This window comes from Rattus norvegicus, chromosome 7 (assembly GCF_021556685.1).
Source record: "Rattus norvegicus strain SHRSP/BbbUtx chromosome 7, alternate assembly SHRSP_T2T, whole genome shotgun sequence".
In the NCBI taxonomy this organism is placed as follows: Eukaryota; Metazoa; Chordata; class Mammalia; order Rodentia; family Muridae; genus Rattus; species Rattus norvegicus.
The window spans coordinates 6,947,360-7,019,448 of NC_141540.1; the positions used below are offsets into that span (position 1 = coordinate 6,947,360).

The following is a 72,089-nucleotide window of genomic DNA, read 5'->3' on the forward strand; positions in this document are numbered from 1 at the left end:
GTGTTACCTCATTCTGGATGATATTTTCTACTTCCATCCATTTGCCTATGAATTTCATTAAGTCATTGTTTTTAATAGTACTCTATTGAGAACTATTGAGTAGTATTCTATTGTGTAATTGTACCACATCTTCTGTATCCATTCCTTTATTGAGGAACATCTGTGCTCTTTCCACCTTCTGGCTCTTATGAATAAGGCTGCTATGAATGTGTAGTGGAGCCTGTATCCTTGTTATATGTTGAAGCATCTTTTCGGTGTATGACCAGGAGTGGTATAGCTGGGTCCTCAGGTAGTCCTATGTCCAATTTTCTGAGGAACGTCCAGGCTGATTTCCAGAGTGGTTGTACCAGCTTGCAATCCCACCAACAAGGAAGAAGTGTTCCTCTTTTTCTACATCTCTGCCAGCATCTACTGTCACCTGAGTTTTTGATCTTAGCCATTCTCACTGGTCTGAGGTGGAATATCAGGGTTGTTTTGATTTGTATTTCCCTGATGTCTAAGGATGTTGAACATTTCTTAGCCATTCGATATTCCTCAGCTGAGAATCCTTTGTTTAGCTCTGTACCCCATTTTAATAGGGTTTTTGATTCTCCAGAGTCTAACATCTTGAGTCCTTTGTATGTATTGGATAATCTCCCTGTATCAGATGTAAGATCCGATTCTTGATCTTAGAGCATAAAATCTTCTCCAGTGTCCATGTGTTCTAGGCTCTTCCCACTTTTTCTTCTATTAGTTTGAATGTATCTGGTTTTATGTGTAAGTCTGTGATCTACTTGCAATTGAGCTTTGTACAAGGTGATAAGAATGAATCAATTTGCATTCTTCTACATGCTGGCCTCCAGTTGAACCAGCACCATTTGTTATAAATGCTACCTTTTTCCTACCAGATGGGCTTTGCTACTTTGACAAAGATCAAGTGACCATAGGTGTGTGGATTCATTTCCAGGTCTTCAGTCTTATTCCATGGATCGATCTGCCTGTTTCTGTACCTTATAGTTTTTACCACTATTATTCTGTAATACAGCTTGAGGTAAAGGATGGTGATTCCCCCAAAAGTTCTGTTATTGTTGAAAATAGTTTTCGCCATACTGGTTTTTTTGTTATTCCAAATGAACTTACAAATTGCTCTTTGTATCCCTATGAAGAATTGAGGTGGAATTTTTGATGTATGCAATCTACAGATTGTTTTGGCAAAATGGTTATTTTTACTACATTAATCCTGCCAATCCATGAGGATGGGAGTTCCTTCCATCTTCTGAGATCTTCAATTTATTTCTTCAGAGACTTGAAGTTCTTTTTTTTTTGTTATTATTAACTTGAGTATTTCTTATATACATTTCCAGTGTTATTCCCTTTCCCGGTTTCCAGGAAAACATCCCCCTCCCCCTCCCCTTCTTCATGGGTGCTCCCCTCCCCAACCTCCCCCCATTGCCGCCCTCCCCTCAACGATCTAGTTCACTGGGGGTTCAGTCTTAGCAGGATCCAGGGCTTCCCCTTCCACTGGTACTCTTACTAGGATATTCACTGCTACCTATGAGGTCAGAGTCCAGGGTCAGTCCATGTATAGTCTTTAGGTAGTGGCTTAGTCCCTGGAAGCTCTGGTTGCTTAGCATTGTTGTATGTATGGGGTCTCAAGCCCCTTCGAGCTCTTCCAGTTCTTTCTCTGATTCCTTCAACGGGGGTCCTACTCTCAGTTCAGTGGTTTGCTGCTGGCATTCGCCTCTGTGTTTGCTGAATTCTGGCTGTGTCTCTCAGGAGCGATCTACATCCGGCTCCTGTCAGTCTGCACTTCTTTGCTTCATCCATCTTGTCTAATTGGGTGGCTGTATATGTATGGGCCACATGTGGGGCAGGCTCTGAATGGGTGTTCCTTCTGTGTCTGTTTTAATCTTTGCCTCTCTTTTCCCTGCCAAGGGTTTTCTTGTTCCCCTTTTAAAGAAGGAGTGAAGCATTCACATTTTGATCATCCGTCTTGAGTTTCATTTGTTCTAGGCATCTAGGGTAATTCAAGCATTTGGGCTAATAGCCACTTATCAATGAGTGCATACCATGTGTGTTTTTCTGTGATTGGGTTAGCTCACTCAGGATGATATTTTCCAGTTCCAACCATTTGCCTACGAATTTCATAAGGTCATTGTTTTTGATAGCTGAGTAATATTCCATTGTGTAGATGTACCACATTTTCTGTATCCATTCCTCTGTTGAAGGGCATCTGGGTTCTTTCCAGCTTCTGGCTATTATAAGTAAGGCTGCAATGAACATAGTGGAGCACGTGTCTTTTTTATATGTTGGGGCATCTTTTGGGTATATGCCCAAGAGAGGTATAGCTGGATCCTCAGGCAGTTCAATGTCCAATTTTCTGAGGAACCTCCAGACTGATTTCCAGAATGGTTGTACCAGTCTGCAATCCCACCAACAATGGAGGAGTGTTCCTCTTTCTCTGCATCCTCGCCAGCATCTGCTGTCACCTGAGTTTTAGATCTTAGCCATTCTCACTGGTGTGAGGTGAAATCTCAGGGTTGTTTTGATTTGCATTTCCCTTATGACTAAAGATGTTGAACACGTTTTTAGGTGTTTCTCAGCCATTCGGCATTGCTCAGCTGTGAATTCTTTGTTTAGCTCTGAACCCCATTTTTTAATAGGGTTATTTGTCTCCCTGTGGTCTAACTTCTTGAGTTCTTTGTATATTTTGGATATAAGGCCTCTATCTGTTGTAGGATTGGTAAAGATCTTTTCCCAATCTGTTGGTTGCCGTTTTGTCCTAACCACAGTGTCCTTTTCCTTACAGAAGGTTTGCAGTTTTATGAGATCCCATTTGTTGATTCTTGATCTTAGAGCATAAGCCATTGGTGTTTTGTTCAGGAAAATTTTTCCAGTGCCCATGTGTTCCAGATGCTTCCCTAGTTTTTCTTCTATTAGTTTGAGTGTATCTGGTTTGATGTGGAGGTCCTTGATCCACTTGGACTTAATCTTTGTACAGGGTGATAAGCATGGATCGATCTGCATTCTTCTATATGTTGACCCCCAGTTGAACCAGCACCATTTACTGAAAATGCTATCTTTTTTCCATTTGATGGTTTTGGCTCCTTTGTCAAAAATCAAGTGCCCATAGGCGTTTGGGTTCATTTCTGGGTCTTCAGTTCTGTTCCATTGGTCTATCTGCCTGTCTCTGTACCAATACCATGCAGTTTTTATCACTATTGCTCTGTAATACTGCTTGAGTTCAGGGATAGTGATTCCCCCTGAAGTCCTTTTATTGTTGAGGATAGTTTTAGCTATCCTGGGTTTTTTGTTATTCCAGATGAATTTGCAAATTGTTCTGTCTAACTCTTTGAAGAATTGGATTGATATTTTGATGGGGATTGCATTGAATCTGTAGATTGCTTTTGGTAAAATGGCCATTTTTACTATGTTAATCCCGCCAATCCATGAGCATGGGAGATCTTTCCATCTTCTGAGGTCTTCTTCAATTTCTTTCTTCAGAGTCTTGAAGTTCTTATTGTACAGATCTTTTACTTGCTTGGGTAAAGTCACACCAAGGTACTTTATATTATTTGGGTCTATTATGAAGGGTGTCGTTTTCCTAATTTCTTTCTCAGCTTGTTTCTATTTTGTGTAGAGGAAGGCTACTGATTTATTTGAGTTAATTTTCTACCCAGTCACTTTGCTGAAGTTGTTTATCAGCTTTAGTAGTTCTCTGGTGGAACTTTTAGGATCACTTAGATATACTATCATATCATCTGCAAATAGTGATATTTTGACTTCTTCTTTTCCGATCTGTATCCCCTTGACCTCCTTTTTTTGTCTGATTGCTCTGGCTAGAACTTCAAGAACTATATTGAATAAGTAGGGAGAGAGTGGGCAGCCTTGTCTAGTCCCTGATTTTAGTGGGATTGCTTCAAGTTTCTCTCCATCTAGTTTAATGTTAGCGACTGGTTTGCTGTATATGGCTTTTACTATGTTTAGGTATGGGCCTTGAATTCCTATTCTTTCCAGGTCTTTTATCATGAAGGGGTGTTGAATTTTGTCAAATGCTTTCTCAGCATCTAATGAAATGATCATGTGGTTCTGTTCTTTCAGTTTGTTTATATAATGGATCATGTTGATGGTTTTCCATATATTAAACCATTCCTGCATGCCTGGGATGAAGCCTACTTGATCATGGTGGATGATTGTTTTGATGTGCTCTTGGATTCGGTTTCCCTGAATTTTATTATTTTTGCGTCGATATTCATAAGGGAAATTGGTCTGAAGTTCTCTTTCTTTGTTGGGTCTTTGTGTGGTTTAGGTATAAGAGTAATTGTGGCTTCATAGAAGGAATTCGGTAGTGCTCCATCTGTTTCAATTTTCTGGAATAGTTTGGATAATATTGGTACGTGGTCTTCTAAGAAGGTCTGATAGAATTCTGCACTAAACCCGTCTGGACCTGGGCTCTTTTTGGTTGGGAGACCTTTAATGACTGCTTCTATTTCCTTAGGACTTATGGGGTTGTTTAACTGGTTTATCTGTTCCTGATTTAACTTCAGTATCTGGTATCTGTCTAGGAAATTGTCCATTTCCTGCAGATTTTCAAGTTCTGTTGAATATAGGCTTTTATAGTAAGATCTGATGATTTTTGGAATTTCCTCTGATTCTGTAGTTATGTCTCCCTTTTCATTTCTGATTGTGTTAATTTGGATACACTCTCTGTGTCCTCTTGATAGTCTGGCTAAGGGTTTATCTATCTTGTTGATTTTCTCAAAGAACCAACTTTTGGTTCTGTTGATTCTTTCTATTGTCCTTTTTGTTTCTACTTGGTTGATTTCAGCTCTGAGTTTGATTATTTCCTGCATTCTACTCTTCCTGGGTGTATTTTCTTCTTTTTGTTCTAGAGCTTTTAGGTGTGCTGTCAAGCTTGTGACATATGCTCTTTCCTGTTTCTTTCTGCAGGCACTCAGCGCTATGAGTTTTCCTCTTAGCACAGCTTTCATTGTGTCCCATAAGTTTGGGTATGTTGGACCTTCATTTTAATTAAATTCTAAAAAGTCTTTAATTTCTTTCTTTATTTCTTCCTTGAGTAGGTTATCATTGAGTAGAACATTGTTCAATTTCCACGTATATGTGGGCATTCTTCCCTTATTGTTATTGATGACCAGTTTTAGGCCGTGGTGGTCTGATAGCACGCATGGGATTATTTCTATCTTTCTATACCTGTTGAGGCCCATTTTTTGACCAATTATATGGTCAACTTTGGAGAAAGTACTATGGGGACCTGAGAAGAAGGTATATCCTTTTGGTTTAGGGTAGAATGTTCTATAAATATCTGTTAAGTCCATTTGGCTCATGACTTCTCTTAGTCTGTCTAAGTCTCTGTTTAATTTCTGTTTCCATGATCTGTCCATTGATGAGAGTGGGGTGTTGAAGTCTCCTACTATTACTGTGTGAGGTGCAATGTGTCTTTTGAGCTTTAGTAAGGTTTCTTTTATATATGTAGGTGCCCTTGTATTTGGGGCATTGATATTTATGATTGAGAGTTCATCTTGGTGGATTTTTCCTTTGATGCATATGAAGTGTCCTTCCTTATCTTTTTTGATGAATTTTAGTTGAAAATTGATTTTATTTGATATTAGAATGGCTACTCCAGCTTGCTTCTTCTGACCATTTGCTTGGGAAGTTGTTTTCCAGCCTTTCACTCTGAGGTAGTGTCTGTCTTTTTTTCTGAGATGTGTTTCCTGTAGGCAGCAGAATGCAGGGTCCTCATTGCGTATCCAGTTTGTTAATCTATGTCTTTTTATTGGGGAGTTGAGGCCATTGATGTTGAGTGATATTAAGGAAGAGTGATTATTGCTTCCTGTTATATTCATATTTGGATGTCAAGTTATGTTTGTGTGCTTTTCTTTTCTTTGTTTTGTTGTCAAGACGATTAGTTTCTTGCTTCTTCTAGGGTATACCTTGCCTCCTTATGTTGGGCTTTACCATTTATTATCCTTTGTAGTGCTGGATTTGTAGAAAGATATTGTGTAAATTTGGTTTTGTCATGGAATATCTTGGTTTCTCCATCTATGTTAATTGAGAGTTTTGCAGGATCTAGTAACCTGGGCTGGCATTTGTGTTCTCTTAGAGTCTGTATGATATCTGTCCAGGATCTTCTGGCTTTCATAGTTTCTGGCGAAAAGTCTGGTGTGATTCTGATAGGTCTCCCTTTATATGTTACTTGACCTTTTTCCCTTACTGCTTTTAATATTCTTTCTTTATTCTGTGCGTTTGGTGTTTTGACTATTATGTGACGGGAGGTGTTTCTTTTCCGGTCTAATCTATTTTGAGTTCCTTAGGCTTCTTGTATGCCTATGGGTATCTCTTTTTTTAGGTTAGGGAAGTTTTCTTCTATGATTTTGTTGAAGATATTTACTGGTCCTTTGAGCTGGGAGTCTTCACTCTCTTCTATACCTATTATCCTTAGGTTTGATCTTCTCAGTGATACCTGCATTTCTTGTAGGTTTTGGACCAGTAGCTTTTTCTGCTTTACATTATCTTTGACAGTTGAGTCAATGATTTCTATGGAATCTTCTGCTCCTGAGATTCTGTCTTCCATCTCTTATACTGTTGGTGAAGCTCATATCTACAGCTTCTTTCTCTTCTTTTAGTTTTCTTTATCCAGGGTTGTTTCCACGTGTTCTTTCTTGATTGCTTCTATTTCCATTTTCAATTCCTTCAACTGTTTGATTGGGTTTTCCTGGAATTCTTTCAGGGATTTTTGTGACTCCTCTCTATGGGCTTTTACTTGTTTATTTATGATTTCCTGAAATTCTTTCAGGGGTTTTTGTGACTCCTCTCTATGGGCTTCTACTTGTTTATTTATGATTTCCTGGAATTCTTTCATGGATTTTTGCGATTCCTCTCTGTAGGCTTCTACTTGTTCTCTAAGGGAGTTCTTCACGTCTTTCTTGAATTCCTCCAGCATCCTGATCAAATATGATTTTGAAACTAGATCTTGCTTTTCTGGTGTGTTTGGATATTCCGTGTTTGCTTTGGTGGGAGAATTGGGCTCTGATGATGCCCTGTAGTCTTGGTTTCTGTTGCTTGGGTTCCTGTGCTTGCCTCTCGCCATCAGATTATATCTGGTGTTAATTTGTTCTGCTATTTCTGACAGTGGCTAGACTGTCCTATAAGCCTGTGTGTCAGGAGTGCTGTAGACCTGTTTTCCTGTTTTCTTTCAGCCAGTTATGGGGACAGAGTGTTCTGCTTTCGGGCGTGTAGTTTTTCCTATCTACAGGTCTTCAGCTGTTCCTGTGGGCCTGTGTCTTGAGTTCACTAGGCAGGTCTCTTGCAGCAGAAAATTTGGTCTTACCTGTGGTCCCCAGGCTCAAGTTTGCTCATGGGGTGCTGCCTACAAGCTCTCCACGGCGGCAGCAACCAGGAAGATCTGCGCCGCCCTTTCCTGGAGCCTCTGTGCTCCAGGGTTCCAGATGGCGTTTGGTGTTTTCCTCTGGCATCAGAGATGTGTGCAGAGTGCAGTCTCCTCTGGTTTCCCAGGTGTGTCTGCCTGTCTGAAGGTTTAGCTCTCCCTCCCACGGGATTTGGGTGCAGAGAACTGTTTATCCAGTCTGTCCTTTCAGGTTCCTGCAGTGTCTCAGGTGCAGGGGTCCTGCCGCTCCTGGGCCCTCCCCCACAGGAACCCAGAGGCCGTATACAGTTTCCTCTTGGGCCAGGGATGTGGGCAGGGGTGGGCAGTGTTGGTGGTCCCTTCTGCTCCCTAGCCTCAGGAGTGCCCACCTGACCAGGCGGTGAGGTCTCTCTCCCACGGGGTTTGGGAGCAGAGAGCTGCTTCGGGCCGGGATCCTCGGGTTTGGGACTCCCTGTAAACACAGGAAGTGCCCGGTCCTAGAGGAATTTTGCCTCTGTGTGTCCTGAGTTCACCAGGCAGGTCTCTTGCAGCAGAATAGTTGGTCTTACCTGTGGTCCTGAGACTCAAGTTTGCTCGTGGGGTGCTGGCTACGAGCTCTCTGCGGCGGCAGCAACTAGGAAGATCTGCGCCGCCCTTTCTGGGAGCCTTCGTGCACTTTGACCCCTTTGGAGAAAGCTACTCTGGCTAGCATTGAAGACAGCACTAATTTTGAAAATAAATACAAGTATGTGGAAGCCAGTGTGACGTGGCCATTTAGCTACATGACAGTAGCATGTTCCCCACCTAGGGTGTATGGCCTCTATCCATTAACTTACCATATCTTCATTATCAGACACACATTTCTTGCAGTATGGAGGATCTTAAATGCAACTATATAGTGATTGGTTATCCCTGTAGCATATATATCTTTGCTGAGTAAACAAGTACATCTCACATAGAATGTTAATATTAGTATAGTATGATGTCCTATTTGGATAAGAAATTGATAGGTATCCCCCCTCCCGTACCCTGCATAGCATCTTCAGCTACAACAAAAGCTACCCATTAGGAAAGAATCTTCTAGCTCAGTTTCATGTTGATTTAATCCATGTCTTATAAGTGAAGTGTGGAATGTCTTGAACCATGAGGTTATGTCATCTAGTTATGGTGGGTAGCCAAGAGCAGGGTTAATAGCTTATATTATTTTGGAAGTCTTAGGGGGCTTCCATAATGAAGACGATGTAGGTAGATGTAAGAAGAGATGTAGGTAGCCTATACCTGGCACTGGGATTTTAATTTCATAACCCAATAGCTTCTGGGAACGCTATAATCTACCCAGTCAGATTATTTCTGTTCAAAAGCATTTAAAATATTTTTAGTTTGCTTATAAAGTTGTGGGTTTTTATGTTTTTTTTATACATCATTAGTTATAGTTAACTCTATTCTCATGATCTTCTCTCCCTTAGCTCCCTATTCTCACTTAAGCCTCCCTCAAAATGTTCTCTCAACCTCTGTTTTTATATCACATAAGTTCTTTTGGTCCTTTCTCATTAATTTTTGTGAAAGTCACCCAAAGAAGAGAAAAACACATATGGAGCGTAATGGCTTCTGTTTAATTAATATTTTATTTCTATATTTGATCAGTCTTTTTCTTCATTGAGATCATGACAATCTTTTTGAAGGAATCACTGAAGGCTTGTCTAACTTGCTTATTTCTTAGAGTATAAATGAATGGATTCAGCATGGGAGCAATTGATGTCATCAGAACTGTTACTCCTTTATTGATAGTCACCGAATCCTTTGCCGAAGGGTTGATGTAAATGAAAATACAACTTCCATAGGTGATGGAAACTACAATCATGTGAGAAGAACAGGTGGAAAAGGCCTTTTTCCTTTGCTCAGCAGAGGGGAATCTTAGAATGGTCTTGACAATATGTACATAGGACAGAGTAACACACACAAGGGTCAGAATGAAGGTCAGCACTGCACAAACAATCACCAGCTGCTCTATGAGCCAAGTGTCTGAGCATGAAATCTTCAAGATAGGAGATGCATCGCAGAAGAAATAATCAATAACATTTGAGTCACAGAATCTCAAGTTTAGGAACAGAGTAAGTGGTGGGAGTATAATGAGCAAGCCAGCCATCCAGCAGCAGAGAACGAGTGTCTGACACACCTTACTGTTCATGATGGTTACATAATGCAGGGGTTTGCAGATGGCCACATAACGATCATAGGACATTATGGCCAGAAGAAAAAATTCAGTTACTCCAAAAACATCAGTAAAGAACACTTGAATGACACAAATATCATAAGTGATTGACCTGTCTCCTGTTGCTATATTATATAAATATCGAGGGATACAAGCAGATGTAAAAGAAATTTCTAATATGGAGAAATTTTGTAGAAAAAAGTACATGGGCGTTTTAAGGTGGGAGTCCAATATAGTGAGGGCTATGATTGTCAGATTCCCAGCTATGCTGAGTGTGTAGGCAAAAAATAGAAACATAAATATTGGAATCTGAAGTTGAGGATCATCTGTTAGTCCCAACAGAATGAAGGTGGTTATTGTGTTGTTCTTCATCACTAACTACTGAATTATTCAATCCTCACATGAAATGTAGACATGTCTTCTTTGAAAAGATGCAGGGCCAGAGAGCAGTGAACTGTGACTGTTATAGTGAACTTATTCCTGTGTAGTTTCTTCTGCAAGTGAAAGCTGATACCGTTGATATTCTTGAGTGTTTAGCTACTCAATAATTTACTTTAGTTGATTGGCTTCATAGTTTGTGATATATCTTAAAGATCAACCCAAATTTATGACATTTATATTCTTCATTGTTGTACTTGTAATCTTTATCTAATTAGGTTTTCTTGTTGTATTAGATTTGAATCACAGTGTGTTCTGATTCAATAAAATTATTGTCTTTGTAGTCTAAGATTTCTCTTGTATTTGAAAGGTGCACATTCAAATTTCTTTCCTAGAATATTTGGTCCTTGATAAAATATAAACATGTAACAACTCATGTGGATTCAACGAACAAGTTCTCTTGCTTTTTGCTATAACTTTACATTTTGTCATGATGATTAAGCATGCATTTATGAAGCATGTTTTCTCTTTTAAGTTGAAACTTATATGTTGGTTTATAGCATCACTATTTTTATATTTCTCTGTTAGTGTGCAATTCATACACACTGTTTACTGGGATATACAATTGACTACATGTGAAAATGTTTATCCAAGCTGAGAAAATAAAACATATATCCTTTATTCTTTCAGTGTGTTGAGTATGAGAAATATTTAATGATGTATTAATACCACCAAGTTCAAAATCAAGTTAAAAATAGTATACATGCTTCCTGTGTACCGACTGGGAATGACTACATATTTCGATGTTTGGGTTGAATGCCACGTTACCAAGAGTTGCCTGAAACTCCATTGTCTGCACTGTGTATCTGTGCTTCAGTGTCAGGCTATTCTACTTCAGCACTTTCTCTGAGAAAGAAAGCTTGTTGACATCGTGGACTGTTCTATTCTCTAAGCTCAGATAGCAACCCAAACTGACACAGTCATAGATTGGTAATCCATGTGTAAGGAACACTTTAGCAGTATATACATACCCACACCACTGGTTTATACACTGAAAGGGGCAATACCTTCTTTTTTGGGCTTCATCTGTATACAGTTTTGTCACTGACAAACTGTTTTGTATCGGTGTATGATATTTGCATGTATGTGTGTATTAGAGGTGTTCATGTATGTGTATGTGCATATGCGTGCATCTTGAGTCTAGAGGTTCACATCAGGTATCCTCCTCTACTGCTTTCCATGTTACTTTCTGAGACAAAATCTCTCACTGAACCTGGGGTTTGCTGATTTGGCAAAGCTAGATAGCCAGTGAACGCCATGGATCTTCCTATGAATGAGGTGCACAGGTGTGCACCACAGCACTGGCTTTTTATGTAGTTGCTTGTGAAATGAATTCAGGTCCTTATGTTGGCAAACATTTTATTTACTGAGCTATTAACTCAGCTCCTGTCACTGATTTTGACTTTTAAAATTTTTGTATGTCTTAAGTTTGATCTTGATATTTTCTTGTATTTGAAACGAGAGATACTAGTGAATAAAGTCATTCCTTTTTTACATGCTGTTCAAATTGCTAAATATCATCTCCTCCTTGCATTAGCTGTCATTATAACTTTGTTACTGAAAATTTTAGCTTTCTTGAGACTGCTGTCAGTAATATATTCAAGATGTAAGTCAAGGAATTCACATACCTTAATATATGATTTTCACATTATTTACATATTTATATATTGCAAATACTTTTGTACCTCCATATATTCAATTAAGACCATTTAACTTACCAGACCACATTTGTGTTAAAAGTTAAAAACTCTCTCTAGTTTGTAAACCATTATAATTTCAAAGTTTCACCTATTTTAAAAATAACATGAGGGGCTGGGGATTTAGCTCAGTGGTAGAGCGCTTACCTAGGAAGTGCAAGGCCCTGGGTTCGGTCCCCAGCTCCGAAAAAAAAGAACCAAAAAAAAAATAACATGAACATATGCTAAACTTTAAAACAATAATTTTCTATATGCTGTTATGCATCTCTTTAAGACTTAAAATATCTGTAAAGTGTGTTTTTATAGTTTCAGAATTCTTAAAATGTATCCTCAATAGATAAAGCTACATTTGTTTAGAACCTTTTTGTACCAGAATGTTCTTTATGAGCTTTACATTACTTTCCTCTGAATTTATATTATGGCTGTGTTGCAGTAATGACATTCAAATTGCCACAGTACAAATATGTTAAATTTACCTTTTTTCAAGATTTTTTTTTTCATGCAGTGTCTTATTATCTAGACGTCTATGGCCTGGAACTTACTATATAGATTGTGCTGGCCTTGAAATCACAGAGATTTGCCTGCCTGTTTTTGTCTCCCAAGTGGTGGGATATGGTGTGTACCACCATGGCTGTGTGTGTGTGTGTGTGTGTGTGTGTGTGTGTGTGTGTGTGTGTGTGTATTTGTTTGCTTTACAAGATATAAGTTCTGGTTTAAGAGGTTTTCATTCATAAAATTATATCATGGAATAGTCAGCTTCTCAGTTTCCATCTAGTGATTTGACCACCATTATCTACAGGTTTTCCCTTCTATTTTTCATCTTTGTTTCTTCAATGAATAGTTTAGTTGTATATGAAAATAAGAGTTAAGAACTTCTTAATTTTTGATTCAAAGTAATACTTGCTACATTGTTTTTCTCAGGTGACACTTTGTTTCATTAGCACAATGAATGAAATGTATTTTAGTTTTTGAATCTCCAGTGTTTGAGAATGAAGAGAAAATAATTCTGTTTTCATTTTCCTAATAAAGCTAGTGTGTTATGTTGACAGTTGTCCTTTTGCCTTTAAAATAGCTACTGCCTCAAGAGATGAAGGTTTCATCCCCCCAAATTATAAGGCAGGTTTACTGTAACCATCAGAGGGAAGGAGAGACAACCATGGTTTTGGAAAACTCATGACATTCCTAGGAACTGTAAATACTGAATGATTTTAATCCATCACGTGCACTGTTGTTAGCCTCCTTCCTGTTGTCAACACATGTCTTCTGAGTGTTTATTCCTGGAGTTAGTTTGTGGTAACTTGTTTATTCCTGTACTGCTGTGTGATAGCCCTGGTTACAAAAATAACCTTCATTTACTTCATTAAGGGCAAATATCTCTTAGCTTTTAAGAGGCAAAGCTTTAGGAAATAATTACATATTCTGAAGAAATTTTTTATTAAAAAGTTTTCAGAGAGCCAATTTTGTCCCCGTCAGAATAAACTATCACACTGGATGATTCTTGATTCTACATCTTTTCTCTTTAAACAGGTGAGTGAGGCTATGAAATCACAGCAAGTGGCCATAAATTCATATGGTATTTACACTTTGATGAAAAAACAGCACCATTTAAATACAATTCAGAACTGACTGCATATCTTTATGTAACAATTTATATAAATAATTACAGCAGTTGATTTTGGTATGTCAGGTTTAACACACTTACCAGAAAAATCACCACCAAAGATGAAGTTGAAGCAAGAGCCAGTGTGCTTGCTCTTCTGACAGCTAATGTTAGGTTCAGCAGAATCTTTAGGAGTCTGGAGGCTATTTTGATACAGAGATCCTGCCAGCAAAGGCTCATGTAGAACTTTCTAGTTTCAGTACACTGATCCCTACTTTCTCTCATGCCGTGCAAAGAACTAGTCCTAGAAACTCTCCAAAGATTTTCATCTCCAACACACTGGAGAGATTTTCAAAACCAGAACTTTGGTTAATTTTTATCCTGGGCATATATTCTAGATTTCTTTTGGTTGAAAATAAACACAACTGCAAATATTGTCCTCTTTTTTCAAAGCATTGACCTGATGATTTCTTTGGATAGGTTTTTTTCACTATTCATATTTCCATTTGATTCTTTCCTAAACTAACTACCTAAATATCTGAGTCCTCAGTGACCTATGTTCAGACCTCACTAATGAGCATCTGTAATGAACTTGGGCAAAAAATCCTGAAAGATGCTGTAGTGGGGACAGTGTCCTTAGAGACACAAAGATACAGCCATAGCGACAGGTACAGACCAGAGACACATGGGAGAAAATTTATATGGTCAAGAACTATCTGGCATCTCCTGTGTTTTCTCCTTACCATAAATAAAAGGGGAAAAACTATAAGGCTGCTGTAATTACCATTTTTCTCAGACATTAAGGGATAAAACAAAAACATTGGAGAAATTGAAGCAAGTTTCCTTTTAATATTTGGAAGTAAAAGAAAGCATGAATATTTAAGAGTAGAAATATTTTTACTATAACTTCACTTTTCACTTAATTACATGAACTGTGACCAAAACTATGACCAAAGAGATATATGGAACATCTTATATACTTTTCACCATCCATTTATATTTTAAATCACTCTTCTGTGAGAATTTTGTACAATGTATTTAAATTACCTTTGCTCCCCCTTCCTCTCCTTCCATTAAATTCAACTTTATCCATTTTTTGAAACTCATCAAGAACAATCTGCCCATATACCCTTGGACATATCAAATTCATTGGAGTGTAGTAGAGCCCCAGCTAAGGGCTGAACCCTTAAGGGAAAAGAAATTTCCATGCTAGAATTCTATCCACTTAGGCCTGCATAAATATTGTACATGGTATATCATCTGCTTTGAATTCATTTATGCAACCATCATGATGAATCCAGGAAACACCATTACCTTGTAGTTATCTACCCCTACTTCCAAATGATACCTGAGCCTTGGGAAAATGGGGGTATGGTACAGGTGTCTTGCTTGAGGCTGAGCATTCCATAACCTATTCTCATGGACTCTTTGGTCAGCTATAGTTTCTATGTTAACTTGTACCCATGTGCAATGAGGATTGATTGATGCACTAATCTATAGGTATATCAAGAAGTCATCAAGAGTTGGTATAATACTGTGGTCTTTTACTCATTTATTAAAACTTTATTTAAAAGAACTTTCAAATAAGAAAGTCCTACATCAAATTAATCAGACCTAAAGTCTATTCATCCCAATGACCATCTCTATATATTCAGAGTAGCCGTTCTGAAGATGTAAAGATTCACATTGGACTTTGCACTTTATCACCGAATGTATTTTTATTTACTTACCACAACCAAAAACATAACAAGCCATGGCAGAGTTACAACTAGAAAAAACAATTTAGTAGAGTATTAGATTGATCCTTGTGGCCTTTCTATCCACAGAGTTTTGGTCTCGATAATATTGCCAGGTATAGGTTTGACTTGTGGGCCTTAAGTCCAATGGGAAAATGGTTGTTTACTAACTTGACATTTGTGCCACAGTTGTACTAAAGGGCATGTGTTGACAAGATAGTCATTGTGGTAGTTTGTTGAGTTCATCGCTTGGTAATATTGGTGATTCCATTTCTTCTCTAGTAGGGTGCACAGCTCCTTCCAACAGTATGAAATTTTTTTTTATTAACTTGAGTATTTCTTATATACATTTCGAGTGTTATTCCCTTTCCCAGTTTCCGGGCAAACACCCCACTCCCCCCTCCCCTTCTTTATGGGCATTCCCCTCCAGAACCTCCCCCCCTTGCCGCCCTCCCCCCAACAATCTAGTTCACTGGGGGTTCAGTCTTAGCAGGACCTAGGGCTTCCCCTTCCACTGGTGCTCTTATTAGGATATTCACTGCTACCTATGAGGTCAGAGTCCAGGGTCAGTCCATGTATAGTCTTTAGGTAGTGGCTTAGTCCCTGGAAGCTCTGGTTGCTTGGCATTGCTGTACCTATGGGGTCTCGAGCCCCTTCAAGCTTTCCAGTTCTTTCTCTGATTCCTTCAACGGGGGTCCTATTCTCAGTTCAGTGGTTTGCTGCTGGCATACGCCTCTGTGCTTGCTATATTCTGGCTGTGTCTCTCGGGAGAGATCTACATCCGGCTCCTGCCGGTCTGCACTTCTTTGCTTCATCCATCTTGTCTAATTGGATGACTGTATATGCATGGGCCACATGTGGGGCAGGCTCTGAATGGGTGTTCCTTCTGTGTCTGTTTTAATCTTTGCCTCTCTCTTCCCTGCCAAGGGTATTCTTGTTCCCCTTTTAAAGAAGGAGTGAAGCATTCACATTTTGATCATCCGTCTTGAGTTTCATTTGTTCTAGGCATCTAGGGTAATTCAAGCATTTGGACCAATAGCCACTTATCAATGAGTGCATACCATGTGTGTTTTTCTGTGATTGGGTTACCTCACTCAGGATGATATTTTCCAGTTCCGACCATTTGCCTACGAATTTCATAAAGTCGTTGTTTTTGATAGCTGAGTAATATTCCATTGTGTAGATGTACCACATTTTCTGTATCCATTCCTCTGTTGAAGGGCATCTGGGTTCTTTCCAGCTTCTGGCTATTATAAATAAGGCTGCAATGAACATAGTGGAGCACGTGTCTTTTTTATATGTTGGGGCATCTTTTGGGTATATGCCCAAGAGAGGTATAGCTGGATCCTCAGGCAGTTCAATGTCCAATTTTCTGAGGAACCTCCAGACTGATTTCCAGAATGGTTGTACCAGTCTGCAATCCCACCAACAATGGAGGAGTGTTCTTCTTTCTCCACATCCTCGCCAGCATCTGCTGTCACCTGAGTTTTAGATCTTAGCCATTCTCACTGGTGTGAGGTGAAATCTCAGGGTTGTTTTGATTTGCATTTCCCTTATGACTAAAGATGTTGAACATTTCTTTAGGTGTTTCTCAGCCCGTCGGCATTCTTCAGCTGTGAATTCTTTTTTTTTTGTAATTCTTTTTTTTTTTTTTATTAACTTGAGTATTTCTTATATACATTTCGAGTGTTATTCCCTTTCCCGGTTTCCGGGCAAACATCCCCCTCCCCCCTCCCCTTCCTTATGGGTATTCCCCTCCCAACCCTCCCCCCATTGCCGCCCTCCCCCCATAGACTAGTTCACTGGGGGTTCAGTCTTAGCAGGACCCAGGGCTTCCCCTTCCACTGGTGCTCTTACTAGGATATTCATTGCTACCTATGGGGTCAGAGTCCAGGGTCAGTCCATGTATAGTCTTTAGGTAGTGGCTTAGTCCCTGGAAGCTCTGGTTGCTTGGCATTGTTGTACTTTTGGGGTCTCGAGCCCCTTCAAGCTCTTCCAGTTCTTTCTCTGATTCCTTCAATAGGGGACCTATTCTCAGTTCAGTGGTTTGCTGCTGGCATTCGCCTCTATATTTGCTGTATTCTGGCTGTGTCTCTCAGGAGCGATCTACATCCGGCTCCTGTCGGTCTGCACTTCTTTGCTTCATCCATCTTGTCTAATTGGGTGGCTGTATATGTATGGGCCACATGTGGGGCAGGCTCTGAATGGGTGTTCCTTCAGTCTCTGTTTTAATCTTTGCCTCTCCCTTCCCTGCCAAGGGTATTCTTTTTCCTCATTTAAAGAAGGACTGAAGCATTCACATTTTGATCATCCGTCTTGAGTTTCGTTTGTTCTAGGGATCTAGGGTAATTCAAGCATTTGGGCTAATAGCCACTTATCAATGAGTGCATACCATGTATGTCTTTCTGTGATTGGGTTAGCTCACTCAGGATGATATTTTCCAGTTCCAACCATTTGCCTACGAATTTCATAAACTCGTTGTTTTTGATAGCTGAGTAATATTCCATTGTGTAGATGTACCACATTTTCTGTATCCATTCCTCTGTTGAAGGGCATCTGGGTTCTTTCCATTTTCTGGCTATTATAAATAAGGCTGCGATGAACATAGTGGAGCATGTGTCTCTTTTATATGTTGAGGCATCTTTTGGGTATATGCCCAAGAGAGGTATAGCTGGATCCTCAGGCAGTTCAATGTCCAATTTTCTGAGGAACCTCCAGACTGATTTCCAGAATGGTTTTACCAGTCTGCAATCCCACCAACAATGGAGGAGTGTTCCTCTTTCTCCACATCCTCGCCAGCATCTGCTGTCACCTGAGTTTTTGATCTTAGCCAATCGCACTGGTGTGAGGTGAAATCTCAGGGTTGTTTTGATTTGCATTTCCCTTATGACTAAAGATGTTGAACATTTCTTTAGGTGTTTCTCAGCCATTCGGCATTCCTCAGCTGTGAATTCTTTGTTTAGCTCTGAACCCCATTTTTTAATAGGGTTATTTGTTTCCCTGCGGTCTAACTTCTTGAGTTCTTTGTATATTTTGGAAATAAGGCCTCTATCTGTTGTAGGATTGGTAAAGATCTTTTCCCAATCTGTTGGTTGCCGTTTTGTCCTAACCACAGTGTCCTTTGCCTTACAGAAGCTTTGCAGTTTTATGAGATCCCATTTGTCGATTCTTGATCTTAGAGCATAAGCCATTGGTGTTTTGTTCAGGAAATTTTTTCCAGTGCCCATGTGTTCCAGATGCTTCCCTAGTTTTTCTTCTATTAGTTTGAGTGTGTCTGGTTTGATGTGGAGGTCCTTGATCCACTTGGACTTAAGCTTTGTACAGGGTGATAAGGATGGATCGATCTGCATTCTTCTACATGTTGCCCTCCAGTTGAACCAGCACCATTTGCTGAAAATGCTATCTTTTTTCCATTGGATGGTTTTGGCTCCTTTGTCAAAAATCAAGTGACCATAGGTGTGTGGGTTCATTTCTGGGTCTTCAATTCTATTCCATTGGTCTATCTGTCTGTCTCTGTACCAATACCATGCAGTTTTTATCACTATTGCTCTGTAATACTGCTTGAGTTCAGGGATAGTGATTCCCCCTGAAGTCCTTTTATTGTTGAGGATAGCTTTAGCTATCCTGGGTTTTTTGTTATTCCAGATGAATTTGCAAATTGTTCTGTCTAACTCTTTGAAGAATTGGATTGGTATTTTGATGGGGATTGCATTGAATCTGTAGATTGCTTTTGGTAAAATGGCCATTTTTACCATATTAATCCTGCCAATCCATGAGCATGGGAGATCTTTCCATCTTCTGAGGTCTTCTTCAATTTCTTTCCTCAGTGTCTTGAAGTTCTTATTGTACAGATCTTTTACTTGCTTGGTTAAAGTCACACCGAGGTACTTTATATTATTTGGGTCTATTATGAAGGGTGTCGTTTCCCTAATTTCTTTCTCGGCTTGTTTCTCTTTTGTATAGAGGAAGGCAACTGATTTATTTGAGTTAATTTTATACCCAGCCACTTTGCTGAAGTTGTTCATCAGCTTTAGTAGTTCTCTGGTGGAACTTTTGGGATCACTTAAATATACTATCATGTCATCTGCAAATAGTGATATTTTGACCTCTTCTTTTCCGATCTGTATCCCTTTGATCTCCTTTTGTTGTCTGATTGCTCTGGCTAGAACTTCAAGAACTATATTGAATAAGTAGGGAGAGAGTGGGCAGCCTTGTCTAGTACCTGATTTTAGTGGGATTGCTTCAAGTTTCTCTCCATTTAGTTTAATGTTAGCAACTGTTTTGCTGTATATGGCTTTTACTATGTTTAGGTATGGGCCTTGAATTCCTATTCTTTCCAGGACTTTTATCATGAAGGGGTGTTGAATTTTGTCAAATGCTTTCTCAGCATCTAATGAAATGATCATGTGGTTCTGTTCTTTCAGTTTGTTTATATAATGGATCGCGTTGATGGTTTTCCGTATATTAAACCATCCCTGCATGCCTGGGATGAAGCCTACTTATCATGGTGGATGATTGTTTTGATGTGCTCTTGAATTCGGTTTGCCAGAATTTTATTGAGTATTTTTGCGTCGATATTCATAAGGGAAATTGGTCTGAAGTTCTCTTTCTTTGTTGTGTCTTTGTGTGGTTTAGGTATAAGAGTAATTGTGGCTTCATAGAAGGAATTCGGTAGGGCTCCATCTGTTTCAATTTTGTGGAATAGTTTGGATAATATTGGTATGAGGTCTTCTATGAAGGTTTGATAGAATTCTGCACTAAACCCGTCTGGACCTGGGCTCTTTTTGGTTGGGAGACCTTTAATGACTGCTTCTATTTCCTTAGGAGTTATGGGGTTGTTTAACTGGTTTATCTGTTCCTGATTTAACTTCGATACCTGGTATCTGTCTAGGAAATTGTCCATTTCCTGAAGATTTTCAAATTTTGTTGAATATAGGTTTTTATAGTAAGATCTGATGATTTTTTGAATTTCCTCCGAATCTGTAGTTATGTCTCCCTTTTCATTTCTGATTTTGTTAATTTGGACACACTCTCTGTGTCCTCTCGTTAGTCTGGCTAAGGGTTTATCTATCTTGTTGATTTTCTCAAAGAACCAACTTTTGGTTCTGTTGATTCTTTCTATGGTCCTTTTTGTTTCTACTTGGTTGATTTCAGCTCTGAGTTTGATTATTTCCTGCCTTCTACTCCTCCTGGGTGTATTTGCTTCTTTTTGTTCTAGAGCTTTTAGGTGTGCTGTCAAGCTGCTGACATATGCTCTTTCCTGTTTCTTTCTGCAGGCACTCAGCGCTATGAGTTTTCCTCTTAGCACAGCTTTCATTGTGTCCCATAAGTTTGAGTATGTTGTATCTTCATTTTCATTAAATTCTAAAAAGTTTTTAATTTCTTTCTTTATTTCTTCCTTGACCAGGTTATCATTGAGTAGAGCATTGTTCAATTTCCACGTATATGTGGGCATTCTTCCCTTATTGTTATTGAAGACCAGTTTTAGGCCGTGGTGGTCCGATAGCACGCATGGGATTATTTCTATCTTTCTGTACCTGTTGAGGCCCGTTTTTTGACCAATTATATGGTCAATTTTGGAGAAAGTACCATGAGGAGCTGAGAAGAAGGTATATCCTTTTGCTTTAGGATAGAATGTTCTATAAATATCCGTTAAGTCCATTTGGCTCATGACTTCTCTTAGTCTGTCGACATCACTGTTTAATTTCTGTTTCCATGATCTGTCCATTGATGAGAGTGGGGTGTTGAAATCTCCCACTATTATTGTGTGAGGTGCAATGTGTGTTTTGAGCTTTAGTAAGGTTTCTTTTACATATGTAGGTGCCCTTGTATTTGGGGCATAGATATTTAGGATTGAGAGTTCATCTTGGTTGATTTTTCCTTTGATGAATATGAAGTGTCCTTCCTTATCTTTTTTGATGACTTTTAGTTGGAAATTGATTTTATTTGATATTAGAATGGCTACTCCAGCTTGCTTCTTCTGACCATTTGCTTGGAAAGTTGTTTTCCAGCCTTTCACTCTGAGGTAGTGTCTGTCTTTGTCTCTGAGGTGTGTTTCCTGTAGGCAGCAGAATGCAGGGTCCTCGTTGCGTATCCAGTTTGTTAATCTATGTCTTTTTATTGGGGAGTTGAGGCCATTGATATTGAGAGATATTAAGGAATAGTGATTATTGCTTCCCGTTATATTCATATTTGATGTGAGGTTATGTTTGTGTGCTTTCATTCTCTTTGTTTTGTTGCCAAGACGATTAGTTTCTTGCTTCTTCTAGGGTATAGCTTGCCTCCTTATGTTGGGCTTTACCATTTATTATCCTTTGTAGTGCTGGATTTGTAGAAAGATATTGTGTAAATTTGGTTTTGTCATGGAATATCTTGGTTTCTCCATCAATGTTAATTGAGAGTTTTGCTGGATACAGTAATCTGGGCTGGCATTTGTGTTCTCTTAGGGTCTGTATAACATCAGTCCAGGATCTTCTGGCCTTCATAGTTTCTGGCGAGAAGTCTGGTGTGATTCTGATAGGTCTCCCTTTATATGTTACTTGACCTTTTTCCCTTACTGCTTTTAATATTCTTTCTTTATTTTGTGTGTTTGGTGTTTTGACAATTATGTGACGGGAGGTGTTTCTTTTCTGGTCCAATCTATTTGGAGTTCTGTAGGCTTCCTGTATGTCTATGGGTATCTCTTTTTTTAGGTTAGGGAAGTTTTCTTCTATGATTTTGTTGAAGATATTTACTGGTCCTTTGAGCTGGGAGTCTTCACTCTCTTCTATACCTATTATCCTTAGGTTTGATCTTCTCATTGAGTCCTGGATTTCCTGTATGTTTTGGACCAGTAGCTTTTTCCGCTTTACATTATCTTTGACAGTTGAGTCAATGATTTCTATGGAATCTTCTGCTCCTGAGATTCTCTCTTCCATCTCTTGTATTCTGTTGGTGAAGCTTGTATCTACAGCTCCTTGTCTCTTCTTTTGGTTTTCTATATCCAGGGTTGTTTCCATGTGTTCTTTCTTGATTGCTTCTATTTCCATTTTTAATTCCTTCAACTGTTTGATTGTGTTTTCCTGGAATTCTTTCAGGGATTTTTGCGATTCCTCTCTGTAGGCTTTTACTTGTTTATTAATGTTTTCCTGTGCTTCCCTAAGTGTGTTCAGGTCTTTCCTGAAGTCCTCCAGCATCATGATCAAATATGATTTTGAAACTAGATCTTGCTTTTCTGGTGTGTTTGGATATTCCATGTTTGTTTTGGTGGGAGAATTGGGCTCCGATGGTGGCATGTAGTCTTGGTTTCTGTTGCTTGGGTTCCTGCGCTTGCCTCTCGCCATCAGATTATCTCTAGTGTTACTTTGTTCTGCTATTTCTGACAGTGGCTAGACTGTCCTATAAGCCTGTGTGTCAGGAGTGCTGTAGACCTGTTTTCCTCTCTTTCAGTCAGTTATGGGGACAGAGTGTTCTGCTTTCGGGCGTGTAGTTTTTCCTCTCTACAGGTCTTCAGCTGTTCCTGTGGGCCTGTGTCTTGAGTTCACCAGGCAGCTTTCTTGCAGCAGAAAATTTGGTCTTACCTGTGGTCCCGAGGCTCAGGTTTGCTCGTGGGGTGCTGTCCAGGGGCTCTCTGCAGCGGCAGCAACCAGGAAGACCTGTGCCGCCCCTTCCGGGAGCTTCAGTGCACCAGGGTTCCAGATGGTCTTTGGCTTTTTCCTCTGGCGTCCGAGATGTGTGTGCAGGGAGCAGTCTCTTCTGGTTTCCCAGACTTGTCTGCCTCTCTGAAGGTTTAGCTCTCCCTCCCACGGGATTTGGGTGCAGAGAACTGTTTATCCGGTCTGTTTCCTTCTGGTTCTGGTGGTGTCTTAGGCACAGGGGTCCTGCCGCTCCTGGGCCCTCCCCCACGGGAGCCCAGAGGCCTTATACAGTTTCCTCTTGGGCCAGGGATGTGGGCAGGGGTGAGCAGTGTTGGTGGTCTCTTCCGCTCTGCAGCCTCAGGAGTGCCCACCTGACCAGGCGGTTGGGTCTCTCTCTCACCGGGTCTGGGAGCAGAGAGCTGCTGCGGGCCGGGATCCGCGGGTGAGCTGTGAATTCTTTGTTTAGCTCTGAACCCCATTTTTTTAATAGGGTTATTTGTCTCCCTGCGGTTTAACTTCTTGAGTTCTTTGTATATTTTGGATATAAGGCCTCTATCTGTTGTAGGTTTGGTAAAGATCTTTAACCAGTAGAGATGAAGCTTCCAGTTGTACACCATCTTGATTTCTCTGTTATGACTCAAATTGGTGTTATCATCAGCAATAGTGTCTTGCCATCATATTTTTTGAGGGTAACCAATAACATGGGCAATAGCTCTAATGTTTGAGTGGCACAAAAGTGAGTACTGAAAAATGCCAAAAGCCAGAAGCCAGCACTGCTGCTTGACACAGTCAAACATAGCTAAGACTAATGCTGTTTTCAACACTGTATTGTATTTCACTTTGGGGTTCTGATGTCTCCATGTTACATTTGTGGGGGACTTTTAACATTATGATTCACTTATGTCTTTTCCCCAGAAAATTACTTATGCTCCAAAGAAGTAACCTTATCTGGCCCTACTCAGGAGTCTTCCTTGCCATGGAAATTGTGAAAAGCTTAAAAATTTTGAATATCTTTAGAGTTCTGTTGGCACATCTGCCCCTCAGTAAACTCAGAAAACAATAGATTTGACAAGAGATCAGAGTGCAGGCTTCCTCTTATATGTAGTCTACAGGACATTGCTCCCAGAAAATAAAAGAAATAACAAAATTAGTTTGCTTAAAACAACCTTCAATAATATTTATAGATAATTTTAAGTTAATATAAAAAAGTGTAAAAATCTCTTAATCATGAGACTTGGTGGTGGCCATGCAGCATCTGCAGGGAATAGCATGTGAGTGATTCTATGATTGAACTCTGCTGGGTCAATGCTCATGGAAACTCCCTTTCAGTTGGCAAGGACTTGTGGGGAATTTGGTGGTCTCTATGCTTATTACTTAGATAGTGTGTGCTACCAGCTCTGCTTGCTTTCACTATGCTGCCTATACTTATAGTAATATTTCACTTTGAGTTTCACTTTATTGGTCATGGTTAAGGCTCAGATCATGCAAGCTGAAAGCCCTGTGGATGAGTCTGTGTTTTTCTCAATACTCTTTTTAGGGGTAAAACCCTCCATTCCTCTCTCTACGTATATCGAGCCTGTAGATTTGACCACTAATCCTGAGTATTTTGGAACATGTAATCATGTTTCTAGAGAGCCAGCTACAGTCACATTGAATAAGCCTGTGGCAGTTGTGGAGAGCAGTGGGTCCTGCTTGCATGATTGTTCTGAGAAAGCTATGTCTGACCAACAGAGACTTAAAATGGGGAGCCTATGCCTGATTAACAGAGACTTAGAAGATGGGGAAGCTATGTCTAATCAATAGACTTAAATTGGTTTATGGAAAGATGGTATTAGAAATTGATCAGTGCCTATCAGGAAAGTTTGCTTGGTACAATGAACATTTTTCTGAAATTAAAAAAAGTATTGACAGAAGGATGCTATTTGATGAGTTATGCCTATGAATTCTTAATCTGTCTCTCACTTTGCATAATAGTGTAACAACATTTGCTATCATCTGGGTATGTGCTCATGTCTCTAAGACATGCCTGACTAGACATTTATTTTTTTGCTTGATGAAATTGTGTTTTGTAATGCAAACTGAGTTTGGGGGTGATTGATCCAGCAGACATGGGGAAGGAGGAAGAGAAACTATTGGGAACTTCTTATAACGATGTGGATTTTATAATGCTGATGTTATGATTTCTTTAAATAAAGTAAACAATTATATTACTGCTTGGGTATAGGCATACATTTTTTGCAACCTACTTTTTATAAGGGATCAACCTCACCTCTGGCACACCACCTAAAAAAGGTGGTAGAAGAGAAATGTTATTAGAAAAAGGGAAAATTGTACCAGTGCAGTAATAGTTCTGGGTGTTGGGGGGGCACATTGAGCTTAATCTTTTTGGGCAGCAACCCAGTCCCATAGCAAACACCAAATATGACTTAGCAGCTACAGTCTAGTCCTTTCAGCAAGTTGATACCAGGCAGCTGTAGTTAAATTCTGAAGAAACTGCCAGACTGGCCAACTGGCCTGAGGCGAGCCCTCCAAAGCTGCATACTGCTGGAGGAACCTCAAGAGCAGTTCCTGGCTGAGTTTATCTCAATGGTGGCACTATCACAAATTGAGGTCAACAATGCTATGTAAGGCAAACCAATACATGTATGTCTTTAGCAAAGAATAGTGAGGCATAGCAAATGAAACCAAAGCTCCGTGATCCTCTCCCACTATCTGTAGAGTCATAGTTATATTCCTAAATCAAGCATCTTTTTACCTGTGTCTGCTTCAGGAAAACAGTCTTTCATGAGTTTGCTTTAGTAAGACATCCTTTGACCTGTGTGCCCCAGGAAGACATCATTTGGCATAACTAACTTACCAAAGAACTAGAAGTTGCCACTTCACTTAGATGAGCAGGATTGTGATTGTATAAAGACAGCTCAAGCTATTTGTGGCCACTTGCTGAATGTCAATAGGTGGTCATTGTCTTCATTTGCACCAACCCCTATTCCTCTTCTTAGGACATGAACCTTGCAGCTGGAGCTGGTCTCCAGTAAATCCTGGCTCACATTAAGTTACAGTGAGGCCTATTATGAATAAAGATGCTATGAAAATAGTTGTTAGGGTACATGTGTCCCTGTAGTATAGTGGGACATCTTTTTGATATATGCAGAGGAGTAGTATAGCTGGGTCTTGAGGTAGAACTATTCCCAGTTTTCTGAGAAACTGCAGAATTCATTTTTAAAGTGGTTCTTCAAGTTTATACTCCAATCAGCAATGGCAGAATGCTCCAAATCCTCACCAGCATGTGCTATCATTTGAATTTTTGATCTTAGCCATTCTGATTGGTATATGATTGGAATCTCAGAGTCATTTTGATTTGTATTTTCCCCATGATTAGGGATGTTGAACATTTCTTTAAGTGCTTCTCAAACATTCAAGATTTGTAATAGCCTAAAACTTTAAACAACGTAGATGCCCCTCAACTGAAGAATAGATAAAGAAAATGGGGTACATCTCCACAATGGAGTGCTATTCAGTTATTTAAAGCAAAGACATCATGCATTTTGCAGGCAAATGGATGGAACTTGAGAATATCATCCAGAGTGAAGTAACTCAGAGTCAGAAAAACATTTATGGTGTTTACTCACTTATAAGTGGACATTAGCCATAGAGTGCAGGACAACCATGTTATAATCCAGACTCAATGAAACTGGGTAATATGGATGTCCCAAGGGAAGATTCTCAAATCTCAGTAGCCACTGGAGGTGTATGGGGAGAGGAACTAGGTAGGAGTGGTGGTGAGAAGGGAAATAGGGATAGCAATCAGGTGCTGGGAGAGGGGAGGTGAAAAAGGGCTGAGAGTGAGAATGGAAATTGGAGGCAGGGGAGGTAGGTTTGTGCTTCTCTGATGTTGGGTAGCTGGAGGCCTGGTATGGGAGAGAATACAGGTGTGATGCTAGAAGAGGACATAGAAACTCAGGTGGCAACATCCTGTAGTCAGACAGGACTTCCAGAGGAGGGAGTGGGACATCAATCTTCCTACAAAACCTTCAACCTAAAAATTTGAAAAATTTGTTTTACCTAAAAGATGTGCAGAGATAAATATGGAGAAGAGACTAAGGGAACAGCCATCAGTGACTCCCCTAACTTGAGAATTATTCCATGTGAGAGAGCCAACCCCTGACACTATTGATGATACTCTGCTATGTTTACAGACAGGAAACTAGCATAACTGTGTTCTGAGAAGCTTCATGCAGCACCAAAGGCAGATACAGAGACCCACAGTCAAACATCAGGCCGAATCCAGGGAGTCTTGTGGAAGAGTAGGGATAGAAGTGAGCAAGTGGGAGGGACAAGGACAGCATAGGAAGACCTACACAGTCAACTAAACTGGGACTATGAGAGCTCACAGAGCCTGGGCTACCCAGTAACGGGGATACAGGACTTGGACCTAGACCTCCTAGAAATTTGTTGAAAATATGTAATGTGATGCTTACGTGGGGGTGGGAGTGTCTGTATCTGACAGTGTCCTTTGCCTTAGAAAAGCTTTGAAAGTTTATGAGGTCCCATATGTCGATTCTTGCTCTTAGAGCATAAGCCATTGTATTCTGTTCAGGAAAATTTCCCCAGTTCCCATGTGTTTGAGACTCTTCCCCACTTTTTCTTCTATTATTTTGAGTTTGTCTGTTTTATTTTATTTTATTATTAGCTATATTTCTTTATTTACATTTGCAAATGTTACTCCCTTTCCTGGTTTCTTGTCCATAAGACCATATCCCCTCCCCCTCCCCCATACGAGTGTTCTGCCACACATCCACACACCTTACCACCCCCCCCCCAACATTCCCCTGTACTGGGGGGGGGCAACCTTAGCAGGACCAAGGGCCTCCCTTTTCACTGGTGACCAAAAAAGTCTATTCTCTGCTACATATGCAGTTAGAGTCCTGGGTCATTCCATGTATAATCTTTTGGTAGTGATTTAGTCCCTGGAAGCTCTGGTTGGGTGGCATTGTTCTTATTGGGTTGCAAGTCCCTTCAGTTCTTTCAATCCTTCCTCTAATTCCCCCCAAAGGAGGGTCCTGTTCTCAGTTGAGTGGTTTGCTGCTAGCAGTCACCGCTGTATTTGCTCTGCTCTGGCTGTGTCTCTCAGGAGAGATCTCTATCCGGTCCCTTTCAGCATACACTTTTTAGCTTCATCAATCTCATCTAGTTTTGGTGGCTGGAGACATATGGGCCACATGTGGGGAAGGCTCTGAATGACCATTCCTTCAGTCTATGCTCTAAACTTTGCCTCCATATTCCCTCCTATGGGTATTTTTGTTCCCCCTTTTAAGAAGGAGTGGGAGCATCTGCATCTTCTTGATGCTTCCTTTGGTCTGTGGATTGTACCTTGGGTAATTCGAGCTTTTTGGCTAATATCCACTTATCAATGAGTGCATACCATGTGTGTTTTTCTATGATTGGGTTACCTCACTCAGGATGATATTTTCCACTTTATTCCATTTGCCTATGAATTTCATGAAGTCATTGTTATTGATAGCTGAGTAGTACTCCATTGTGTAGATGTACCACATTTTCTGTATTCATTCCTCTGTTTAATAGCATTTGGGTTGGTTTGATTTGCATTTCCCTTATTACTAAGGATGTTGAAAATGTCTTTAGGTGCTTCTCAGCCAGTCAATATTCCTCAACTCTGAGTTCTTTGTTTAGCTCTGTACCCCATTTTAAAATAGGGTTATTTGGCTCTCTGGAGTCTAACTTTGTGAGTTCTTTGTATATTTTGGATACTAGCTCTCTATTGGATGTAGGATTGGTAAAGATATTTTGCCAATCTGTTGGTTGCCATTTTGTCCTAATGACAGTGTCCTTTGCCTTATAGAAGCTTTACAGTTTTATGAGGTCACACTTATCATTTCTTGATCTTAGAGCATAAGCCATTGGTGTTCTGTTCAGGAAAAATTTCCCAGTGTCTAGTTCCAGACTCTTTCCCACTTTTTCTCCTATTAGTTTGAGTTGATCTGCTTTGATGTGGAGGTCCTTGATCCACTTGGACTTAAGTATTGTACAGGCAGGACACTTCTACATGCTGACCTCCATTTGTACCAGTACCATTTGTCAAAAATGCTATCAGTTTTTCCATTGGATGGTTTTAGCTCCTTGGTCAAAGATCAAGTGACCAATGGTGTGTGTGTTCATTTCTGGGTCTTCAATTCTATTCCACTGACTTACCTCTCTGTCTCTGTACCAATACCATACAGTGTTTATCACTATTGCTCTAGAATGGTGCTTGAGGTCAGGGATGGTGATTCCCCCAGAAGTTCTTTTACTGTTGAGAATAGTTGTGGCTATCTTGCATTTTTTTGTTATTCCATATGAATTTTCAAATTTCTCTATCTTTTTGAAGAATTGAGTTGTAATTTTGATGGTGGTTGCATTGAATCTGTAGATGGCTTTTGGCAAAATGGACATTTTTACTATATTAATCCTGCCAATCCATGAGCATGACAGGTCTTTCCATCTTCTGAGATCTTCTTCAATTTCTTTCTTCAGAGTCTTGAAGTTCTTGTCATACAGATCTTTTACTTGCTTGGTTAAAGTCACACCGAGGTATTGCATATTACTTGGGAATATTATGAAGTGTATCATTTCCATAATTTCGTTCTCAGTCTGTTTATTCTTTGAGTAGAGGGAGGCTGCTGATTTGTATGAGTTAATTTTATACCCAGCCACTTTGCTGAAGTTGTTTATCAGCATCTTTTGGGGTCACTTAAGTATACTATCATATCATCTGCAAATAGTGATATTTTTTCCTCCATCTTTATTAAATTGAGTATTTCTTATTTACATTTCAATTGTTATTCCCTTTCCTGGTTTCCAGGCCAACATCCCTCTAACCCCTTCACCTCCCCTTCCATATGGATGTTCCCCTTCCCATCTACCCACATTACCACCCCCCCAACAATCTTGTTCACTGGGGGTTCAGTCTTGGCAAGACCAAGGGCTTCCCCTTCCACTGGTGCTCTTACTAGGCTATTCATTGCTACCTATGCAGTTGGAGCCCAGGGTCAGTACATGTATAGTCTTTGGTTAGTGCCTTAGTTCCTGGAAGCTCTGGTTGGTTGGCATTGTTGTCCATATGGGGTCTGAAGCCCCTTCAAGCTCTTTCAGTCTTTTCTCTGAATCCTTCAATGGGGGGTCCCGTTCTCAGTTCAGTGGTTTGCTCCTGGCATTTGCCTATGAATTTGCTGTATTCTGGCTGTGTCTCTCAGGAGAGATCTACATCCGGTTCCTGTCAGCCTGCACTTCTTTGCTTCATCTATCTGATCTCATTTGGTGACTGTATATGTATGGGCCACATATGGGGCAGTCTCTGAATGGGTGTTCCTTCAACCTGTGTTCTAAACTTTGCCTCCTTATTCCTTCCCAAGGGTATTCTTGTTTCCCTTTTATTTTTTATTTTTATTTTTTGGTTTAATAAAAATTTTATTTTATTAAAAATAATCTATTTGGTAAATTCTGTATTATTCTATTCTGTTCTGTCTAAGGAACAAACTCTTGGAACTATGAAAGGAGAAACAGATTTTACATAAAATCAGAACAAAAAGCCAAGTTGCAGAAGAATATAAAACAAGTTATATTTCACTAGGCAGATCAGATAAACTTTTCTAGTAGCTTGAAAACTGCTATAAAGATATTTCTTTTTTTCCTCTAAGTTAGCTGAAAGTCCAAGAAATTTGAGAAAATGATCACTTTTTGTGAGAAGGAGTAGATGTGGCTAGTAGAGATCAACTGGAAGGCTAGCATGACAGAGCCCAGAACCTGGAAAATAAGTGATTCACCTTGGGTCTGGCTATGCAATTATCCTAGCATTTTATGTCTTGTGAGTCTGCTCATGAGAGTTTTTGTTTGTTTGCTTGTTTGTTTGGTACATTTAAAACTTATCTTTTGATTTTATATACTGGTTCTTTTTTTCCCATCTTTATTAACTTGAGTATTTCTTATTTACATTTTGATTGTTATTCCCCTTCCCCGTTTCCAGGCCAACATCCCTCTAACCCCTCCCCTTTCCCATCTATATGGGTGTTCCCCTCCCCATCCTCCCCCCATTGCCGCCCTCCCCCCAACAATCACGTTCACTGCGGGTTCAGTCTTAGCAGGACCAAGGGCTTCCCCTTCCACTGGTGCTCTTACTAGGTTGTTCATTGCTACCTATGAGGTTGGAGCCCAGGGTCAGTCCATGTATAGTCTTCAGGTAGTGGCTTAGTCCCTGGAAGCTCTGGTTGGTTGGCATTGTTTTTCATAGGGGGTCTCGAGCCCCTTCAAACTCTTCCAGTCCATACTCTGATTCCTTCAACGGGGGTCCCGTTGTCAGTTCAGTGGTTTACTCCTGGCATTTGCCTATGAATTTGCCGTATTCTGGCTGTGTCTCTCAGGAGAGATCTACATCCGGTTCCTGTCAGCCTGCACTTCTTTGGTTCATCCATCTTATCTAGTTTGCTGGCTGTGTATGTATGGGGCACATGTGGGACAGGCACCGAATGGGTGTTCCTTCTGCCTCTGTTCTAAACATTGCCTCCCTATTCCTTGTGAAGGGTATTCTTGTTCCCCTTTTAAAGAAGGAGCAAAGCATTCACATTTTGGTCATTCTTGTTGAGTTTCATGTGTTCTGTGCATTTAGGGTAATTCGAGTATCTGGACTAATATCCACTTATTAGTGCGTGCACACCATGTGTGTTATTCTGTGATTGGGTTACCTCACTCAGGATGATATTTTCCAGTTCCATCCATTTGCCTATGAATTTCATAAAGTCATTGTTTTTGATAGCAGAGTATTATTCCATTGTGTAGATGTACCACCTTTTCTGTATCCATTCTTCTGTTGAATGGCATCTGGGTTCTTTCCAGTTTCTTGCTATTTTAAATAAGGATGCTATGAACATAGTGGAACACGTGTCTTTTTTATATGTTTGGGCATCTTTTGGGTATATGCCCAAGAGAGGTATGGATGGTTCCTCAGGTAGTTCAATGTCCAATTTTCTGAGGAACCTCCAGACTGATTTCCAGAATGGTTGTACCAGTTTGCAATCCCACTAACAATGGAGCAGTGTTCCTCTTTCTCCACATCCTTTCCAGCATCTACTGTTGCCAGAGTTTTTGATCTTAGCCATTCTGACTGGTGTGAGGTGGAATCTCAGGGTTGTGTTTTTTTTTTTTTTCCCAATCACGTCCATTTATTGACTAAACCAATACTGAGTAAAGAGAAAACTAGCCTTTGGGACAGGTGCCTGGGAAGTGTGGGGAGGGGTCACTTGTAAAACTCATGTTCCTGCTCATCTTTCTTGATCACGGTCTTGTATGCTTTCTCGAAGTCTTTGGCCAGGACAATGTAGCGGTTCTCACAGACAGTCAACATTCCAGTCTCCTGACAGATGGAGTTGATATCGGCTCCTGAAATCTTATCTGGGCAGGCCACATAGTCTTCTAGGTCGACCTCCTCAGAAAGGTTCATCTTGCTGGTGATGGTGGAGAAAATCAACCTCTTTTTGGTGACGATCAGGGAGTGGGAATTCAATTTTGTGGTCTAGGCGTCCTGGCCGAAGTAGAGTTGGATCCAAGGTGTCTGTTCTGTTTGTGGCCATGATTGCCTTCACACTGATGTTTTGGTCAAATCCATCCATTTGATTCAGTAGCTCCAGCAGGATCCTCTGAACCTCCCTGTCAGCTCCGGTCTGGGCATCGAATCTCTTGGTGGCAATGGCATCAATTTCATCTATGAAGATGATGGCAGGTGCATTCTCCTTGTCCAGGAGGAACACATCCCAGATCATTCGGGGGCCCTCACCTAGGTACTTATGAACAAACTCTGAACCCACCACACGGATAAATGCAGCTGTCATGTGATGTGCCACTGCCTTTTCTAACATGGTCTTTCCACAGCCAGGTGGGCCATACATGAGGACCCCTCAGGGAGGATCGATGCCAACCTGCTTGTAGAGCTCGAAGTGTGTAAGTGGGAGTTCCATTGCCTCCCGCACCTCCTGTTTCTGGATGTCCATGCTTCCTGTATCAGCGTACATCACGTTGGGCTTCTGGTCTGAGGTGAGCATCATGATGCTGCTTTCGGCCTCGGGAGGCAGCACATTCACCAGTGCGTTGCTGTGCTTGTGGAGGGTCACTGAGGCATTGGGTTTGAGCAGCTCCCGATCAATGGTACTCAGGATGCACACATAACAGTTAGAGCCTGTGGTAGAGCCCACAATGGTTGTGTTCTGATCCACAACTTCCAAAAACTGACCAATGACCAACGGAATGCTCTGGATTTGCTTTACCTCCTCCTGGGCATGGAGGAACTCCTTCTTCAGGTTCTTCTGTTCATCCTTGATATATTCCTCCTGCACCTCCAGGAACTCCAGCTCTTGCTACAGCTTCTTGTAGAGGATGTATACGTCCTCCAGGTCTTCAGGTTCAGGTTGCAGAAAGGACAGACCAGTCTGCAGCCGAGACACGGACAGTGCTGGCATCTCATCCTGAATTTTCTCCACCAAAATGCCTATCTCCTACTAGTGACCAAGCCGACCTCAGTGCAGCCCCTCAGGGTTGTTTAGATTTGCATTTCCCTCATGACTAAAGATGTTGAACATTTTTTTTTAGGTGCTTCTCAGCCATTCGGCATTCCTCAGCTGTGAATTCCTTGTTTAGCTCTGAGCCCCATTTTTAATAGGGTTATTTGTCTCCCTGCAGTCTAACTTTGTGAGTTCTTTGTATATTTTGGATATAAGCCCTCTATCACTTGTAGGATTGGTAAAGATCTTTTCCCAATCTGTTGGTTGCTGTTTTGTCCTAACAACAGTGTCCTTTGCCTTACAGAAGCTTTGCAGTTTTGTGAGATTCCATTTGTCGACTCTTGATCTTAGAGCATAAGCAATTGGTTATTTGTTCAGGAACTTTTCTCCAGTGCCCTTGTGTTCAAGATCCTTCCCCACTTTTTCTTCTAATAGTTTGAGTGTATCTGGTTTGATGTGGAGGTCCTTGATCCACTTGGACTTAAGCTTTGTGCAGGGTGATAAGCATGGATTGATCTGCATGACATTGACATGCTGACGTCCAGTTGAACCAGTACCATTTGTTGAAACTGCTCTTTTTTCCATTGGGTGTTTTTGGATCCTTTGTCAAAAATCAAGTGACCATATGTGTGTGGGTTAATTTCTGGGTCTTCAATTCTATTCCTTTGGTCTATCTGTCTGTCTCTGTACCAATACCATGCAGTTTTTTTTAATCACTATTGCTCTGTTCTGTTTATCACTATACTGTTTGAGTTCAGGGATAGTGATTCCCCGGAAGTCCTTTTATTGTTGCGGATAGTTTTAGCTATCCTGGCTTTTTTGTTATTCCTGATGAATGTGCAAATTGTTCTGTGAAGAATTGAGTTGGAATTTTGATGGGGATTGCATTAAATTTGTAGATCACTTTTGGTAAAATGGCCATTTTTACTATATTAATCCTGCCAATCCATGAGCATGGGAGAGCTTTCCATCTTCTGAGATCTTCTTCAATCTCTTTCTTCAGAGGCTTGAAGTTCTTCTCATACACACCTTTCACTTGCTTGGTGAGAGTCACACTGAGGTATTTTATATTATTTGGAACTATTATGAAGGATGTCTTTTCCCTAAGTTCTTTCTCAGCTTCTTTCTCTTTGTAGAGGAAGGTTACTAATTTATTTGAGTTAATTTTATACCCAGCCACTTTGCTGAAAGTGTTTTATCAGGATTAGTAGTTCTCTGGTGGAAATTTTGGGATCACTTAAATATACAATCATATCATCTGCAAATAGTGATATTTTGACTTATTCCTTTCCAATCTATATCCCTTTGATCTGCTTTTGTTGTCTGATTGCTCTGGTTAGGAATTGTACAACTATATGGAATAAGTAGGGAGAGAGTGGGCAGGCTTTTCTAGTCCCTGATTTTAGTGGGATTGCTTCAAGTTTCTCCCCATTTAGTTTAATATTAGGTACTGGTTTGATGTATATGGCTTTTTACTATGTTTAGGTATGGGTGTTGAATTCCTGTTCTTTCTAGAACTTTTATCATGAAGGGGTGGTGAATTTTAACAAATGCTTTCCCAGCAACTAATGAAATGATCATGTGGTTTTAATCTTTCAGTTTGTTTATATAGTGGATTATGTTGATGGTTTTCTCTATATTAAACTATCCCTGCATCCCTGGAATGAAGCCTGCTTGATTATGATGGATGATTGTTTTGATGTGCTCTTGGATGTGGTTTGCAAGAATTTTATTGTGTATTTTGCATCGATATTCATAAGGGTAATTGGTCTGAAGTTCTCTTTCTTTGTTGGGTCTTTGTGTGGTTAGTATAAGAATAACTGTGACTTCATAGAAGGAATTTGTTAGCGTTCCATCTGTTTCAATTTTGTGGAATATTTTAGATAGTATTGGTATGAGGTCTTCTATGAAGGTCTGATAGAATTCTGCACTGAACCTGTCTGGATCTGGTCCCTTTTTGGTTGGGAAACTTTTAATGACTTCTATTTCTTTCGGAGTTATGGGGTTGTTTAAATGGTTTATTTGTTCTTGAATTAATTCGTACCTGGCATCTGTTTAGGAAATTGTCCATTTCCTGCAGATTTTCAAGTTTTGTTGACTGTAGGCTTCTGTAGTAGGATCTGATGATTTTTTTCAATTTCCTCTGACTCTGTTGTTATGTCTCCCTTTTCATTTCTGATTTTGTTAATGTGGACACACTCTCTGTGTCCTCTCGTTAGTCTGGCTAAGTGTTTATCTCTCTTGTTGATTTTCTCAAAGAACAAGCTTTTGGTTCTGTTGATTCTTTTTATGGTCCTTTTTGTTTCTACTTGGTTAATTTCAGCTCTGAGTTTGATTATTTCCTGGCTTCTTTTTGTTCTAGAGCTTTTAGGTGTGCTGTCAAGCTGCTGATATATGCTCTCTCCTGTTTCTTTCTGGAGGCACTCAGAGCTATGAGTTTTCCTCTTAGCACAGCTTTCATTGTGTCCCATGAGTTTTGGTATGTTATACCTTCATTTTCTTTAAATTCTAAGAAGTCTTTAATTTCTTTCTTTATTTCTTCCTTGACCAGGTTACCTTCATGTATACGTGGGCATTGTTTCCTTGTTGTTATTGAAGACCAGCTTTAGCCCATGATGACCTGATAGGGCACATGGGATTATTTCTATCTTTTTATATCTTCTGAGGCCTGTTTTATGATTGATTATATGGTCAATTTTGAAGAAGGTACCATGGGATGGTGAGAAGAAAGTATATCCTTTTGTTTTAGGATAGAATGTTCTATAAATATCTGTTAAGTCCATTTGGTTCATGACTTCTCTTATTCTGTCTATGTCTCTGTTTAATTTCTGTTTCCATGATCTGTCAATTGGTGAGAGTGGGGTGTTGAAATCTCGTACTATTATTGTTTGAGGTGCAATATGTGCTTTGAACTTTAGTAAGGTTTCTTTTATGTATGTAGGTGCCCTTGTATTTGGAGCATAGATATTTAGGATTGGGAGTTCATCTTGGTGGATTTTTCCTTTGCTGAATAGGAAGTGTCCTTCCTTATCTTTTTTGATGACTTTTGGATGAAAGTTGATTTTATTTGATATTAGAATGGCTACTCCAGCTTGTTTCTTTGGACCATTTGCTTGGAAAGCTGTTTTCCAGGCTTTTACTCTGAGATAGTGTCTGTCTTTGTCTCTGAGGTATGTTTCCTGTATGCAGCATAATGCTGGGTCCTCCTTGCATATCAACTCTGTTAGTTTATTTCTTTTTATTGTGGAATTGAGTTTATTGGTGTTGAGAGGTATTAAGTAATAGTGATTGTTGCTTCCTGTTATTTTCATATTTAGAGGTGTAATTATGTTTATCTCTCTTCTTTTGTTTGCATTGAGGGTAGATTATTTTTTTTCTAGGGTATAGTTTCCCTCCTTGTGTTGGAGTTTTCCATGTATTATCCTTTGTAGGGCTGGATTTGTAGAAAGATATTGTGTAAATTTTGTTTTGTCATGAAATATCTTGGTTTCTCCAGCCATGTGAATTGAGAATATTGCTGGATATAGTAGCCTGAGCTGGCATTTTTGATCTCTTAGGGTTTGTTGATATGTAGTATTTGCTTTCGTGGGAGAGTTGGGCTCTGATGTTGTCAAGTAGTCTTGGTTCCTGTTGCTTAGTTTACTGTGCTTGCCTTTTGACATCAGGTTTTCTTGCTTTCTCTGACTGTGCTTTCACACCCTGTAATTCTGTGTGTCAGCACTCCTCTAGTCCTGTTTTCTTTCGGCCAGCGTATTTGTGAATACAAAGCTCTAGTCACGTGTGTAGGTGCTCCTGGCGATGGCTTTCTGGTCTCAGCACAGGCAGAAACCCGATCAATCCTGCCCCTGACTTCTCCTAGCTTCCTCTGCCCAGGGGTCTCAGATGGTACTAGGCAATTTCCTCTTCTTTTAGGAATGTGGCCAGAGAGCAGTCCCCTCTGAGTTCTCAGGAGTCCACAGTTCTGAGGTCAAGCTCTCTCCCCCATGGGATTTAGCTACAGAGAGCTGTGTGATGGTTCAGTTCAGTTCAGGGCGCAGGACTGGACCCACGTGGTTCCTGCTGTTGACTGTTCCTATTCCTTTGTGATTTCCTTATTGTTTCTATTTTCATTTTTTAAATTTTGGATGGTGTTCAATTCCTTTACCCATTTTTTCATGTTTTCCTGTAATTCTTTAAGGGATTTTTGTGTTTCCTCTTTAAGAACTTCTACTTGTTTACCTGTGTTGTCCTGTATTTTTTTTAAAGGGAGTTATTTATGTCCTTCTTAACGTCCTCTATCATCATCATGAGATGTGATTTTTAAATCTAAATCTTGTTTTCCAGTGTGTTTGGATATCCAGTATTTGCTTTTGTGGGAGAACTATGCTTCGACGATGACAAGTAGTCTTGGTTTCTTGTCTCTTATGTTCCTCTTCTTGCCTCTCGCCATCAGGTTGTCTCTGGTGTTAGCTTGTCTTGCTGTCTATGATAGTGGCTTGACCCTCCTGTAAACCTATGTGTCAGCACCCCTGTAAACTTAACCTCTTTTCTTTCAGCCAGATTTGGGGTTAGAGAGCTGTTCTTGGGTTTGTGTGTCCTGAATCCTTTGGACTGATCACTTGGAGCAGTAGAGTTGGTCTTACCTCTGCTCTCAGGTTTGTCAGTACTCCTGGTTACTGGCTTTCAGCTCTGGGCTCAAGCAGAAAATGGAACAGTCCTGCGCCTGACTGCTCCTAGGTTCCTCTATCCAGAGGGGCACTAGGCAGATTCCTCTTGGGCCAGGAATGTGAGCAGAAGTGTAGGTCTCCCCTGAGCTCTCAGGATTGTCCACAGTTCTGAGAGTGCAGTTCTCTCTCGCTCTCTATTTGGGTACAGAGAGCTTTGGAATTGGTTCAGCTCCTGGTACAGGTACAGATTTGAAGTGTCCTGTCTCAAAGTGCTCCTGCCTTTGTTGTTTTGAGGCCATCAGGTGGGTTGCTTAGAGCAAAAGTGTTGATCTTACCTCTGCTCTCAGGTGTGTAGTCACTCCTAGATACTGGCTTTCAGCTCTGGGTGCAGGCAGAAACTGGAAGGGTTCTTCCCCTGACTTCTCCTAGGTTTCTGTGCCCAGATGGCACAGAGGGCACTAGGCAGGTTTCTTTTGGACCAGGAATGTGAGCAGAAGTATTTGTCTCCTTTGAGCTCTCAGGATTGTCTTCACTTCTGAGTCCAGCTGTCACCAACTGGATTAGGGTACAGAGAGCTGTGGGACCAATTCATTTCTGGACACTGGCAGAAACCAGAATTTTTCTGCCACTGACTGCTCCTGTGTTTCTGTATCCAGAGGGAACTAGGCGAGTTCCTCTTATGCCAGGAATGTGAGCAAAAGTGGTTGTCTCCCATGAGCTCTCAGAATTTTCTACAGTTCTGAGAGTCCAGCTCTCACCCCACAGGATTTGGTATCAAGCAAAAATCTATTTTCAATAAAAAGAAAAAAAACATAATAAGGGAAACAGATTTCAGGAAGAAAATGAATATGCAGTCTGTCTTACATCCCTGAAGACTATAGTTAATAATATTTATTTTTTAAATGTTTTATTCAGAATTTTGAGACTGGTTCTTACAATGTAGCCTGAAGTAACCTCAAACTTCTGATCTTGCTATTTTAGTCTTCTGAGAGTGCTGGGACTTCACAGATATACTACCTGCCTGGTTTATATTATTGTATTTTATATGGAAACATCTATGATATCCTAGATGATTTTACTATGTAGAAAATAAAAGGGAATTTGAGATTACAGGCATGTTAAATTGCTTAACTGTTGTACCCATTTACCTATGTGTATAAAAACATGATGTTGTCCCTTTAAATATGCATTTTAAAAGAAATAGAAATAGCACAAAAATAGATGCTTGTAAACAAATAATAAATTGAGCTTACTTTTCATTTATAGCTTCACATAATGCAAAGTGCAGAAAACATTTAAATTAAAATGAACATAATACATTCATCATTGATTTCAAATGCTTTGGTATGTTTTATCTTTGTTTGAAGAAAGCATTTATCTCTTTAGTTTTCTGTTATAAATTGTGACTCAGATACATGAGAACAAATATATATAAATATATGTGAGAAAGTCATACTTTCAAGATACGTGAAAGCCCAGGCAGAGTCATACTCAAAGGAGTGTGAGTTTGGCAGTTTCTTCCTTCAGGGTTGACAGTCCATTAGAGTAGTATGCTGCATTTTAAGAACTGAGAGTCTGAAAACAAAGGCACCGTGGATAAACTGTGGTGAAAAGTCTGTTACTTTACCATGTATCAAAATGGTAATATTATTTCTTGTTTTGCATATTCCTTTCAGACATTTTCCTAATTTCACATATTCATTTTACTTTACTATTTTGCTTCTTTCTTGACATGTGTTTGTTTACCTTACTGGCATTTTGTGTATTCAATATATGTGCAAATAGGTGGCAGATTGCAATTAAAAGATGTCTCAAAATAGTTGGGTACAGTAGCTGTGTCTCTAATTTCAGCAGAGATAGGCAGACTCTTTAAGTTTCAGGTCAGCTTTAGGATATCTATATCTATATATCTATATATCTATATATCTATATATATCTATATATCTTATTTTCAGAAAAAACTATTTCCAATTTATTCTTTTAAATTTCAAATGTTTTATTATTTGTAAAAACATAACATTTAGTATTTTGATAGTTGTTAATTTGATACCCTTTAAAATACGTATGTTTATGGGAGATTGTTTGAAGGCTCTACTCCTATACCCTTGAATGAAGACAGGTCCTCCTCTGTCCAGAAAAGGTTGTCCTTTTTGATGGAGCAATGTCAGGAGGGACAAACACACCTGCAGAGGTGAGAAGGGAAGGGTACACCTGCCTAATGATCCAGATCAGCAGATCAATCTTGGCAGGGATCAACAGTGTAACAGATGTCTCAGTCAGAGCACCCTCACATTCAGATGAAGATGTAGGCAAAAGGGGAAGAACAGAGGATTGGGAAGAGTCAAGGTGGGGGACTGTGGTTGAAATTAAACCAACAAAAATCATATTACATGAAAAATAAATTTAATACATTTTTAAAGTACCTAAAATGGAGACACTGCCCGGAACTGAAGAGCCCCTGTCAACAGCTCCCTGCACCCAAATCCCGTGGGAGGAAGAGCCAAACCTTCAGAGGGGAAGACACACCTGGGAAGCCAGAAGAGACTATACTCTGCCCACATTTCTGACTTTAGAGGAAAACACTTAATGACATCTGGGAACCCAGTACACGGGTGCCCCGGAAAAAGGTAGCACAGGCCCTCCTCGTTGCCGCCCTCACAGAGAGCTCAAAAGCAGACCTCCAGGAGCAACTTGTGCTGTGGGACCACAGGTAAGACCAACTTTTCTGCTCCAAGTAACCTGCCTGGTGGAGTCAGGACAAACATCCACAAAACAACTGATGACCAGTAGACAGGAAAGACTACACGCCTGAAAGAAGAACACTCTCTTCCAATAACTGGCTGAAAGAAAACAGGAAAATAGGTCTACAGCACTCTAGACACACAGGCCTATAGGATGGTCTAGACACTGTCAGAAATAGCAGAACAAGGTAACACCAGAGACAACCTGATGGCTAGAGGCAAGCGCAGGAACCTAAGCAACAGAAACCAAGACTACATGGCATCATCGGAGACCAATTCTCCCACCAAAGCAAACACTGAATATCCAAATGCACCAGAAAAGCAAGATCTAGATTTAAAATCACATTAGATTATGATGATGGACGACTTCAAGAAAGACATAAAGAACTCCCTTAGAGAAACGGAGGAAAACATAAATAAACAAGTAGAAGCCTATAGAGAGAAATCACAAAAATCCCTGAAAGAATTTCAGGAAAACACAATCAAACAGGTGAAGGAATTAAAAATGGAAATAGAAGCAATAAAGAAAGCACAAAGGGAGACAACCCTGGATATAGAAAACCAAAGGAAGAGACAAGGAGCCGTAAATACAAGAGTCACCAACAGAATGCAAGGGATAGAAGAGAGAATCTCAGGAGAAGATTCCATAGACATTAGCGACACAACTGTCAAAGATAATGTAAAGCAGAAAAAGCTACTGGTCCAAAACATACAGGAAATCCAGAACTCAATGAGAAGATCAAACCTAAGGATAATAGGTATAGAAGAGAGTGAAGACTCTCAGCTCAAAGGACCAGTAAATATCTTCAACAAAATCATAGAAGAAAACTTCCCTAACCTGAAGAAAGAGATACCCATAAACATACAAGAAGCCTACAGAACTCCAAATACATTGGACTAGAAAAGAAACTCCTCCCATCACATAATAGCCAATCACGAAATGCAAAAAACAAAGAAAGAATATTAAAAGCAGTAAGAGAAAAATGTCAAGTAACATAAAGACAGACCTATCAGAATTACACCAGACTTCTCAACAGAGACTATGAAAGCCAGAAGATCCTGGACAGATGTCATACAGACCCTAAGAGAACACAAATGCCAGCCCAGGTTACTGTATCCAGCAAAACTCTCAATTAACATAGATGGAGAAACCAAGATATTCCATGACAAAACGAAATTTACACAATATCTTTCTACAAATCCAGCCCTACAAAGGATAATAAATGGTAAAGCTCAACATAAGGAGGCAAGCTACACCATAGAAAAAGCAAGAAACTAATCATCTTGGAAACAAAACAAAGAGAAGAAAAGCACATAAACATAATCTCACATCCAAATACGAATATAACAGGAAGTAACAATCACTATTCCTTAATATCTCTCAACATCAATGGTCTCAACTCCCCAATAAAGACAGAGCTTAACAAACTCGATATGCAATGAGGACCCTGCATTCTGCTGCCTACAGGAAACACACCTCAGAGACAAAGACAGACACTACCTCAGAATGAAATGCTGGAAAAGAAATTTCCAAGGATATGGTCTGAAGTAGCAAGCGGGAGTAGCCATTCTAATATGGAATTAAATTGATTTTCAACAAAAAGTCATCAAAAAAGATAAGGAAGGACATTTCATATTCATCAAAGGAAAAATCCACCAAGATGAACTCTCAATCCTAAATATCTATGTGCCAAATACAAGGGCACCTACATACATAAAAGAAACCTTACTGAAGTTCAAAGCACAAATTGCACTTCACACAAAATAATAGTAGGAGATTTCAACACCCCACTCTCATCAATGGACAGATCATGAAAACAAAAATTAAACAGAGACATAGACAGACTAAGAGAAGTCATGAACCAAATGGACTTAACAGATATTTATAGAACATTCTATCCTAAAACAAAAGGATTCTTCTCACCACCTAATTGTACTTTCTCCAAAATTGATCATATAATTGGTCATAAAATAGGCCTCAATAGATACAGGAAGATTGAAATGATCCTATGAGTCCTATCAGACTACCACAGCCTAAAGCTGGTCTTCAACAACAATATGGGAAGAACGCCCACATATACATGAAAATTGCACAGTGCTCTACTCAATGATAACCTGGTCAAGGAAGAAATAAAGAAAGAAATAAAAGACGTCTTAGAATTTAAAGAAAATGAAGGTACAACACACCCAAACTTATGGAACACAAGCTGTGCTAATAGAAAAATTCATAGCTCGGAGTGCTGCAGAAAGGAACAGGAGAGAGCATATATCAGCAGCTTGACAACACACCTAAAAGCTCTAGAACAAAAAGAAGCAAATACACCCAGAAGGAGTAGAAGACAGGAAATAATCAAACTCAGAGCTGAAATCAACCAAGTAGAAAGAGAAAGGTCCATACAAAGAATCAACAGAACCAAAAGTTGGTTCTTTGAGAAAATCAACAAGATAGATAATCCCTTAGCCAGAGTAATGAGAGGACACAGAGTGCGTGTCCAAATTAACAAAACAAGAAATGAAAAGGGAGACATAACTACAGAATCAGAGGAAATTCAAAAAAATCATCAGATCCTACTACAAAAGCCTTCGGTCAACAAACCTAAAAATCTGCAGGAAATGGACAATTTCCTAGACAGATACCAGGTACTGAAGTTAAATCAGGAACAGATAAACCATTCAAACAACCCCATAACTCCTAAAGAAATAGAATCAGTCATTAAAGGTTTCCCAACGAAAAAGAGCCCAGGTCCAGATGGGTTTAGTGCAGAATTCTATCAGACCTTCATAGAAGACCACATACAAATATTATCCAAACTATTCCACAAAATTGAAACAGATGGAGCACTACTGAATTCCTTCTATGAAGCCACAATTACTCTTATACCTAAACCACACAAAGACCCAACACCAACAAAGAAAGAGGACTTTGGGCTAATTTCCCTCATGAATATCAACGCAAAATACTCAATAAAATTCTGGCAAACAGAATACAAGAGCACATCAAAACAAACATCCACCGTGATCAAGTAGGCTTCATCCTAGGCATGCAGGGATGGTTTAATATACGGAAAACCATCAAGGTAATCCACTATGTAATCAAACTGAAAGATAGAACCACATGATCATTTCATTAGATGCTGAGAAAGCATTTGACAAAATTCAACACCCCTTCATGATAAAAGTCCTGGAAAGGATAGGAATACAAGGCCCATACCTAAATATAGTAAAAACCATATACAGCAAACCATTAGCTGTCATTACACTAAATGGAGAGAAACTTGATGCAATCCCACTAAAATCAGGGACTAGACAAGGCTGCCCACTCTCTCCTTACTTATTCAATATAGTTCTTGAAGTTCTAAGTAGAACAATCAGACATCAAAAGGAGATCAAAGGGATACAGAGTGGAAAAGAAGAAGTCAAAATATTACTATTTGCAGATGTTATGATAGTATATTTAAGTGATCCAAAAAGTTCCACCGGAAAACTACAAAACCTGATAAACAACTTCAACAAATTGACTGGGTATAAAATTAACTCAAATAAATGAGTAGTCTTCCTCTACAGAAAAGAGAAACAATCTGAGAAAGAAATTAAGGAAATGACACCCTTCATAGTAGTCCCAAATAATATGAAATACCTCAGTGTGACTTTAACCAAGCAAGTGAATGATCTGTATGATAAGAACTTCATGCCTCTGAAGAAAGAAATTGAAGAAGACCTCAGAAGATGGACAGATCTCCCATGCTCATGGATTGGCAGGATTAATATAGTAAAAATGGCCATTTCCCCAAAAGCAATCTACAGATTCAATGCAATCCCCATCAAAATACCAATCCAATTCTTCAAAGAGTTAGACAGAACAATTTGCAAATTCATCTCGAATAACAAAATAATCAGGAGAATTAAAACTATCCTCAACAATAAAATGACTTCCAGGGGAATCACTATCGCTGAACTCAAGCAGTATTACAGAGCAATAGTGATAAAAACTGCATGTCATTGGTACAGAGACAGACAGATAGACCAGTGGAACAGAATTGAAGACCCAGAAATGAACCCACACACCTATGGTCACTTGATCTTTGACAAAGGATCCAAAACCATCCAATGGAAAAAGGATAGCATTTTCAGCAAATAGTGCTGGTTCTACTGGAGGTCAGCATGTAGAAGAATGCAGATCGATTGATGCTTATCACCCTGTACAACGCTTAAGTCCAAGTGGATCAGGCACCTCCACATCAAACCAGATACACTCAAACTAATAGAGGAAACAGTGGGAAAGAATCTTGAACACATGGGTACTGGAGAAAATTTCCTGAACCAAACACCAATGGCTTATGCTCTAAGATCAAGAATCGACAAATGGGATCTCATAAAACTGCAGAGCTTCTGTAAGGCAAAGGACATTGTTATTAGGACAAAATGGCAACCAGCAGATTGGGAAAAGGTCTTTACCAATCCTACAACCGATAGAGGGCTTATATCCAAAATATATGAAGAACTCAAGAAGTTAAACTTCAGGGAGACAAGTAACCCTATTAAAAATGGGATTCAGAGCTAAACAAAGAATTCACAGCTGAGGAAGGCCAAATGGCTGAGAAACACCTAAAGAAATGTTCAAAATCTTTAGTCATAAGGGAAATTCTAATCAAAACGACCCTGAGATTTCACCTCACACCAGTGAGAATGGCTAAGATCAAAAACTCAGGCGACAGCAAATGCTGGCGAGGATGTGGAGAAAGAGGAACACTCCTACATTGTTGGTGGGATTCCAAACTGGTACAAAGATTCTGGAAATCAGTCTGGAGGTTCCTCAGAAAATTGGACATTGAACTACCTGAGGACCAAGGTATACCTCTCTTGGGCATATACCCAAAAATGCCCCAACATATAACAAAGACACATGCTCCACTATGTTCCTAGCAGCCTTATTTATAATAGCCAGAAGCTGGAAATAACCCAGATGCCCTTCAACAGAGGAATGGATACAGAAAATGTGGTACATCTACACAATGGAATAATACTCTGCTATCAAAAGAGTGACTTTATGAAATTCATAGGCAAATGGATGGAACTGGAAAATATCATCGTGGGTGACATAACCCAATCACAACAAAAATACTTGGTTTACACTCATTGATAAGTAGATATTAGCCCAAATGATCGAATTACCCTAGATGCATAGAACACATGAACTCAAGAAGGATGACCAAAATGCGAATGCTTCACTCCTTCTTTAAAATGGGAACAAGAATACCCTTTGGGAGGGAATAGGGAGGCAAAGTTTAGAACAGAGGTAGAAGGAACACCCATTCAGAGCTTGCCCCACATGTGGCCCATACATAGACAGCCACCAAACTAGATTAGTTGGATGAAGCAAAGTTCAGGCAGACAGGAACCAGACATCGATCTCTCCTGATAGACAAAGCCAGAATACAGCAAATACATAGGCGAAGTCCATCATTAAACCACTGAACTGAGAATGGGACCCCCGTTGAAGGAATCTTAGAAAGGACTGAAAGATCTTGAAGGGGTTGAGACCCCATATGAACAACAATGCCAACCAACCAGAGCTTCCAGGGACTAAGACACTACGCAAAGACTATACATGGTCTGACCCTGGGCTCCAATCTCATAGGCAGCAATGAATACCCTAGTAAGATCACCAGTGGAAGGGGAATCCCTTGGTCCTGCCAACACTGAACCCCCTGTGAACGTGATTTTGGGAGGTGGGTGTTAATGGGGGGAAGATGGGGAGGGGAACAGCAATAGAAAAGGAGAGGGGGAGGTGTTAGGGCATTTTTGGCCTGGATACCGGGAAAGGGAATAATAATCGAAATGTAAATAAGAAATATCCAAGTTAGTGAAGATGAAAAAAAAAGGAACCGAAAATTATTATTTTGATGTTTTTTATGATATCAAATTCTTATTTTCTTTCATGGCAAATATCTATTCCAGTGTAAGCCTTTTTATTTTTAAGGTTATTTTATTACATAGTAATTATTTAAGGATGCATTAAAACATAAAGGTATTCATAAAGTATCATGTGATGCCTTGATAGAAGAGAACACTGTGAAATAGTAAAGTCAGAATTTAAATGTTGTACCTTCAATATTAATGATTTCTGTATGATAAAAACATTCAAAATTTGTTTTCAAGTTTTCTGACTTATATAGTATGCTATCATTACCAATATCATCATGATACTTGCAACATCTCAGTGGAACTTTTGCCTTCTACCTACCTGTGATTTAATTAATCTTTCCTCAGCTTTCTCTTCCTCATTACCATTCTAGCTTCCGACAACACAAATCAATTCTCAACTTCTCTTCGGTCAGCCCTTCTACAACCCACATTCTTGACTCTCTGCCCCTGACTTATTTTAGCACAATTGTCTCTATCTTATCTATATCAAAAAATGATAGATCTATAGTGAAAAGTATTCCTGCTATGCATTTGCAACATTTTGATTATCTGCTCACTGTCTTATTTCCACTTCTCCTTTGTATTTCGGAGAGCACATGGTGGGGAGGGAGTTTGATTGTTTTTTTTTTTTTTTTTGCTTTTATTTGTGTCCTCTTCTGTTTTTAGGACCTAAATAGTACCTACCTTAGGAACAATACACACTAATATCCATTAAATGGGTTAGCAAATTAATCAATTGAAAGTTTTGAATTAGAAGAAACAATGGTGACTTACTTTTTTTGCTTAAGGTCTAAAAGCTGGCAATCCCTTCTCTGTTTTATTTTACTTTATCATTTTCTGGTATTCTTTATTTTCAAGTGAAACAGGGTTATGATTTCTGAAAGCTATTAGCACATATGGAAGGTTGTGATCCTAATAGAGGTTTGTGGGAGCAGGAATGTCTGTTGAATACAATGGGAAAGAGTGTTCAGGAAAAATCAACTTGACTAAGAAGTTTGGGAAGTTTACCGTTGCATGGTTACTGGGTTTTGCCCTGCCTTATTTCTTGAAAAATGCTATAATTCTTTTTATTGAATCACAGAAGGCTTGCTTGACTTGCCTGTTCCTAAGTGTGTAGATGAAGGGGTTTAGCATAGGGGCAATGGAAGTAGTGAGAACCATCACACCCTTATTGATGGCCACCTCCTTTTTTGCAGAAGGCTTGATGTAGATGAAGATGCAGCTGCCATAGGTGATAGAAACCACAATCATGTGGGAAGAACAGGTAGAAAAGGCTTTTTGCTTTTGTTGGGCAGAAGGGAATCTAAGAATTGTCTTGATGATATTAACGTAGGAGAGAACAACACACACCAGCGTTATAATGAGAGTCAGTACAGCACAGATGAGAACTGTGTGCTCCATGAACCAAGTGTCTGAACAAGAGATTTTAAGGAGAGGGGAAGCATCACAGATAAAATGATCAATGATATTAGAATCACAGAACTGCAGATTTAGGCCGAGGCTAAGTGGGGGAATTAAAATAAATAAACCAGCTACCCAACAACAAAACACAAGTCTTCTGCAGACAGCGGTATTCATGGTAGTCAAATAGTGCAGTGGCCTGCAGATGGCCACATAACGGTCGTAGGACATAGCAGCTAGAAGGAAAAATTCAGTTACACCAAAGAGGTCGGTAAAAAATACTTGGGCAACACAGGCATTATAGGTAATTGTTTTGTCACCTGTTGCTATGCTATACAAGTATCTGGGGATGCTTGCAGATGTGAAGGAGATCTCTAAGACAGCAAAGTTTTTAAGGAAATAATACATGGCTGTTTTAAGGTGAGGATCCACTAAGATGAGGGAGATGATGGCCAGATTTCCAGTTAAGCTCAGTGAGTAGGTGAAGAAGAGAATGATAAAGATAAGAACCTGCAGTTGTTGGTTATCTGTCAGTCCAAGTAAGAGGAAGGTTGTGACAGTGTGGTTCCTCATCTTTGGTTTCTGATTTCTTTTAGATCTGCATAGAACATTTAGCCTTTTAAATACACATTCTGCTTTAAATTTGCCAGATTTTTCTTATTCATTATACCTCAAAAAATTACCCTTTAAATTCATGTTGTGGAAGGACTTCTAACTCCTTGGGTTCTGTTATTTTATATGAAGCAAAAACCCCATTTGGCTCAACAATTTTCAAGATTGGATAGAATTTTATGATACATTTTTCCAAATGTGTTGCTCCTTTGAAAAGTGCTGAAACAAGATGGACAATGTGAGTAAACTTTCCGCAATACAGACACTTCTGGTCTCTCTTGGAACTTTGTACTCGAAACATTTAATTTAGTTTACTGAAATTTTATGTTTTTCTCCTGAAGACTTGCAGACTTAACATTTATCAATATACAGTGCATGCATACATATCAATTCAGCTATGTGTACCACATGCCTATAAACACCCCCACGCCCCGCACACACTTCCATAGTTGTTCCCATGATACTGCCTCCTTATTGGGTTTCTCTGTCCCTTAGTGATCACTTAAGAATTCAAGGTTGTACAAAGCAGAGAAACCTTTAAAGTATGATATAATTATCCAGAGAACACACATCCTCTCAAGGAATACTTTGAAAATAAATTACAAATATGTAGTCTATGATGATTCCCTATCCCATCACATTACATTTGAATCTACTTTTCACACATAGACTAGCCTTAACCTCAATATAACACATGGAATGAAAGAATAAGGAAAATGACTAATCCAATTTAACAGAAAATATTGTGACACAATTGATTACATATGTATATGTAAATGGTATCATTTAATTTGGAATGAACATTTGCAAATTCAGTTAGAAACAATGGCTTTTCTACAAATTATGAGGTTGTGAGAGTCGATTTGATTCTTTTGTTTGTTTTAGACTGTTGACAAATGTTATTAAAATTTTATGTTTTTACTTAAATAATATGGCATTTTCATCAGTTCTTAGGCCTTAAATTACCATTATTCAGGTGATCTCCATTATACCTATATCTCTATTTTTTCATAGCCATTTTAATTCTCAGTTGTGACATGACATATTAATTTGAACATATTTCAGACACAACCCATTCTAGTAACATGTTCTTTTCAAGAAAGGTAATATGCTTCAATATGTTCTACTTCCCTGTGACAGATTTTTAGCCACCACTTCCAACAGAACAAGAGTGCTCTATTCCCAACTTACCTGGTTGATTTTCATTTTTCCAGCTCTAGTCTAAAATCTTCCAGAGAGCTTCCTGCAAGTTTGACAACTGTGGTACTGGAAACTCCTGTCTCTGCAACCCTAAGAACCATTACCTGTTATTAATGCACAAAGAACACTGGTTTAGGAATCAAATCTTGGAATGTGGACCACCCCATCCCCTTTTTTATTATACAACTTGGCAGAACTCAGACAATTCCACATTGAACTGGTTATCTAACAAATGCTTCTAAATGTATTTGTCTATTGTGTATTTTCCAATCAGATATCTACAAGGATATTTCCTTTCTCTTTGGGTTTCTAATGCAAAACATTTTCATATGGACTTTGTTTATTTACATTTTGCATGAAGTCAAATTGGTAGTTAATTATATATTTTTTGGTAATTTTTTTAGTTAAAACTGTTTTCAGATAAGATATTCAGATATTTAATGCAGGGTGACTTCTAAAGTGCAATCCTCCAGTGTCAATCTCCTCTCAGGATTACACATATGCTTCACCAAAATTAACTACTTTGGTTCTTCGAGAGACCAACATTTGGCTTTATTTATTTTTATAGGTCAAAACAGAGGAATCACCTTCTTTTCCTTGGATGCTTTCAAAAATTTCTTCTACCTACTCTACATCTAGTCTCAGAGGGGACAGAGATCATGCCGTTGAGTTAAAGATTAACATTGTCACTGCTATTTCTTAGTAGTCAGTGCTACTGATGTAGCTAGCTGACTTTTGTTTATTCTATTTTCAAAATGGAATGAGGAGAGAGATTTCTAATGAGGTAATTCACTGTTCACCAATTTGTCATTCTTTGGGGGTAGGGCATGGATATATTATTATTATTATTATTATTATTATTATTATTATGATGAATTATCATTATTAATTTGAGGTTCTTAATAAAGATGAAAGATTTATCAACAGCCATCAAAATGTTTATTTATTTATTCTGTCATCCTTTCACATGATGAGATTTATAGGCATGTGTGACCAGCTGATTTTAACACTTAAATGCTATATATTATTATTATATAAAAGGTCCCCAGATTGCATTTATATATGCAAGGAAATTTTGTTATATAAATTAAAAGAATACTTTATAAAATATAGAAATTATCATATATTCCTCATTTTATGAATTAAAGTTTTTCAAGGTATAAAAAAACTGAGATCAAACAAAGTAAATATAGTAAAGACAAGAATATTGATTGTGACAGTTAATGTTAGATTTTATTGGTTGTTGAAGTTTGAAGTCTTAAAATACATTCATTAAAATGATAATTGACATGACTATTCATATCATCTCCTAGTTACCTTTGCCACTGTCAAGCCTGAGACTGCTTGAGGATGCATGGACACCTTGGCAGAATCCATCTGTATTCAGTTTCTTGGACTTCCTTATTATACTGTTTAAGCCTTCTTCCTGCAAAAGAAAACCAACAAATCACTGATATGAAGGCTGCAGGATGTGAACAATGATTTCTACTTGTGATTCTTGTTACTCTTACTTATCAGAGCCATGAGCATCTTCTTCTAGCTTAACCTTTGCTTATTTGGTAAAGATGCGACTAACTAAATAAACATAATCCCTGGTGATGTACTCTCACTAATGAATCTATAGAGTAACCTAATTTCAGGTTTAAAAAATTATGTTACACTGTGCTTCTTCAGAGACAGTGTCTTTGGAGACAGAAGGATACAACATTGTATAGAGTTCATCAAGACTATAGAAGAATCTGGTTATGTACGAATCTATAGGCTTAGACATAATACATAATACATAAACTGAAACAAACCTTAAGGGGAGATCTAATAAAAACCACATTTCTTATTTAAATCTTGTTATGTGAATCATTTAATATATTTGAGAAATTTTAATTAGTTAAGGAAAATGGAGAAAATATATACAATCACATAATCAACTTACTGCTTTTATTGTAGTAGTTTGTTATATAGTTGTATCAAAATGATTATAAGTACTACTTAAAGAACACTGAAAGACTTCTGGGTAAAACAGCATTTAGCAGCCTCATCCATTTAACTTTGTGAAAGAAAATAAGGCAGGATGGTTGAAACACTGGCATTTTTATTCCTTAAAGAAATCATAGTTGTAAATGGATGTTAACAATAGTAGCTGAGATTTTTTTTTTTGAGAAAATAGGTGGGAGAGGCTATGGAAAGTTCTCAGCTGCCATCAGTGGCTTGGAGTAGGTTAGGGCAAACTACAGGAAATTCTTGCCTTAATAATTAGCTGGATGACCAAGGACTAGATGCATAATTGGGGTGGGGGACACCTGGGAGTTGAACACTGAAGCAGGACACTGTTATTGTCAGTAGAAAATTTCTGACATTGGCTTTTACCCTCTCTTCCCCATTCACATCAACACTGTGATGAGCTAGAGCAGAGTCTGGACCAATTGCCCTGTAAACTGTCATGGACACAGAGAAAGGGGATTTATGTATGAGACTAGGGGTTTGAGGCAAGTTCTTTCATAAGGACAATGGGTGAGTTTGACAGTAATGCACGTGAAGGGTTTCCCTCTTCCTTCTCCAAACTCCCTACAACTTGCACAGTTGAATACCATAGTGGGAGGGGATCTGAAGAACTCAAAGCTGAACAGAACCAATGGTCATGTATACTTAGGGGAGAGAGTAAGGGGACAGAAATGTGAGTCTGAGGGCTGAGACAGTCTTGCTCTCAAAGTTCTCTGCCTAAGTCAGGAAGAAACTACAGAAAGGATCCCACTCTGTTTTCCCTAAACAGAGCTGTGGAACCCAATATATCATTAAAGAGGAAGTTGAACTGCAGTTGTGCTGTAGTGTGGGAAACTCTCTTCCAAAGGTGGTTGGTCTATATGCCATTGGAACAATACATAATACTGATTTAGTTTTCCAGATTTAAACTAGAACTGTAAACTGTGTCTTCCCCACCAATGCAGTTCTCTACCTGAAATATCATACAGAGAGTTTAAAACCCATTCTACCAAGGGAAAAATATTGCTTGATGTTATTGAAAAAAATCCTATATAATTCCATTATAGTTTACACTTTATTTATTGATAATTAAATTTTTATTGTTGAAAACTTTTAATAAGATTTAATTGAAATAGAATGATATAATTTCTTATTTTCCTTTCTTCCTTCTAGCCCATCACAGATACCTTCATTCGTAACTCTTCCATGTCCTGTTCAAATAGGTAGCCTCTTTTTCTTTCTTGATTTTTATATATGTATAGATGTATGCACATGTACACACACTCACACAATCTCCTGATTCTGTTTTTGTTGTTTGCATACATATGGTTTAAGGGCTGACAACTCTACAATGGACAACCAACAAGAAAGCTCATTCCTTGAAGGGCTAATTCTCCCAGCAATCATAAACAGCCTGCAGTTCTTTGTCTATGGCTGGGACCCCATGAAATTTCCCTTCTTCCATATGAACATGTCTATTGATACTGATATTTTACAATCTTGTGCATGCATACATTTTTAGGAGAGCCTGTTGCAGAGCTCTGTGGTATTCTGACACTTACAGTCATTTTGCTCCATCTTCCATGATGTTCTAGAGATGTGATCATTGTGATGTAGATTTATCCACTGGCCCTGTGTTCCCTACCATCTATTACCCTTGCACTGCGTCCTGTTGCAGCTTTCTGTGATGGTCTCCATTTGCTGTAAAAAGAGCCCTTTTTTTTTCCGGAGCTGGGGATCGAACCCAGGGCCTTGTGCTTCCTAGGCAAGTGCTCTACCACTGAGCTAAATCCGCAACCCCTAAAAAGAGCCTTTTTAAAATAAGGGGTGGTAGCTTCACTTATCTCATTTGCATTGGAAGTTAGTTAATGCGTAGACTTGTACCTGGACAAATACTGAGTTTGAGTCATTTATTGAACTCCCAGCCATAAATAGGATGTTTAATTTATCCCTCCAAGGTACATGTACAACCCATGAATAACTCTGTGTCCATCAAGACATGACTCTATACCCAAGAGACCCTAAAAATTCAACCAGAATTAAAAAGATACAATAAGAAGAAAATTATATATATATGTATATATATTTATTCTATAGGATACCATGAAATGATCAAAATTATCAATTATGTAAATAAAAGGAGAAGGACATGTTAAAGGCATAAACAATGTACTTATTAAAATCATAGCAGAAACTTCTCTAAATGTAAAGAAGCAATCATATAGATAGGTTCAGGAAACATTTAAACACCAAATAGACAAGATCCAGACAATAACATCATATTTTATTACAGTCAAAACTTTTTTTTTCTAAATGTGTCTCCCAGGCTGGCCTGGGACTAGTGATCCTCCTGCCTCTAACTCCTTCAGCAAATCCTACTGTGGTCCACCACCACAACCAGTCAGTCAAAACCTTAAGAATAGAGAATAAACCAAAAATAATGAAAGCCAGAAGAGAGAAGAACAAGTTACACATAAAGGCAAACAGATCAGAATTCCTGCAAATCTCTCAATAGAAACCACAAATCAGGGACTAGACAAGGCTGCCCACTCTCTTCCTTCTTATTCAAAATAGTACTCGAACTTCTAGCCAGAGCAATCAGATATCGAAAGGAGGTCAAAGGGGGTAACAAATCGGAAAGGAAGAAGTCAAAATATCACTATTTGCAGATGATATGATAGTATACTTAAGTGATCCCAAAAGTTTCACCAGAGAACTACTAAGTCTGATAAAACACTTTAGCAAAATGGCTGGGTATAAAATTAACTGAAAGAAAACAGTAGCCTCCCTCTACTAGAAGGATCAACAGGCTGAGAAAGAAATTAGACCAATGACATTCTTCACAATAGTCCCAGATAATATAAAATACCTCAGTGTTACTCTAACCAAGCATGTGTGAAAGAATTGTATGAAAAGAACTTCAAGTCTCTGAAAAAAGAAATTGAAGAAGATCTCAGAAGATGGAAAGACCTCCCATGCTCATCGATTGGCAGGATTAAAAATGGCCATTTTGCCAAAAGCAATCTACAGATTCAATGCAATTCTAATCAAAATTCCAACTAAATTCTTTATAGCGATAGAACAAGCAAAATGCAAATTCATTTGGAATAACAAAAATTCCAGGATAGGAGAAAACTATACTCCACAATAAAAGAACTTCTGGGAGAATCACCATCCCTGACCTCAACCTGTATTACAGAACAAAAGTGATAAAAACTGTATGGTTATCGGCACAAAGACAGGCAGGTAAGTCAGTGGAATAGAATTGAAGATCCAGAAATGAACCCACATACCTATCCTCACTTGATATTTGACAAAGGAGCTAAAACCTTCCAATGGGAAAAAGATAGCATTTTCAACAAATGGTGCTGGTTCAACGGGAGGTCAGCAAGTGGAAGAATGCAAGTTGATCCATTCTTATTGCCCAGTACAAAGCTTAAGTCCAGTTGGCTCAAGGACCGCCACATCAAACATGATACACTCAAACTAATAGAAGAAAAAGTGGGGAAGAGTCTATCACATGGGCACTGGGGAAAATTTCCTGAATAAAACACAATGGATTATGCTCTAAGATCAAGAATGGACAAATGGTACCTCATAAAACTGCGAAGCCTCTGTAAGGCCAAAAACACTATCTTTAGGACAAAATGGCAACCAACAGATTGGGAAAAGATCTTTAACAATTCTATATCTGACAGAGAGCTAATATCCAAAATATACCAAGAACTCAAGAAGTTAGGCTCCAGAGAGTCAAATAACCCCTTTCAAAAATGGGGTATAGAGGTAAAGAAAAATTCTCAGTTCAGGAATGTTGAATGGCTGAGAAGTACCTAAAGAAATACTCAACATTCTTAGTCATCAGGGAAATGCCAACCAAAACAACCCTGAGGTTCCACCTCACACCAGTCAGAATGGCTAAAAACTCAGGCGACAGCAGATGCTGGTGAGGATGTGGAGAAAGAGGAACACTCCTCCATTTTTGGTGGGATTCCAAACTGGTACAACTACTCTGGAAATCAGTCTGAATTTCTTCAGAAAATTGGACCTGAGGACCCAGCTATACTTCTCCTGGGCATATACCCAAAAGATGCTCCAACATACAACAAAGACACATGCTCCACTATGTTCATAACAGCCTTATTTATAATAGCCAGAAGCTGGAAAGAGCCCAGATGCCCTTCAACAGAGGAGTGGATACAGAAAATGTGGTACATCTACACAATGGAATATTACTCAGCTATCAAAAACAATGACTTTATGAAATTCATAGGAAAATTTATTGAACTAGAAAATAACATCTTGAGTGAGTAAACCAGTGACAGAAAAACATACATGGTATGCTCCTACTGATATGTGGATATTAGCCCAAAATCTCAATTACCCACGATATGATCCACAGACCACATGAAACTCAAGAAGAATGATGACCAAAGTGTGGATGCTTCAGTCTTTCTCAAGAGGGGGAAAAATATTCATAGGAGGGGAGATGGAGGCAAAGTTTGGAGCAGAGAATGCAGGAACAACCATTCCTTGGTGGCCCCACATGTGGCATATATATATATATATATATATATATATATATATATATATATATATATATATATATATATACAGCCACCAAAACCAGATAAGATGGATGTAGCTAGGAAGTGTATGCTGACAAGAACTCGATATAGGTGTCTCCTGATAGACAGAACCAGAGTATGACAAATACAGAGGTGAATGCTCGCAGCAAACCATTGAACGTTTGAATGGTTGAAATGTTCAACCATTGAACAGAATGGCATCCCTGTTGGAGGATTTAGAGAAAAGTTTGAAAGAGCTGAAGGGGCTTGCAACCCCATAAGAACAACAATGCCTACCAACCAGAGCTCTTAGGGATTAAACTACTACCCAAAGACTGACCCATGGCCCCATCTGCATGTGTGGCAGAGGATGTCCTTGTTTGGTACCAAAGGAAGGAGAAGCCCTTGGTGCTGTCAAGCTTGGGCCCCCAGTGTAAGGGAATGTCTGGGGTGTGTGCGATGGGTGGTGGATGGGGAGGGGAACACCCTTATAGAAGGGGACGTATAGGGGACTTATGGACAGAAAACTGGGTGAGGGAATAATATTTGAAATGTAAATAAAATATGTCCAATAAAATTGTTTATATATGTATATATGAAAATCTATTCAAGAAAATATTAACAAAACTAATGAAGAAATAGAACACAAGACTCTCATTAAAGTAGGAGCAAAAAGGGAGCAACAGACAGCAATAAATTTTGAATAAATCACTAGGACATACTTTAAAAAATATATTCTACCAAATTTGAGAATTGTTAAGAAGTATACATATGAAATTTACAAATATTAGTGTCTTTAAGGATTCTATGGCAGCATTATAACTTTGAGAAAGGTATAACTTTTATAAGGTTTTTCTAAGGGTTTGTATTCCTGAACAAATACATCATAATCAAGAAGCAAGTTGGAGAGGAAAGGATTTATTCAATGTACACTTCCATATTACTGTTCATCATCAGAGGAAATCAGGACAGGAACTCACACGAGGGCAGGAACCTGGAGGCAGGAGCTGATGCAGAGGACATGGAGGGATGCTGCTTGCTGGCTTGCTTTCTCTGGCTTGCTCAGCTTGTTTTCTTATAGAATTCAGGACGACCAGCCCAGGGATGGCACCATGCACAATGGACTGGCTTCTCCCCTCTTGATCACTAATTACGAAAATGTGTAACAGCTTGATCTCATGGAGGCATTTCCTTAAGGGAGTTTCCTTTCTCTGTGATAACTCTAACTTGTGTCAAGTTGACACACAAAACGAGCCTGTACAAGGTTTTTGATAATATTGGTGTTTTTCTTTTATTTTTAATCTTTGTGGGTTTCATATATATATACATATATATATGTTATATGAAATTATATATATGTATGTATTATATTGCATTGTGATCATATTCATCCCTTCAAACCTTGTACCATCACACTCCCACTGACTGCCTACTTTCTCCTAAATATATCTGTTCTATTTTCTTATCTTTTGAATTTTTGATGTGAGTCTTGTATAGGTAGCTGCCACTGCTCTGTGGCATGCTCAACAATCATGTCATATCCAGAAGATTGTGCTTCACAGAATTCCTTTCATATTCCAGTTGCTATAGTCTTTCTGTGTCCCGCGCTACGTCTCGCCAGCAGGAACGACGCGGCACACACAGGATCCTACTACAGAAAAGCTTTAATGCGTCTTGAGAGGGAGAGCATAAGCTTACAATGCGGAGACGGAGAGTGAGGAATAACCGTCCCTTATATAGGAAACTATCCTCGCCTAGGACGTGTCACTCTCTGACTGGTCGCTGCCAATTATGCCAGATGACGTACCAAAACGTACGTGTCCCTTTGAGTAGGGACGTTACCAGGCGCCTGCGTATTGCCCTTTTTACTAGGTGCGTTCTGCCGGATGCCGGTGCCATCTTGTAATGGAGTTTGTGAGGACAGCTCCTCACATATGTGAGGACAGCTCCTCGGACAGCTCCTCACATCTCTGTGAGGACAGCTCCTCGGACAGCTCCTCACATTTCTGTCCTTTCTTCTGTGTTTCCTGTGTGGGTGGTAATATTTGTGTACTATTTACTGTTAAGGACTCAACAATCATTTATTTTTAGCACTTTGTTAAATTGCAAATCTTTTTGTTTACCATTACCCACTAAAATGTAGCATCTATGATCAAGGATAGGAGCAGCACTATATCAGTATAAAAATTACACATGTAGAGGGCAGCTTGGCATATGTCCATTTAGCAAAACATCAGTAGTAAATCCCTCCTTGGAGCTGTGACACCTTAACCATAAGCTTTTGATGATTAAGTATGTATTCCCTCCCATGGTATCTCAGATACAATTAGAGAGTAGTTGATTACCTCAAAAACAGTCATACCGGTATTGCAGCTGTGGGAACATCCTTACCATCTCACAGTATGGTTGCATTCTGGCTTTATAATTTAGAAAGGCTGTTGATGAGTTTTTCTCCCCAAAAGTTTGAATAGGACTACGAACACTAGCCAAAAGGGAGGATTAGTTTAGTTCCAGCTTGATTTCTATTTGTGGTTTTTGTAAAACACGTGGTATCAGGATCAATTGCAACAGACTTTACTATTTCGGAGCCTCTAGAGGACTCTGTTGAATTAAGTAAATAATTATTAAATCCCATCTCATGGTTTGCTACCTGCCTCAATCGTCAAGGTTCCCAAATAACACACACACACACACACACACACACACACACACACACACACACACACAGCCTTTATATTTTAGTATGCCTTAAGCAGCACAATAGTTGGGTGACTGTCTAGCTTCCATGATGCTAGAATCTACCTTCCACTGATAATTCTGAGTTATCACTTAATCACTTCCATGTTCCATCTTGACTGCTCTTAACTCCAAGTCTAGACCACACTTTCTTGACCCAGAGCCCAGAGCACTCTCCTTGCTTCTCTACCCCATGATTTTCCTCTCTCCACACTCTCCTCGCATGTCGGATCTCCTTCTTTCTCTACTCCGGTTCAAAGTCCAGGACATCCTAAAATCCTGCCTCTGTCTGTCCTTCCCAGCTATTAGCTGCTGGTATTTTTTTTTAACCAACCAGGACCAACTGGGGGCAGGTTCTCAGAAGCCACATGCAGACCCTTTGTGCAAACAGTTTTTTGGGAGAACAATTAGCATTCAAAATATATGCAGCTCTAGGACTCTATAGACAACAACTCTCAGGGCAGTATGCAGCTGGTACCGGAATAGTCTACCCCCCCAATCTATAGCTTCTGGGAGCAGCAAGATACCTTCTCCATTTGAAATAAAAATTAGGATTGTTTAATTAGCGTATACAGTAATATGCAGTTTTTCATCTATCCTGAATTTCTGCTATACCTCTCTGTATCTCCATTTAGGCTCTTCCCCCCTGGATTACCCATACATACTTTTTTAAAACTTAAAAACTATTTTTCTTTCATATAATACATCCTGACTACAGTTTCCCTTCCATCACCTCCTCCCAGTTCCTCTCCACCTCCCTTCTTTCCAGATATACTCCCCCCTTAGCTTTCCTTCAGAAAAGAGCAGGCCTCTAAGAGATAGCACCCAAATAGGACAAAACAAGATACAATTAGGCAAGGTGAAAGACCTCAGATTGAGGCTCAACAAGGCAACCTAATAGGAGGAAAAGAGTTCCAAGAATAGACAAAGAGTCAGAGACACTCACTCCTACTATTGGGAGTTTCACAAAACCATCAAGCTAACAGCCATAACACATACACAGAGGACTTGGTATAGACCATTGCAGGCCCTGTGTTTATTGTTTTAGTTTCTGTGAACCCATATGAGCCCAGCTTAGTTGATTCACTGGGACACATTGTCATGGTGTCCATCCCCTCTGATTCCTACTTCTGTGGGATTCCCTGATGTCCAATTTAGACTCTGTCTCCATATAATATCTGGATGTGGATCTTGGCTCAAGTCCCATCTGCTGCTGGAAAAAGTCTCTCTGATGACAACTGGAGAAGGCACCAATCTATGAGTATAACAATATTATTAGGAATCATTTCATTGATTTTTCCCCATCTAGGTCTCTAGGATATCTAGTTTCTGGATTCTGGCCACCTAGACAGTGCAGGACATGTGCTTCCCCTTGTAGTATGGATATCAAGTTAAACTCAACATTAGTTGGCCACTCCATGGTGTCTGTGACACCATTGCCCCAGCAATTTTTCCAGCAGAACAGATGGTTGGTCGAGAGATTTGTGGCTGGGTTGGTGTCCTGGATTCTCTATCCATATCCTGCAGACTACCTTCCCCTACCAAAGAGACTAGAATGTCAGGGTGAAGGTTCTATGCAGACACCGGTTTGACCTTTCCAGTGGGTTTTGTGGATGTTGTTTTTTGCAATGGAGCCTAAGTTTTGCAGAAAGCAGGTGGTGTCAGTTTGCAGAAAGTAGCACTCTGTCCTAGCACCATCCTGGTTTTAGGAGTCTCCATGGGTCCTCCTTCGCTAACAACTTAACTGAATGCAACCCATAGCAACCAGTGAAGCCTTGCCTGGCAATTAAAGATGACCAATTCAGACTCCATATCCTCAATTACTCCATATGCTGAGTCCTCACTAGAGTCATCCTCATAGATTCCAAGTTTTCACTATGCTAGGTTTCCACACACCTTATGACCCCAGTTTCAGTTGTTTCTCCTGGCACTCTCTTCCTTCATTCCACACCCATCTTGATGCTTCCTGTTCATGTCCTCACCCACCTCCAGTCCATCCACAAAACCCATTTCCTTTTCTCAAGGAGATCCATGTGTCTGGTTGCTAGAATATTCCTCTTTAACTAACCTCTCTGGGTCTATGGATTGCAGCTTGATTATCATTTACATAACAGCTAATATCCACTTATCCAAAATGTATAAAAAAACCTCAAGAAACTAGACATTAACAAATCAAATACTCCAATTTTAAAATGGGGGTAAATATCTAAAAAAGAGATTTCTCAGTAGAGAAATTTCAAATAGCTGAGAAACACTTAAAGAAATGTTCAACATCCTTATCCATCAGGGAAATGAAAATCAAAATGACTAAGATTTCATCTTATATTTGTTAGAATGACTAAGATTAAAAAAATACAAGGGACAGCTCATGCTGGCAAGGATGTAGAGCAACAGGTACATGACTATGTACTATGTTTGTCTTTCTGGGTCTGGGTTACCTCACTCGGAATGATTTTTTTCTAGTTCTAACCATTTGCCTGAAAATCTCGTGATACTTTTTTTTTTAAAGTAGATGAGTAATATACATTGTGTAAGTGTACCAAATTTTCTTCATCCATTCTTTAGTTGAGAGATGTCTAGGTTGTTTCCAGTTTCTGGCTATTACGAATAAAGCTGCTATGAACATGGATGAACAAGTCTTTTTGTGTTATGATGGAGCATCTTAGGGTATATGCCCCAAAGTGGTATAGCTTTGTCTTGATTCAAAAATTTCTGTGGGACAGCCAAACTGATTTTGAAAGTGGCTGTACAAGTTTGCACTCCCACCAGCAATGAAAGAACGTATCTCTTTCACGGCTGCGCCACTGCATTGGTGTTCTATTCAGGAAGTCATCTCCTATGCTTATGCATTCAATGCTATTTCTCACTTTCTCTTATGTGAAGTTCTTCAGTGTATATGGTTTTATGTGGAAGTCTTTGATCCGATTTGGCTTGAGTTTTGTGCAGGATGGTAGATATGGATCTATATATATTCTTTTAGATGAGTAATAAGACAAACACCATTTGTTGAAGATGTGTACTTTTTAATGTTGTGTATTTCTGTCTTCTTTATCAAAAATTAAGTGATTATACACGTGTGGATTTATGTGTGGGTCTGTAAGGTGAAATGTCAAATTAGTTTTAAAGTCATTTCCTTTTGACTAAGAATATTTAACATTTCTTTAAGAGATTCCCAGGCATTTGCATTTTATCATTTGAGAACTCCTTTTATTTCTATAACACATTTCCAAATTGGGTTATTTGTTTTCCTGGTGTTCACTTCTTTAAAAATTAAATATATTATATATATATTAACTTTCTATCAGATGTATAATTGTATAGACGTTTTTATTATACTGTAGGCTGTCATATTGCTCAAATGATGGTGTCCTTTGCTATATAGAAGCTTTTTAGCTTCATGATATCCCATTTACTAATTGTTAATCTTAATGCCTGTGTTATCAATGTACCCTTTCAGCTTCTTTTTTTAATTTAATGCATTTATTTATTCACTTTATAGCCCAATATTAGCCCTTCCTCTGCATGTAGTACCCCCTCACATAAGTCCTTCCTCTATTCCCTATAGAAGAAGAAGCCCCCTCTGAGTGTTAATTATCTACCACCCACCCTACCTTCCCATTTCCCCTATCCCCTCATCACCCAACAATAAAAAGATACATGCTAACAGACTGGATACATAAACAGGATCCATTATTCTGCTGCATACAAGAAACACACCTCAGCCCAGAACTGGGGCTGTCTCACAGCCCTTGGACATAAAACCTACCTGCAGAGAGCTGGTCTGCCAGGAGCACTCTCCCTCCTAAACTCACAGCACACAAGTGGGACACAACTTTCTCTCCATTGACTGTCCAAGGAGAGAAACTCAGGGAGCATGTAGGTTGCTGGAACCATAGGGAAGCCTAGGACAGGACCCTCTGGTTTCCATCTGCACCCAGACCTGGGGCTGTGCCACAGCTCTTGGACCCAAAACTTACCCTGAGAGAGCTCGTCCCTCAGGAGCACTCTCACTCCCAAGATCACAGGCTCACAGGCCCACAGGAGGGACAAGTTCCAGCCAGAGACAGCAAGATAACTAGATGGCAAGAGGCAAGCACAAGAACCTAAGCAACAGAAATCAAGACTACTTGGCATCATCAGAACCTAGTTCTTCCACCATAGAAAATACTGGATATCGAAACAAACCAGAAAAGCAAGATTTGGATGTTAAAATCACATCTCATGATGATGATAGAGGACATTAAAAAGGACATAAATAACCTCCTTAAAGAAATATAGAACAGGTAGACAAGGATAAGCCCTTAAAGAGGAAACACAATAATCCCTTAAAAATTACAGGAAAACCTAACCAAACAGGTGAAGGAATTGAACAAAACATTTCAGGACTTACAATGGAAATAGAAACAATAAAAATGTCACAAAGGGAAACAACCCTAGAAATAGAAAACCTAGCAAAGAGATCATGGTTCATAGACGCAAGCATAATCAAAGAATACAAGAGATTGAAGAGAGAATCTCAGGGGCAGAAAGTACCATAGAAAACATTGACACAACCAACAAAGATAATGTAAAATGCAAAAAGATGCTAACTCTGAACATTGAGGAAATCTAGAACATTGAGGAAACAATGAGAAGATCAAACCTAAGAATAATAGGTATAGAAGAGAACGATGATTCCCAACTTAAGGGGCCATCTTCAACAAAGTATAGAATCCAACTTCCCTAACCTAAAGGAAGAGATGTCCATGAACATACAAGAAGCATACAGAACTCCAAATAGATGGCACCAGAAAAGGAATTTCTTCCATCACATGATAGTCAAAACACAAAAAATACAAAAGAAAGAAAGAATATTAAAAGCAGTAAGGGAAAAAGGTCAAGTAACATATAAAAGCAGGCATATAAGAATTACACCAGATTTTTCACCAGAGTCTATGAAAGCTAGATGATCCTGGACAGATATCATATAGACTCTAAGAGATCACAAATGCCAGCCTGGGCTACTATATCCAGCAAAATTCTCAATTACCATAGCTGGAGAAGCCAAGATATTCCATGACAAAACCAAATTTACACAATTTATCTTTCTACAAATCCAGCCTAACAAAGGATAGTAGATGGAAAACTCTAACATAAGGAGGGAAACTACACCCTAGGAAAAGCAAGAAAGTAATCTTCTCACAACAAAATGTGGACAGAGTCTAGTCTCTTCTGGCTTCCCATGTGTGTCTGCCCCTCTGAAGGTTTAGTTCTCCCTCCCACGGGATTTGGGTGCAGGGAGCTTTTGATTGGGTCCCTTCATATTTGGGCAGTTTCTGGACTGCAGGCAACCTGCCACTTGAGTGCCCCTATCTTCCGGTTCCCAGAGACCCTATACAGTTTCCTCTTGTGCCAGGGATGTGGGCAGGGGTGGGCAGTATTGGTGGTCTCTCCCGCTCTGCAGTCTCAGGAGTTCCCACCTGTCCACCTGTCCGGGCGGTGAGCTCTCTCTCCCAAGGTGTTTGGGAGCAGGGAACTGTGGACTGGGGCTCCAGGTAAAAATCGGAAGTGTCCAGTGCAAGAGGAATTTTGCCTCTGTGTGTCCTGAGTCCACCAGGCAGGTCTCTTGGAGCAGAAAAGTTGGTCTTAACCTGTGGTCCTGTGGCTGAAGTTGCTCCTGGGGGGCTGCTTTTGAGCTCTCCGTGAGGGCAGCAACCAGGAGGGCCTGTGCAGCCTTTTCCCAGGGATCCTGTGCACCAGGGTCCCAGATGGCATTAGGCGTTTTCCTCTGGAGTCAGAAATGTGGGCAGAATGTAGTCTCTTCTGGCTTCCCAGGCGTGTCTGCCCCTCTGAAGGTTTACCTCTCCCTCCCACGGGATTCGGGTTAGTGTTCATGTTTCTTAACCCAAAATTTTCACGCTTCTTATTTAAATGTGTATTTTCTCCCTAACATTTGTGACTTATGTCCAAAAAATATTTCAATTTGTTTAAATTTCTTTTAAGGTTTAAAATCAACTCCCACAGGTCAAACCAAGTATTCTGATAACCATTATTTAATCCTTAATTAACAACCAGTTTCCTTTCACAGACAAGCTGTTACTGCCTATTTCAGATGCATAGTTAACATCTTAATCTCTTCCTCAGCTATCCAAAGCAGCTTTAAAGGAAGCCTTCCATGACCAAGTTCCTCAAACACCCTTGCTTTTCTAGTTTCATAACAGCAGACCATGATGTGCTCCCAACAAACCATTACAGGCTTAACACACACTACCCAACCTATACAGACATCCCCCTGCTGGGGTTCTGTTCCTCTGTTGTGATTACTCTACAGGTTTATCTACAGTGCAATTCCCACAGATCCAGCTGAGATTCATCTCCTCAGAACTTTCTGGGACAATAAAGCTGCCTTCTTTCAGTCAACTCACCTGACTACAGACTCCCAAGTTACATGCTGAGATCACAGATGACAGCTGAGACACACAGAGGACTATAGACGAACTCTCTTGTCAAAGTCAAATGGCTACTAAACTTGGGGAAGTTGCATGATAGTGAAGAAAACATGATGTTAATCTAGATTAATCAAATGTTTAAAATCAATTTTAATACCCTCAAAAACTGTACAACTCTTGGAAAAATTACTTGATTAAATAATCTTGTCTTTCCAACACCTCACCGTCACCCCTCCTTACCCCTCTGGCTTAGTTGTGCTATCACTGTGGCCTGTGTAGTGTTTTCTTTTGTATACTTGAATTCCACCCAAAATTTTCACTAGAAATGACACCGTCACTCCAGTGACACCTCTTTTTTAAAAAAATAAAGAGGAGAAGTGGGACCATGAAAGGCAGCCTGGTTCTTAGTTGAGCTAATGCTAGAAACCCTGGTAACTCTGAAGGGACGGTAGGCATTTTTGCCCGACTCTTGGGAATCCAGGCCCCTGTCACTAGCCACACCCCTCCATAGATTTGTGGCCATCAGTCATGTAAGGGTAATACTCTAAACCTCTCCACAGGTAGAGGATGTGACTATAGGTTGCATAGGTTGAAGACAGATATCCATCTTAATGAAGTACCGAAAGGCTTAGCCAATGAATTTTTCTTCCCAGACTCTTCTCCCTGCAAAAGGTATTTAATCTCAGGTCCACCCTGACAAGTGGGGTATGGCTTTACTCATCCACTTTCTGCCATGACAATGAATGTCTTAAAACCATGGACTGCTTCTTTTTATTGGGATCTGCCATGGGGAGCCACAAAGAAGGCTTTGCCTACAGAGCCCCCAGTTAATCTCCTATAGGAGGCCTCCCTGTGCTCCCAGCCATGGCTGCCCTACAACCAAGCCAAGCCAAGCCCAATACCAAGAAGGCAATGGCTATCCCATGGGACCAGCCAGAGAACCCCTCATTTCTCCTTCAACCTTAGGTTAGATCCAGCCCATGGACCCCTACTCCATTATTAGCTCTTCTGTGGCATCCAGAGGTGCCTGAATGCCCTAGAGCTTGAGAACCAGATAGCCCTGGCCCAAGCCACCTCTGGTGGTCCTGTGCCTCAAGTGCCTCAGGCTTCCCTTCCTTACCCCTGGAGTGGTGTTCTGTGGCTTCCCTAACATCCACCAAGCTACAAAGTGGGGTAAGTCTAGTCAACTCCTGTGTCCCACCTGTAGTTGCTGAGCCCTCTGGTGGAACACCCACCATAACCCTACAGGTGGGTGGGGGAACCACACTCATAGAGGCAGGGGGAGGTAGGATAGGGGGTTTGTGGAGGGAAGGGGAATAAGATTTGAAATATAAACAAAATAACCAATAAAAAAGAAAAAAGAAAAATATTGCATTCATTACTCAATGTTCACTAAAAGAACAAGAACAAAATATGAAGTCGGTGGAATATTTTGTGTAGTAAAAATCTCATTTCTGTACTTGTAGACTGTATAAGATACAGTAAAGTACATAAGAAACAATAAAATATCTCAATGTATCATTATTTAATACCTACAGTTTGGCATAATATAGGATATCTTCTTTATATTTCTCAAAGGACTTGAAGAAAATGTTAGGGCAAGAGTAGGTTTGTGTACATTGTTGTAGCCCTGGATCTCATATGATGGAGCAAATATCAGTCTTGAAATTATAAAATAAAAAAACAAGAACAAGACACAATCTCAACTTTTGAAGATAATCAATGTAATGCTCCTTTGATTTCCCAATTCTTCTCTGCAGTTGCAGAACATATTAATTATAAAATATCAGTTAAACTGTCAAAGAGTATACTATTGTAGGGCAGTTTAGTCCTGGGTTTAACTAATCCCAACTGAATTGAGAATAAATTATCTCCTGGGCATAGACTTGAGTCCATGCATTCATTAAGAAAGTTGCTTGACCAAAGGGAAGCCAAATTGGATGTTATCAGTTGATTGATACACTTTTTCTCTATCTTTATATTGTCTGTTTTTTTAAGAAAGATGTGTGGTGACATCCCTGCATCCATGTCTTGAACTTCTGCTTGCATTAAGTTTGTCTTTAGTTCAGTGTCTCAGGGATTTATAGACTGTCTAGAGAAGGTAAAGTTATATTTATGTTTGTGCAATTTTTAATTTTATCTTATCCAGAGACCTGCAAAATGTTTCACCTTCTATTGTCTTAAAAAAGTATCAGTTGCTTCGTTTTCTTAAAGAATTACAAGGATGACAATAATGTTTATAGCACACCCAGTTTCTGATAAATGATAAAAAAGATTAAAGGTACATTTATTTTCATTTCTAAGTGAGGCATACTGTTAGCAACCTTAGAAGCCATTCCACATGTACCTTTTAGTGTAGCAGGATTCAGTACAATAAACAGAGGTAAGAGCAAATGACAAAACTGTCTTCTGAAGAATATTTCGAATATGTGTACTTTTATGTTTTTAAGTGGCAGCATGTCTGACTACTGTAAGACTTTATATTTGAGTGATATGACCATATATACTAAACAGTGTGTTTGATATTTGTGGAGAAATGCATTTTTATCCATCATTGAAAGGTTGAATTTACTGGAAAAAGCAAGGATTCTCAAATTATTATTTAAATATTTTAATTATGTTAATTTTACTTTTAGTGTATTTTAAGTATTGTGTAAATCATGTAACAGTTATCTGTCAGTTTTGATGACATTTTGATGGAAAAGATGTATATTTTTTTCTTCTTTTTCAGAGCTAGGGACTGAACCCAGGGCCTTGCACTTGCTAGGCAAGCGCTCTACCATTGAGCTAAATCCCCAACCCTAAAGATGTATATTCTTAAAGAGAAAAAACAGGGAGACTCAGAAGACTAAAACAGAATGATGAATAATGTTTATTTTCAACTTTAGTACTTATAACTTGTTGAACTGCACAGCACAGAAAGTGGAACAACACCACAGACTCTGTGATGTCTGTTACTATCAGGAGAGAATAGGGCTGATAGAAGTCATATAGGTTACAGTATAGAGTTCTGCGGTTTGAGAACACAAATCCTATAGATAATTTTAATCATTTTATGAGAAAGATGGCACTATTACAATTAGAGATAAAAAATTTGTATGAGTTTTTTATGTCCTCAAGAAAGTTTAGATGTGAAGTCACAAATAAAGTTAGTAAAAAATGTAAAATAATATATGTCTCTGAATTTATAGAAAATCGTAACTGATTTCTTGCTCTGCTTAATTATTTTCCCTGGTCCATGTTTTAATTGTCACGAATCATTATTTATTTTTTTGCTTGTTTAATTGTTTCAGGATAGAGTCTCTTTGTGTAACCCTGGCTTGAACATCCAGGCTGTCCTTGAACTAGTAAAGATTGGCCTTCTGCTTCCTGAGTGCTGAGATTTAAAGCTTGTGTCACCATCTCCCAGTTTTAATTGTTTTATAATAAAAGATATCTAGTCTCATTTCAGGGTTTACAATCATTTACTTCCTTGGCCATTTAAAAATAACACATACTGGGTTGGATAGATGACTCAACCATTAAAGGCTAGGCTCATAACCAAAAATATATATAAAAAACACGTATTAAGGTTGAAAAAAACAATGACAGCATTTAGGTTTACTAAATATGCTTGGGTTTCTATCAATAAATTATAGAAATTTTGAAATAGTAACAGAATTGAAATCAAATGTTATATATTCAGTCTTGAAAGCATATAATATGTGAAATCAGAAAACTTGTTTCATACTGAAAATGAAGATACTATTAAAATATTGTCACATAAATCTATAGTTCAAAAGTATCCTACACATATAGAAATTATGACTGTATGTGGAGTTTTCTGTATCATTTTTGAAGGGACTTTATACATATATTTACAAATATTTTTCCATTTAACAAGATGATTTTTCTGTTTAATAGGAGTGAGCAGATATCATTTCACTTCATTGGATATTGTAATATCAACATTTAATTCTCTTACATTAAATTTTCATTTGAAAATTTTAATCAATCGATTTTTGGAAAATAAGACAGCATGAAAAACCACTCTATGATCAATGAATTTGTGCTCTTGGGCATATCAGACACACCAGAAGTTCAGGTTGTGATTTTTATCTTTTTATTTATTGCTTATATATTAAGTGTCACTGGAAACCTAACCATCATCACTCTCACCTTGCTAGACTCCCAGTTAAAGACTCCTATGTATTTCTTCCTCCGGAATTTCTCCTTCTTAGAAATTATATTCACCAGTGTTTCCATTCCTAGATTTTTGGAGGCAATAATCACTAAAGTCAAGACCATTTCCTATAACAATTGTCTGACTCAGTTATTTTTCTTCATCTCCATGGGAGTGTCTGAGTTCTTTCTTCTAACCGCTATGTCTTATGATCGCTATGTTGCCATCTGCAAGCCATTGCACTATACCCTCATCATGAATCAGAAAGTCTGCACACTTCTTGTCCTCACCTCATGGATGGGAGGGTTTCTGACCATCTTTCCATTGCTCATGTTATTTCTCAAGTTAGACTTTTGTGCTTCGAATATCATTGATCACTTCTGCTGTGACTACTTCCCCATTCTGCAGCTCTCCTGCTCAGATACATGGCTTTTAGAGACAATAGGCTTTTACTTTGCATTTGTTACTCTGTTGTTCACACTGGCTTTAGTGATCTTGTCATACATTTGCATCATCAGCACCATTCTGAGGTTCCCATCTGCCAGTCAGAGGAAAAAGGCTTTCTCCACCTGTTCCTCTCATATGATTGTCATCTCCATCTCTTATGGCAGCTGCATTTTCATGTATGTCAAACCTTCTGCAAATGAAAGAGCATCACTGACCAAAGGAGTGGCTCTTCTCAATACCTCAATTGCTCCCATGCTGAACCCTTTTATATACACCTTGAGAAATCAACAAGTAAAACAAGCCTTCAAGGAGTTGATTAATAAATTAGTTTTGATAGGAAAAAAATGAACATACTGGTTAACATGAATGCCAATGCACCTCTTCGGACATGGAGGAAGCAAACTTTAATCACATTATGATCACCTTGGTTTTAACTTCTTAAAAAGTATTTTGTGTATATGGGTATTTTGGCTGCTTGTATATCTGTGTACATTTCTGTGTACCTATTACAAGCCTTGTACCCATAGAGGCCAGAAAAGGGTATTGGGTCTCCTGGAAGGGGAATGACTGAATGCTGTGAGCCATTACGTTGGAGCTGTGAATCACACCAGTGTCCTCAGAAAGAACTGGAAGACGTTTTAACCTTGAAGCCACCTCTTTAATCCCTGAACTTTTTTGTGATTTGAAAGTAACGGTGTTCTGTTTCCCTTAAAACTTTGTGGGCATTGTTTACTATTTAAGCATTCCATCATGGACAAGATAGGATCACTCTGAAATGTTATGGAACATTTGATAGTTACCTGTATTTTGGAATAAGAACCTGTTTTCATTGTAACTCTGTGTCCCATCATATGATGCTAATGCTTGCATTGTATTGACACATGTACATATGAGTGACTGTACATGCCTGTGTGTGCGTAGGTCAGAGGATAGTATTGGGGTTTCCACCTGTTCCTCTTGCCTTGTTCTTTTTTTTTTCCATAAACCATAATGAACATCAAAATTTATTAAGAATGGAAAAATATTAAATATCATGACTTAAAGTAAACATTATGTAACTTATAACAAAAAATTTTAGTCAAGTATCTTAAATATGGGAGTTCCTATTTTTTTCTGCATAGTACAAAAATATGAAAATAAGTTATTTTTTCTCCTCTCCTCTTCTTTTTGTTTCTTTTCATTGTGTGTATAACAGAATGTAATGAAGCCAGGCTACTGTAGAATTCTCTATGTAGTACATGCTGATTTTGAATTTTTTTTTATTAACTTGAGTATTTCTTATTTACATTTCGAGTGTTATTCCCTTTTCCGGTTTCCGGGCAAACATCCCCCTAATCCCTCCTCCTCCCCTTCTTTATGGGTGTTCCCCTCCCCATCCTCCCTCCATTGCCGCCCTCCCCCCAACAATCTAGTTCACTGGGGGTTCAGTCTTAGCAGGACCCAGGGCTTCCCCTTCCATGGTGATCTTACTAGGATATTCATTGCTACCTATGAGGTCAGAGTCCAGGGTCAGTCCATGTATAGTCTTTAGGTAGTGGCTTAGTCCTGGAAGCTCTGGTTGCTTGGCATTGTTGTTCATAAGGGGTCATGAGCCCCTTCGAGCTCTTCCAGTTCTTTCTCTGATTCCTTCAACGGGGGTCCTATTCTCAGTTCAGTGGTTTGCTGCTGGCATTCGCCTCGGTATTTGCTGTATTCTGGCTGTGTCTCTCAGGAGAGATCTACATCCGGCTCCTGTCTGCCTGCACTTCTTTGCTTCATCCATCTTGTCCAATTGGGTGGCTGTATATGTATGGGCCACATGTGGGGCAGGCTCTGAATGGGTGTTCCTTCAGTCTCTGTTTTAATCTTTGCCTCTCTATTCCCTGCCAAGGGTATTCTTGTTCCCCTTTTAAAGAAGGAGTGAAGCATTCACATTTTGATCATCCGTCTTGAGTTTCATTTGTTCTAGGCATCTAGGGTAATTCAAGCATTTGGGCTAATAGCCACTTATCAATGAGTGCATACCATGTGTGTTTTTCTGTGATTGGGTTACCTCATTCAGGA

The 72,089-nt window shown here is 39.2% G+C and overlaps 3 protein-coding genes and 1 pseudogene across 3 annotated transcripts; 1 reads left to right on the top strand and 3 right to left on the bottom strand.

Annotated features, from left to right (window-relative positions):
* Positions 1-8,993: 8,993 nt before the first annotated feature.
* Positions 8,994-9,947, bottom strand: Olr908 (olfactory receptor 908). Its single transcript, NM_001001360.1, is given in 1 exon segment — positions 8,994-9,947. A coding segment is annotated over 1 exon segment (954 nt).
* A 21,951-nt stretch (positions 9,948-31,898) lies between these two features.
* On the bottom strand, positions 31,899-39,609 carry Psmc4-ps4 (proteasome 26S subunit, ATPase 4, pseudogene 4; annotated as a pseudogene).
* Positions 39,610-47,556: 7,947 nt separating this feature from the next.
* Or6c203c (olfactory receptor family 6 subfamily C member 203C) lies at positions 47,557-48,492 on the bottom strand. Its single transcript, NM_001423212.1, has one exon. The coding sequence runs from the start codon at positions 48,490-48,492 to the stop codon at positions 47,557-47,559; it is 936 nt and encodes a 311-aa protein (NP_001410141.1).
* A 20,963-nt stretch (positions 48,493-69,455) lies between these two features.
* Olr906 (olfactory receptor 906) lies at positions 69,456-70,394 on the top strand. Its single transcript, NM_001000706.1, is given in 1 exon segment — positions 69,456-70,394. A coding segment is annotated over 1 exon segment (939 nt).
* Positions 70,395-72,089: the final 1,695 nt, after the last annotated feature.

Coding starts and splice junctions, on each gene's coding strand:
- Or6c203c (NM_001423212.1), bottom strand. CDS start 48,492: ATGAGGAACCACACTGTCACAACCTTCCTCTTACTTGGACTGACAGAT.